Raw genomic sequence first — 72089 nt, 5'->3', positions numbered from 1 at the left:
ATAAAAAATACTAACCCAGTTCTTTAAAAATCTGAATTTAGATCACGGAAATGTCGTTTCATTGAAAGCAGGTGAAAACGTTAGCGGAGCAAAAAATCTTTTCTTTCATATGTATAATTTTGTTTTTCGCGGTTTCAAGTCGCTAGTTTTCGTGAAAATTCCGTGTTTTCGTTCCGCATGCACTGTTTAGTATTAATGTCATGTTTTTAATATGTCTTCTTGAAATATATTCGTTAATTTAAAACAGTTACATAAGGACACGTTTCAAGTGCCTTGCACTGTATGTATTGAAGACTGTTCAGGACTTTTTTTTTGCCTTTGGCTAAAAAAAATAAAATTCCTGGTCATGGAGTCGCTTACTATTTCATTTATTAAAGTTTATTTCTTTCAAAATTATTGGAAACAAAACTTTGATACATTTCAGACAGAAAAGACGAGATTTTTCTTATGACTCATGAGAAAATAGGGTAATTTTCATCATAATTCTTAATTGAGTCCAATGTAGTTCGAGCGCAATTTACGTGCTATAAACTACATAGTATCCAATATAGTTAAATATTTCCTAATGGAATAGAATAAACATAAATTTGGATTTGTATTTGAGAAGAAACATTTGGAAGTGTATGTGAGAGACTGGTCTCTGTAACAGGAGACCTGAGTGCCAGATAGCCAGCCACACCACCACCGGACCGGAACACGTACAATCAGGTCATAGTCAGAAGATACAATAGAAGAAAATAAGTGCTAAAAGAAAACATTGCAAACGGAGTGGTAAAAATAAATTTGGTGTGTGTTTGTGTGTGTGTGAGTGTGTGGAAGTGTGTGGATTGTAGACTTAGGGCCTTTTTCACAATGTATGGCTAAAGTACCAAATAGCTATGCAACACATACATTATTCGAAAGATAAAAGTTCCAATTAAGATATTTCGAGTTTCATGACGAATAGCGTTATCTGACAGTCGTGAAACGCAAAAATACTGTTTATCCTACCAATAAATTATAAATAGTTTATTTGGAACTTATCCGGACAATGTGAAACAGACTCTTAACCTCAATAAGTTTCTGTAAGCCCAGCTGCAAGTCTGATTACTTCCATGTCAAAACATACAGCAGGGCATACTATCCACCACCATTCCTTATGGGGGTACAGGATTTAGATATTATACATAAGTTGACCCAATATTTTTATAATTTTTCATCATCACCATTTGAAGAATATTTAACTTGTACTTTTATTGACGAAAAAGCAATGTTCAAGTGCCATTTAAAACTGGAACTAATAATGCTGTGTTGAAGTCATTGAACGATCCAATAGCTCTCAGTTTGAAGAGTTTAAATATACTACATTTTCACTCTTTTTACGTATTATCTTTAAAAAAGTAGTAATTTTCACGGTTAGATAACTCTCTATCTATTTTGATTTAAGGTATTATTGGTAAATACTTGAAAGTATTAAAAACAGCAAAAAAAATTTATTCTTAGTTATCAGTTTAAATATAAAAAGTATTTACTTACTACACATTAGCATACATTTTAAAGCTAAGCTAAAGTGTATGATTCAACGAAACATTTAGTAGGTGGAGCAATAACTCTGTAGTTTTTAAGTGCGTGAATGGTTAGTGATTCTTGCGTAATAATTAATAAATATGTGACAATTGAACAAGAAAGGACTTTGACCTACATGACCCGTGCTGCATGAAATATAAAAAGAGATCGATTTCTCAGCGCTGAAGTTGTGGACATGCAGTTTCACAATATGCATCTTTTCATTCGGAAAACGAGCCTACGCGGCGGTAATTGGAGTCAATTAATAAAGCTACCGCAGCTCATGTACACACATTTTGGTATTAGATGCGTTTATGGCCTTATAATTCGAATCCGATTTATTATTCGCATTTCGAATTCTAAATTATCGTCGTATTGTATCTACATAGCGGTACTGCTTTTCCCCATTCAAAATGGCGAATATTATAAAAAGCATAACTGCCATAGAATGTTTACCTTGATACAATACTAGCTGACCCGGCAAACGTTGTTTTGCCATGTTTTGTGCCAAAAAATTAAAGTTTATAATTTACAAAAAAAACATAAGGGATGATTGTAGAGGGGTGAAAATTTAGGGTTGCATGTATTTTTGTATGGTGTATCGTAAAAAAATAAAAACGATTATTTTGTCTAAAAAATAAATAAAAAAATTTAGGGGTTACCCCTTAACATTTAGGGGAATGAAAAATAGATGTTGTTCGATTCTCAGACCTACCCAATACGCACACAAAATTTCATGAGAATCGGTCGAGCCGTTTCGGAGGAGTTCGGTTACTAACACCGTGACACAATAATTTTATATATAAGAAATTGAAGAGGTTTGCTTCATATATTCAATTTGCGACGTTCGCTTATAATGTCACAATTGCTGATTTTTTTAATCACCTTACAGATATATCAGAGTACCTACTGGCGACTGAGTAATTAATGTATGCAGGTTCAAAGAGCTTTTGTTGAATCATTTTAATGACAATATTTCAGCTGGCGGTCATTAGAGACCGTTGTTTACTCCAATTTGTACCTAACTTTATATTAATTCAGTGGAGGAGAATATTAATTATTTCTGGTTGCCCGGTGAGTTAGGGTTGTCGATTTTCGAATTATTTAGTACGTATGGTAATTATTGGGTTGTGGTATTTGATGGATTAATTAATCATGCTTATGTTTTATTCAAGAAGACAGGTAAGACACCTGGGGCTTTGAATATGCCATTAAGTGTATATGACTATATATAAAAAAACAGCATCACTAAAAACTTTTCTTGCATAGTGTAGAGAAACTTGAATAATGTTTGTTTGTTGAAAGATATGTAGACTATGCGATGTGATCCAAAAAAAAAATTCATTATTGCATTTGAAATATATGTAGAAATTATTCTTTCTTGTGTTTACATTAATTATTTAAGTAAAATTTAACGAAAAATTAAAGAAGAACAAATAGACAAATATATCTTTAACTTGCCTATCTCCCTTATTTTCCGAACTCTACCCTTTATCTTCTCCATTATAGTATTACAAGCATTTCCATTGAAGTTTAAATTGCACTGTTTTTACATGTTGATAAATAATTAATGACAGGTGATAGAATTGAATAATCTTAGGTGGGCAAACAGTTGTTACGATATTAAATCTAAAGTTTTGTATGTATATATTTTTGATTGCCGAGACTTCGTGAAATACGCTTTATAGGCGACGCTTCCCCCCCCCCCGCGTTCAAACCCCCGACCTATAGAATTGTCTGTCTTTCTTTCTCATACATGTGTGCGTGATAGTGGCAAAAGGAAACCTTAGACACAAAGTCGACGGCGTGTGTCAAGTACAGAAGGCTGATCACCTACTTGCCTATTACAAAGAAAATAATCAATATACATACAGTAATTTATTTATTAACACTTCGTTGCAGAAACATAATACAATTGAGATATTTAATTGAAAAGGGGGCAACTGGCGGCCATGTCGCTTTCAAACGATCTCTTCTAGGCAAACAAAAATGAAATAAAAATCTGGAAACAATTTCTTACGTTATTAACATAACTCAGTCTTTCATTTTGATTAAAAATTAAAGGGAATTTTTTTTTTAATTTTGGCATCCCTACGCTTCATTCAGTTGGCTAATTACAATGCAAATGTTGTTTGGCACATGCTGCGCTGACGAAAGATCGCTGTCAACATAAACACAAAATTTTTAATTATATTCATGAGTATTTGGGCCTTCATTTGCGAAATTAAAATACCCTTTGATAGTAAAATATTTTGCAAAATGTCCAATGGTATTGAATAGTGCGAATTGTTAATTATTGTAATTATCTGAATATATGCGTTGTAATACTTTTTATTTAGATAATAATGCGAGGTGAAATGAATCTCTTGATACAAATGACTTCTATTTTAGTGCCTCTCCATTATTACATATATATTATATATTGTATAGATGTTATATATCTATCTATCGATATTGGAGGTAGACTGTCAGTCTCGTCAACCATGTCTAGTCCTGTGCCAGATGCAGAAACTCCACAGTTGTAATACCCGTCCTCTCCCAAACACTGCGAAACTATGGGTCCTTCCTTCTACCGACACGTAGTTAATTCTGAATTTCACTTTTACTTTTTGCCCACCACCACTATGTAAAACCAGCTATTCAATGAAGTATACCCTTATAGGGTCCTTCTGCAACGCACTTGCAAGCCTTCAATGTGAGTCTACATTTGCGGACGTATCGCTAACATAAGATAGCCCTCGGCCTGACTGCCACAGATGTTACAAAAAAAAAATACTTCGCTTGAACCAGTTAATTAGCTAAAACATATCAGTTAAAGTTAAACTAACCTAATTAGCATAATTAATATCGCAATATAATGTGTGTTAATTCTGTAATCTGGTTATAGTAATAAGCCACACGTACGTGTAATAATTTATTTGTTGCTAATAACAGAAAAACAAAATTAAATTACAGTGCTAGTAGAGATTGCCTGGCTGACTGAGAACCGATGTTTAAAATCTCTTCTTCTTAGCAAACTTCCTCACTGAAGGTTCTGCTTGTCTTAAAAAACACTAAGAGATACCTCCACAGCACTCTATCAACCGCTTGTCTCAAAGTATTAGCAGACCAACGGGTAGGCGAGAGAACTCTTCTCCTACCATCACTCTTCCCCAACTCGTCGAGACTTTGTGGTTCTCTCTCTGGTTTGTAAGTAATGGTCGACTATCTTGTGGTAGTTTTTAGTTGGTTGAGAAAGGACTTATTGATTCTTTTTGCAATCCATGGCGTTCCAACACCACACCACATGTATAACATATAGAAACATAACAAATCAATCTCCTAAATGTTCTAAGTTCATCGAAAATGTTACAAAACCTCTGTTCGTTAAATGTAGACAAATGTAAACTTTAGCAATAATTCGCTTGAGTGCGCAATTAAACTTAAACACTGCCTTAATTAAGTACTTAAATAATTTGAATATTAACGGCTCCCTAAAGTACAGAAATGGGCAATTACTAATTTCTATTGCTACGCAAATTTGAAATACAGCTCGTGAATTTTTAGATGAAAAGGTTTCTCCATATTACAAAGTATTTGTAGAGTGAATTGCAGTTAATTGCCCAGTTCCATTTTCAAATATGAATCCCAGATTATTAGTCTGTACGAATATCTGTGGCCGCCATGTTGTCGCTGTTTTAAAAAGAGTTATAACACACAATCCTTTTATAATATACTAGTGGCCCGCCCCAGCTTCGCACGGGTGCAATGCTGATGAAAAGCAGGTTTTTATTATGTATTGTTATTTCCGTCGCTGGAAAGCTCCGATAATATACGCATTCGATCGCTGCTAAATAAGCTGTAATGGGCTGTATAGATCTATAATTAAATGAACAATGTATTCAAGGTATTTAATTGGTTAAGGATTAATGCTGTATTGGTTAAAATCGCTTCGACAATAAGCCATTATTTGTCGTAAAAAGTAAATGACAAAAAAAAAGTTATTGTGGGTTATCCATAAGAGATAAACATATACCATCACGGACTTTTCTGTAGACCTTTTCAATGTGTACAATACTTAGTACATTATTTTGATAAAACTCGTAGGGTTCAGCCTGCGTTTGCAATGTAAGCGGAAAAAATGTAATTATTTACGACATCACGTTAGAAACCTCAAAAATAACAGTACTTTTCCAAGACTTAATGGATGTTATTATACATATAAACCTTCCTCTTGAATTACTCTATCTATTAAAAACCGCATCAAAATCCGTTGCGTAGTTTCAAAGATTTAAGCATACAAAGGGACATAGGGACAGAGAAAGCGATTTTATTTTATATTATGTAGTGATATTTGGAATAGCGTAATTAAACGCTAAACATTCACACTTCTAATTATACGAGTTTAGGAGAAACAACATATAAAAAGGGGGTTTATAAAATAAAACAATAGACGAAAATATGGCGAGTTATGTTCGATTATGGTTGGTCAAATGAAATGACAACGTTTCCTGTCGCATGACTGTTATTAGACCGGAAACGCTATTGACCAATAACAAACAAACGGGTCGTGTCGTCTTTTGTTTAACATTCTAACTCGGTAACTAGCATTTGTTTTTCCTGTGCCCACCTAAATTCATAAACGGGTAATGAAATTATTAGAACACTATTAGACATAGATTATTAAATATGTCCTAGTCTATGGGCAATAAAGCAGGGGTCAGTAGACAATTTATGAGGGTGCCCAATGTTTGTTCAGGTCAAGTTATTGGGTAAGTTTGAGCATGTGCACGTAATTACCCTTGTTTTGGGAGAATTTATAGCTTAGATTTCGTCGTGATAATTCCGATTCCGATAAAAAATACAATAAAAATTTTCATTGTGTTCGTAGCTTTGAATACATTGATTGTTCATGATTGCCTTTTGTCTTTAATTACGCCTTGACGTGTCAATTATTCTTCTTTAATAATAAAAAAATCCGTTGTCGATAAAGTCGGTTTACTGACGATAATTGAACGTGACGTCATAAGAAAATACTGATAGAATGGTTGCATTTTACAATAGAACATTTTAATTTTATTTGTTTGATAGATATTTTGTATGGATATAGAGAAGGGGGTAAATGGAAATCACAATTGAATTGATCAAGTTACATTTATTTCTTCGCATAAATACGCATGCACTTTAAGCTTTAAACGGAACGCACTAGAGGCAACGACGCGCAGCGAGGTAACGCCGCGCCGCGAGGTAACGTCGCGCCGCGAGGACCCGCTGCATGAGTCATGTTTTTTTGTGCGTGCAGCCGGCAGCGCGATATCTATTGAGACAGTGAAAAAGTCAAGTTTGATTTTAAACAAGTTCTAAAGAATTGTGCTAGCTCTAACGAAATGTGTGTTATATCACCTCGAAAAAAATTAACGAAGACAAATTTTATTACCATAATATAAAATATAAAAAAAACAGGTTACTTAAGTTATTAGGCATCCGGCGGTGTTATCGCTAAAAAGCGATTTCTTCCAGGCAACCCTTATATGGAATAATTAAAAACTAAACACCTACAGAGGGTAAAATACAAGGAGTACATAATTAATTAACAAAAATAAACTCAATATTACATGTAAATATAAATTAAATTAAATAAAAAAATATCTAAAGAAAAGAAATTTGAATGATTTGATTCGATTATAAATAAAAATCTATTGAAAGTTTCTGAACAGTCATTACGTACGTAAGTATACGAGAATGTCACACTTTTTCTACATTTAGCTTTGATATTATCTATATAATATGAAAGCTTTTACGATAAGAAATCGTAAAAGTGGCTAGGCATGTGAAATATCCCATTATTCCTAACCACGCGAGGGAATGTGCTTTTTTCAATAAAAGCCTTCGTTTTTGTAAGCGTTTTTCTCGTAATTTGTTTTGGGTTCACGCCTGTTAATTCTGAAAGCTTGGGGAATTTAAAAAATTGCTACCGGTTTTGCTGAAGAAATTTTTATTGCTCTGTCGTTAACGAGTGATTATGTATATTATACGTGTAGATTTGTATGTATAAAATAGATGTAAAACTCACTTTATTTGTAGTGATTCAAGAAATTATGAAGTGGAGGTTTTACGAAATGATTATTTTAAAAAGAAATACTTATTTTTATATCCGAGTAGAAATTTTCGTCCTGTCTTGCAAAATTGGCCGGGGTTGGATTCGTCCCACGTACCCTAAGGTTGAGACCCACACCAGACTTTCTGCTTGTCATAGACTAGGCTAGATAGAGGCTAGTAAGAGGTGAGATATACCCTCTAAAATAATCGCGAGAAGTTACAGGACGCTCTCGTATTCTACTGGGGTATCAACGGCGTAACTCTTACAATTGAAACCTCCGGTACAGAATCCACTTCACACAGGAGCTGGGCATATCTTCTCCAATTTACTCTGGGCCTTCTAACAAAATAAGAGAGAACGCCCCTCTTACGTTTTGATGTCTCTTTTCTTAGCATTACTTGCTCATAGAATGATAAAACGAAGTTTGGAATACAGTGGGCATTCCAAACTTCGTCACTGCCGAATATTTTTTGGATAGTAAGGAATATAATGTGATGATATTATATTGTTTTTAAAATGATAATTTCTTTTTCAATAACTGAACTATCTAGCACTATAATACTTTTCAGTTCAACCAGGCGTTCCTAAGATAAACGTTTAATCAAAAAATCTCTTTGCTCTTTGTCTAACCTAACCTAACCTTTAGTGGCGAAAAGTGAGATATATAAAGTCCCTGGACACGATGGCAGGGCAGTAGAGAAAAAATTAAAAAAAAAAAAAACAAAAGCATTTAGTGGCGCTGTGTTGAAAGTATGACAGTTCTCCTACCATTTACCATTTTAAATACCTCTAATTAACGAATTTCGTCAACGCAAAACCTTTGTATTAAGTTTCCACGAATGTATGACTCTTAATCTCATTATGTGTGATTCATATCGCGGTTTTGACGCTTGTTTTCGGAATGTTGATTTGCTGTAAAGATGTTCCTCTGTCTTTATGATTTATAGACATGATATTTACTAAACTACTGCTACTTAAATAGCATATAATAATAATAATTTATTTATTGCAAGAATATGGTACAAAATGTTGATGGTACAATCGTAAATCGTTCTCATATTCTGCCACACACAATAGCGCGCAAATTTATCTTAATTTAAATTTCATAGTGAATAAAATCATAATTAGTCAAAGTCAATTCTTATATTATCTGTATCGTACATTTTTTACAAAAGGAATACACTAAATCGCTTTTTAAAGACTAGTCGGATGATCTTTTAATTCTTTTGGTAATTTATTGTATACTTTAAGTGCCATACAAAAGGTGTTTTTCCGAAACAGTTCTAGATTGATTATTGGAACAGGCAATACATATATCTCGCCAAGACTTTACATTTCTGCTCAAACAGACTTTTTTAATATTTGGCACAGTATTCTACAATATTATTCGAGTTACTGAGATATGAAAATGGCAATTCTTTTAATGTAATTTTTATTATTGCTGAACGAAACGAAACTGAAAAAAATTGTATACAGAATTTTGAAGGCACTCCCAATATCATTATATTATTTAAGAAAATTCTCATACGTCGTATTATTTTTTATTTATTGCATAATTTGGAACGATATAAATTAAATTACTTTATTGATATCGCAGACATAGAAACAAATACACTTTTCACATCTATTGATAAAAATAAAAATTATTTCTGTTTAAATCAAGCTTCAAGAAGTTAATGCTTAATCTTGTTTGATATTAACTTAACATTGCCTTAAGGTTTTTGCGAAAAAGGAACATGTTTCCGTCAGTATCTGACATAAGAAACATCAAAGTGATTATGGAAAGGATTATGCTTCACAAATAAATTAACAAGAAAGGCTCGTTAAATCTTTGGTTTGAATTGATAAATAATGAACTAAAATCAAGTTTTGACACAATGTTCCATTAGGATTTTTTTTATTTAATGTAATACGAGTTTTATATTATTATCTCATATTATAATATTTTTACATAATATAATAAAAGCATTATGTTTAAGTTCGTCTTTACCTATTATCGTTAGTATCTTTTCTTATCTGGATTCCTTTAGAAGTATCTACTCATCTGCTGCCTAGAGCTACTGCCAGTCTTCTAGCTCAAAAATATCGTGACGTTTTATTCGTCTCATATTCAAATATAATTTATTCGTATAGGTAAAATAATGTACACTTATGAACTTTACATTTACTGCCAGTTCTCAAATCAAGGGCGTAGCATCGAAGAGATTAAGTACAAAACATACTGGACTATGGTCAGTTGGCGAGCCGGTTCCATGTACCATGGTACCGTTGCAATTGCTCTTAGATTCGTGTGCGCTCTAGTATATTTATTTACGTATCACTAACCTAAAACTAATCACACTCACTATAACTTTTTATTCAATAATTCAATTCAAGTATAAAACAATAATCCAAATCAAGTACAAAACAATAATCCAAATCAAGTACAAAACAGTAATCCAAATCAAGTATAAAACAATAATCCAAATGAAGTATAAAACAGTAATCCAAATAAAGCATATATTTATGCTAGAGGCTTGCTATCAAGCCTTGATTTACCAGCTCCGTAGTAAAAAAATTTTTTTTTAAACTAAAGTAAATGAATCCCTTTTTAAATACCTATTGTTTAGACTATGCCTGACATTATTATTAGTCTTTCCAAGGAGAATGTACCGCATAATCACTATTCATTGAACACCAGTCGACGTTAGAAATCTCATTAGTTAGGTTAAGATTGAAAGCTTTCTTGATAAATATTAATTACAAGATTTTTAATACCATAAGCTAAAATGTAGTTCATACTTTACCGCACACATTAAAAGAGATTTAAATTTCTCTAAGTGAAAACTCATGTATGTTTTACCGCATGCACCAAATTAAGACGCAGTTTCCTTATTCACGGGTCCGTATCGAATTTTAAAGTTCGTCGAGAACTTGCACGAGTAAGTTTATATTGGAAATGAGAATTCTACTTTCGGTAATCTATATGGTTACGAGCTTGGGGATTGGATAAAAACGCCGTAGATATCACAAGGGTTTATTTTTAATAATAGTTAAGTTTTTGTGTTATTAAGTGGGTTTTTATGTTTCATGTGTGTATGTGTGTGTACTAAAAACGAATGGTAGGTGCGGGGGCTATTAGGTAAACAAAACTTAATTTCATATTAAACGAAATTCTAAATTCATTCAGATATGTGTTGACACTTATTTAAATTTCAAAACGTTTGACACACATATACTGATTGAATTGATAACTCTAAAATTGCTTCGTGATAGGCCCTAAGCGTTTCTAGATAGTAATAATTCGCATGCGTGCACTAGCGGTTGTGGGAACACGAAATATCACTTAAGCTTTCCGACGATCTATTGGTTTTCCTTGGTTTGTGGTTGGAAAAGGAATATCTTGATTTACATACATAGATAATATTGTACAGAAAATATTTTCCTATTGAGTGAAGAAAACGATTCTGTTCTTAATAATTACAAAGCAGTCTTGTTGAAAGTAGATTGTAATCCATAATTGAGTCTGTAAGTGTTATTGGACACATAACTTACATACACATAAACTACATAAGACTAAAATCACTACTTAGTCTTAAATTGGGCTAGATTCCATGGTATGGAGCTTAGAGATAATTTTTATAACATCTTTAAGAAAACACTAAAGTCCATATGAAAATGTTTCACTGTCAATCTTAAAATTAAGTTTATTTTGAAAATTTATTTTAAAACTGCATTTTTTTTTTCAGATTCATATGTATAACATGAGTGTATACTTTAACATACATCATCACAACTTAATATTTATTTTGAAAATATGATACATTTATTAGTAATAATAACAATCAAATCTACAGTATTAAGAATAAAAACATGGTATTAATTAAAAAATTCATAAATAGAAAATTTAAAGAAATTTTAAAAGTTTGGTCCCTATGGCACTGTACCTTTAACAAAATATATTTTTTTTTTAATAATTAAGAAAACGCTCGTAAGAGTTTTTAAAACACAACTTTTCTTCCTCAGCATCGCCTTAAGCATTTCATGCACGACACAATTCCGAGTGGTTTGTGAATAATTTCTCTTAGCAGTTAAGCTTAACTTTTATGACGCATTCTTTTATTACTGAACGTCAAAGACATGGCCATAAATATCCTTAACAATATACTCGATTATTATTGGTTATTTATACCAACACACGTTTTATACGTAATATATGAATAATATACGAAAATGACCATTTTGCGTGTTTTCTGTATGGTTCGACATATCGCAGACTATCGAATCGAAGTAATTCAGAGAACTTTAAGAAAATGGGTAAGCTCCCTGTTGTTAAAAAAACTATATCAAGTCAATAGTGGGTTGGTTGGTACTCCGTAATTGTAAATAAAATTTGTAATTCAAGAAATATTGTCGAACTACCTTTTCATCCGGGACTCACATATCTGTATGTTACATGACCATTTGGAAATCTAATAATTTCAGTCCCCGTTCGAGTGTCTGTTAAATAAAACACTGGTTGTAATAGGAAACTCGTCTTTATTTTGTAATAATTTCGATGTATTTTTTTATATGTGTGCATACGGGCAGTGTTTTGGATTCTCCCATTGTCTGAAGGCGAATGCGTTGTTGGCCTTTTAAGAATGTATACGGTTTTTCCTTGAAGGAACCAAATTCGAATTAGTAGCACTTCATTGGGCAGCTTGTTTCACATAGGTGTTTCGCGGTAATAATTGCCTAAAAAGACTAAGTTGTGGAACGATAGACGCCGAGGCGATGGGTGGTATTGTATTGTACTTTGACGGGCGATGATGAAATTCAGCTTATAAATCTGAATCACTCCTCTGAACACTCTCCATAATAAAACTTATAACTTACAGGGGACTAGTGTAGGTACTTCCTTTTAGCCATTAAATGTATGTGCCTGAATCTGCTTGCCAAAGTTTTACATAGTTACGTGCCAATACCAGTTTTTAAAGATTTATGATTGGTGTTTCCATAAATTTCATTATTTATTCATTCGGAAAAAGCAGCTGTCATACATACGAAGTTTCACAAAGCAATAATTAATGATAATAAAAGTTTATAGCTTATTTTAAAATGTCAGAATATATTTTGTAGATAGATATATGTCGGAGCAATGGCGTTGTAACCAGTTGGTAATTTAATAACATCAAAGTAAATCAGTTTAATACCAATAAGTAGTGTATTTGATTTGTCAATGTTGCTAAATAAATTAATTTACTCAATGGCCGATAAAAATAATGACTCCATTATTATTAAAAGTAGTTTATAATATCTGTAAACCTTTCAAATTGCTTCGACATTATTAATAATGACTGAAGTTAATATTACTACAGACTATCAAATAGTTAATTTGTAAAGCAAAGTAATTATCAACAATTAGTATTTGTTTAATCTGTCTGTCAATTTATTTAATAACATTAGTGTATAATTCAACAAAGTCAAATGTCAATTCAAAATTTGACAGTTCGTTTGACAGATCTACCGAAATTTAGTAATTTGATTTGAATCTGTTGATAATTAATTCCTAAGCGTTGCCTTAAGCTTACAGCTATATGTATGGGATCATAATTTCTCGATATTTTATAATATCTATATATTAGGATGTCGATATAGTGGATAGAGGACAAATGACTGATTTTTATTGTTTTTGTCGTTTATATATTTTATGAGTATTGTAATTACTTAAAGATATGTGTAACCAAAATTGGATATGAGGAGGAAATGAATACTTATACCCATGATGAGATTTGAATTACATTTTAGGGTGAAGAAAAAGCTTATCATAAGTAAATCTTCACTTACTGGAGTATACCTAATTTATGCTCATCATACGTATATTTTTCCACAAGTGCGCGTTTTCAAGGCAGTTCTTGCCGCGCACTACCACTTTGTTCGACAATTCGACGTAGGGTCCATCAAGAAAAGATCGTACAATTTCTTAAAAGGCCGGCAACGCACTCGCGAGCCTTCTATCGATAATGTCCATTGGCGGCGGTATCACTTAACATCAGGTGAGCCTCCTGCCCGTTTGCCCCCTGTTCTAGAAAAAAAAAATATATCGACTTTTACTTACCGAGAAATTTATGGACGCACATTTACATAATTTACCTAACGCTTGGATGTCTAAACAGATGATATTAAAACATTGTCCAATTCCAACAATATACAAATCAAAATAATAACTTTATTTAATGCCTAATGAGCGGGTTTCACACCGTAAAGTCTGTTATAAATCAAATTTAGCGCACTGCATTCTTGTTATCGAAGACCAATAGCGCAATTTCAAAACGTTCTATAAAACTTAACACCTGATAAATGTACTAGCGCAGCTTGCAATGTTATTTTGAAATGATTTCTAGAAACAGTTTTCTGAACGATTTAATATTACGTTGTGTTGGCGTCACGTGGTTTAATTTTTTTACATTTCAGAGTAAGGACATTGGTGTAAATAAATAAAAAAAGGAAATTGTTAAATGTGCTTGTTAAAAGCAGTGTTGGTGAGTGAGGTCTCACTACCCCTCTGAATATCAGAGGAATTTTAAACTTTTAGGGATTTTTACAGGGGTTTTCAGGACTTACCCTAGTCCTGAAAACTACCCTTTGGATGAAGAAATATTCAAGACTGAAATTTGTGAGTAGTTATTAGTGTAAATAAATAATCAGCGCGTTTTTGCGGTTTTAGTATAAACAAATTCCTCGTAGATTAAATAAAAAATAAACCCTTGAAAAAATCTAAGGCGTTTTCCACGCGATGCCCGTATTATAATATATTCCAGGAACATCTGGATGGCTTGAAGTGTTGCAGTTTTATTTTTCTTCATCTCGCGGCCATACGATATATTTTTATATTATTAACTCCAAGTATTAAAATCTTATACATATGTTACATATCCATATTTCCATCTCTTTGCCCCGCATGCTTTATATAGGTACCCTTTTGACGCAACAAATTAATAAAAGGAGAGGGACAGGAACACCACCTTTTGATTGAATACCTAGCATCGAACCGGTCAAACTTCTAATAATATTACAAAAAATTCCGTTAAAAAGCTGCTCTTTTCATTTTTTTAATGACATTAAAGCTGTGTAGTAAACAAAGCAAAGTGCTCGTGTTATGAACTCGATTGCGCAATAAATTTGTATGAAGTACAACTTCAATAACGAAATTCGCATAAATCTATTGTTCATCTAACAATATAGTCTGTTGTGGAACTAAATTGTTGCCTACACAAGAGAAGAGTTACCGACACTTGTATGATAGGCAGATATTTGAATTCAAAGCCAATTCGATTTTGCTCAAACTAAGATTCCCATTTCGGCTATAGGTGACCTTTAGAGTGGCGGAGAGTTTATTGCCAGTTTTCTTCCATTCTACGCCCTTGATTTGAGAATATTTTGGATTACCCTTATCAAAATTATTAAAATAAAATTATGTATTTCGAACAATGTCAATGTAAATATATAAATATTTTAAAACTTGATTTCTCTAAAGTTCATTAGAAAACAGTAAACATAATGTTCAATTGTACTGAAAATACTTTTTTCGTAATTCTTAAGACATGTTTAACTAGTCTTAAATGTATCCTCACTGGTATATACACTTTATACACATTCACGAGCCTAATAACGCTTAATACAGAAAACTAAAATTGTTTGCAGTGTTAATGTAAATGAGAAAGCATAACGCCCTTTCCCCTAATCATTACGTCCATAAACAATGTCTGTTATCTTAGTTGCTTGTTTACGTAAGAAATCAAAATTTAAGTAAAATACAGTCATTTCCAAAATTATAATGCCCCACCCTATGAAACATACATAATTTAAAGTTTAACTTATATTTAATGATAGGTTTTAGGAAGTAATTTAATTTTCACATATACCTTAAATCGCCCCCCCACTGGGCGTGGGGACTACGGTAACTAGGTACTGGTAAACGCAGGTTATCATGTATTTGAACAACAGCCTGAGCTAGAAAAGGTTGGAAAATTGGTTTCGAATGCACCCGTCTCCACGTCAGCAGACATAATTATTATGTCTTCGTGGGCAGGAAAATATTACTCTATCGTATTAACGCTTGTTGACATCTGATTTATGATACGAGCTGAATTATATTTACGCTGCATTAAAATGAATGATTCATGTTTGCCTGTCTGGCGCATGGAATTGCTTCTGTCGCCCCTTGAGATGAAAAAAATATTTATAAGTCGCACCATCTCCACTTCATCATATAAAGTCAGTTTTTATTTCTTTAAAATTAGTAACTAATCAACATCATTTTTTTACAAATATACCCAGTTTTGTTCACATTTTATTGGACATTAGCAATGATACAGCTAACACGGTTTTCCCAAGGAGCGACAACAAATCAACTTGGCACCTGATTTGGTGATTATGGCAGTCGGTGAGGTGCAACTGTTTTGTATTTTAAAATACAAAAATAAAACTTATAATGTAAATCATTCTCGCCTCATACACATAAGATTTATATATAAAACAGCTTTTTATTTGCTGTATATATAAATAACCTAACACCGAGTGCAGCGCCATTTACCGGACTAAATTTGAAACCATCCAGGGCGCTATCCAAACGCATACAAAAAATGCATTCGGTCAAGCCGTTTCAGAGTAGCCCGTGAATAAATAAATCAGATTTGAATATTGCTCTGTTTAATTATTTTCTTTCTATTTAAAGGATATCGATGCCAATATTGCATATTAGCGTAAAAGTACAAGGAAAATGTAATTAAGAAATAATTACTTACAAACAAATTTATGACCATTGTAAATTCATTCAAAACTCACACACATTACTTCGGAACGATTATAGGAATACCTACCTACGACCGGGATGTATGTATTATATATATTGTATCGCAAAGTTCACTGGTGTTCAAATCAACATTTAGATTAAATTGCGACTGTTGATGTGTGATACGTTTGATGTTGATACTAGATTTTGATAGAAGTGTCTCATTTATTTGATCTTTATGCTGAAGTCTTTCGTCTCGTTCTGTCATACGGTATATCTATATTAATATGTAATTGTAACGACGCAATTTGCCGGATCTTTTTTAATGTTGAGCCGACTTGATGGCTCCAGATATGGCGCCAAAAACCTTTTCGGTATTCAGGAACAGTTTCAGGAAATTTTCCTTCACAGAAACATAATAATGGGACTACAGGGAATACTCGTGATTAAATTCTAAGAAACTTTCCTATCAGAAAATTGATTTTATTGTATCACAAACTGAAATCCAGTTATTATTAGTTTTAGTTACTATTATTATAGTTCAAAACTTTCGAGACAGATTAAAATAGCAGGAGTCACCCGGTGAATGTTATTTTGTCATAAATTAATACAGTATCTTAGGTTTTAAAAATTGAGGGTGAAAGAAGGGTCAAAAATAAGGGTTGTATGTATTTTAAAAATACCAAATAAAAACAACATATACACATAAAAATAATAGAATTACACTATGACACAATTCTGCGTTTATAAGCTATAATCAGCTTTTGTATGAAATTGTAGGCTTCTTTTTAAGATTAAGTCCTGACAGGGATGCTAAAAACTAGACTTCGAAAAGAATAGTAAAATATAAATAGATTTTTAGTTTAAAGCGACGACAGCATTTTCTACCAAAAATTGGAGCGTAAAATGAAATAATACGATTTAACTTATAACGACGACCTCTTTGCAGATTAGGACTGGCAAATCCACAACCCGTGGTGGATTTAGTGAAATTTTATGAGTTTCACACATTTTTATTGACTCATGGAAAGTCTTCGCTATGAAATATCTCTGATTTAATTTTAGTACGAACTGTTTTTTTTGTTGTTATAAACTTATTGAAGCAGCCAAATGTATTATTGTTGTAGTTGTTAGTTTGTCTGTTAAAGAAGGTTTATTTATATAGGAATATGAAAGAGGCTGTTTCAGCGCCGAGGAATCAGTCACCCACGTATTCCTGGAATGCGAGCCTGTGGCTAAACAACGTTCAGAAATCCTCAGAACAGTAAATTCGCTCAGTGAAGCCTGAGAAATAGCCAGAGTGATTCTTTGCTTCTGAAATGAGTAAGGCTGGCTTAGGTAGCCAGGACTATTTATCTATTCAAAGTTTTAGTGAGTCTAAAAAGAAAAAAAAATTAACTCCTTATATAATTTAAAACAACAATACATATAACTGTTGGTAAAAGAATTTATTTTACAACACAATTTAAAGAGAACCGCGCAGTAGATTACAGTGGAAATTAATATGATGTGTTTATTTTGTACACGAATATAATTCTAAAGCATTCTTCTCTCGGATCACGCTCTATTCAATTCATTTATAGTCCCTCATTTAGCTTATAATGATGGTAAAACCTTTGCGGCAAAACCACCTTTGAAAATTTAATTATAATCACGTAAATTATTAATATGTAGTTCAAATTCAAAATATTTTACATAATAGAACAAATATCGAACGATGAAATTATCACGCAGAAATCGCGTTAAATATGTATATCAAAATATGAAATCATTTTCCCGCAGTAAGTTGGGTTTTTTGCCTGTAGTTTGGTTTTCATATTTTGATAGAACTTTTAAGTAGATCAAAATGCCAATGCTAGAGGAAAAACCCTGAAATATTTATTAGATAATTATAAAAGAAAAAACTTTTAATTAAACTGTATTTTTTGGCACGTTACAAGAACATAAGTTTCATTAAGCTATGTGTTTGATTAATCATAGATGAAATTTCAGGTAATATTTAATGTACAAATTTAAGTTTTGATTAACCGTGTTTTTTATTTTATTCTATTTACACTGATACTCTTCCACACACTCACACACACTCTACCTACCATGATCACTATACATTTGCTTTTTTGAACTATTTACTTGTTGAATCGACTCACAGTGGAGGAGATATTATAAGATACCTCTAATAAAAAAAGAGCGCTTTTAAAAATAATAATATCTTAAAATCTTCACACCTTTAATGCTCACATAGAAACGTAAGCCCTTCAAACGATTAAAAATAAACTTTTGCAGCATTTTTCACGACACAAGTGTCCCGCGGTGTAAAGTAAACAGGCCGTTAAAATTATTTACGGTCGCAGATCATTCACTTTTATTTATGTTTGTATGCCTTTGCACGATTTAAATTCTGATTTTAAATAATATCAACATAACTGTCTATTCTTTAAATGAAACCTCTTTAGGCGCATAAGGGTATGTTTACGGATGAAACGTCACAAAGATGTGCAACGTTTTTCTCCAAGAAATGGGAGAGCGATTGAGATCAAACTCAAACTCAAAATATCTCTTTTTATATAGGTAAAAAAGTACAATGAACGTCAAAAAACAAATTAAAGCAATTGTAAAGTAACAACCAGTTTTCAAGTCAAGGGCGTAGCGCGGGCAAGAGGAATTGGCAAGAAACCTTCCGCCACTCTTTTTAATCACCAAGTTTTGAAACATACAAATTGTTTAAACTGGAGCAAATTTATCCCAAGGATTTGGCTAATTTAAGTATTTGTCAAATTTATAAAAATCTTTATTGATTAATATTATATATATAGAAATTACTTTTAACGAGGCTTTGAATTTATTTAGTGATAATTCTCTAATTTCGCTTAGGAGCTTGTTGTAAAAACGAATACAATTTCCATATAAGGAGTGGTTAATTTTCTGGATTTTAGTGGTCAAATCTAATGAACAAACGTTTAGTGTCTATTGTTATCAACAATATATTTATAGGATTTAACTGATTGTTGTAGTGTTTAACTCAATGTCCTTTAAACCTAGATAAGGCAGGGGGTCTCCATCGCGTTCGGTCTTCAGCTCTACTGCCTCGTATTTCAGCTGTTCCCAGCAAATCTTTCCGGCTCTCTTCTCCTCATCTGCGACTGTACGACGCCAGGTTTCCTGGCCACGCTTCCACTTTCCTTGCGGGTTGCATCAAGCGCCTGATTATATGATTGATTTTTTTTCGTAGTGTATGTCCTTACTATTTCCATTAGCTTAGCGTGATCTGCTGGATTATGAGTTTCTTGGTAGCGTACCGTCGCTCATTAGAGATCTTCTCTAATACCCAGAATACGGCAAAGAGAGTGATTGATGTAGACTTTTTGGTAAGCTGGCAGTGCTCATAGTAGTCATACCTCGGATCCCTGGTTGCTGCACATATTATGTCTTTGTTGTTACACTTGTGTAGGCGAAACTTCTCTGGCGTACTGAATCAGTCTTAATAGAGGTCTGACATGTGGATACGTGGGAATTACTTCTAAAATTATTATATTTTAAGTGAATGTAACAAGATTAGTTCCGTAAATGGGTTTTGGCAATGACTCTCGAAGGAATGGCCAAATTGTATGAATTTTGTTAAGACATTAGTCGGAGTTTTCATCCAATTATTACGCTTGGGTTGTCTCTTGAGACCATTGAATAGTTTTAAATACCTTTATATTTTAAATAGTATAAACTAATTTCATTATTTATCGAATTATTGTACGATGTAATTTGGTCCAGTATTTATGTATCACAAAAACTAAAGGTTGATTAAAATGATTTTGTACTTGATTTATTTATTTCCAACATACCAATATAAAGTATTTACATACACAAACATTTACTACATAGATATTGTTTTTTAAAAATAAATAAATAAAATTATAAAAAATTAAAAAAAAATTAGTCCTTGTTTTTGTTTTTATTTATAAAGGCTGGTTGGCAGTATACATTAATCGCTGGCAGCATTAAATCGCTGTATTGTGATTCATTGAGCGAGAAAATCAGCTATGAGGTCCCAGTTAAACGTACCAACTTAAATCTTTAATTAGCAATTACTTTTAAATTTAAAAAAAATAGTGGCGTTACAACTTTTTGAGTTCTGGATGTTGGATTTCTGTGTCTGTTTCATAAATTTTTAGTAATCCAATAGCCAAGTAGATCAGTCCTGTGCTTAGCATGCCTTCGACTTTTTGGGCCTAAGACAAGCCGGATGATGTTTCGCTTCATCGTTCGAACGAATTTTAATGTGCACAGACAAAAAATCCGTAGGTGCAAAACCTTCGAATTCAGGGTTAGGAGTCGCACACTGCTCAGTTTAGTAATTATATCTTTAAAATTATAGCATGAGTTACAAGCAATGGGTAATTTTTTTTATAGAACAGGGGGCAAACGGGCAGGAGGCTCACCTGATGTTAAGTGATACCGCCGCCCATGGACACTCTTAATGCCAGAGGGCTCGCGAGTGCGTTGTCGGCCTTTTAAGAATTGGTATATGAAACTCTTTGCTAAGTCTGATTTTATTTTTTATTAACTAAGATTTTAGCATAAACCATAGTAATATATAAATGTTATATTCTAGGCGTTAGTTTGTAATCGTATTTATCAACCGATTAACGCTAATAGAATTTGTACAAATTTAATTATTTCATATATTCTATATTTGCCCCAGTTTAACGTGACAATAGACAAGAACAGATTATGTGAAATAATCATGTTAATGTAAACAATTCCCAGAGATATAAAATATTCATACTAAATAAATATAGAGCATAAATGTTTGTCAGATGCCATAATGTTTAAATATGGGTAATTTTGTTGTCTATATAACAAATACAAAAATGTTTGTTTAGTAATGATAACATATCATTTTCATCATGCATTACTACTCGCTAAAGAAAAAAAAAAGAATAATACTTGATAACTTATACCAAAATTTAATTTAAAACAAAAATTGTTGTATTTATTCTAGTTTTATATTTATCAATTTTTTACTATAACTATGTATCTTAAAATATTGTTAAAAATGTATGTTTTAGAAAAGAATATAATTAAAATTTATAATTTAGTACAAAACATATGTGATTTAGTAAAAACAATAATTAAATTAAATTAGCAATAAAATTCTTGTTTATGTAGACATTATATAATTAGTTTGTAATTACAACTTCATAAAATGGTCTGGGACTAGTGCTGGGCAGGCAACTTCTAATTAATTTGTTATATTTGTTTGAAAATAAGTGTTATTTGATGATTTGCTTTTAAAGAGAGTCAGTTCTACTGTCTTTTGTTTACATTTTCTGTTTTTTCTTTTACGTGAGTATACATTAAAAGCGAATTGATAACAATATCGCGTATACTGACCACAATTCATATAAACCAAATCGAAATGTCAAGTTACGTTAATTTTGTGTATATCAAAAAGTCAAAATACGAATGTTTTGAAAAAATCTAACTGAAATATTTTTTAACTGCCGTTATACGTTCAAAAGTCAACAAAAGTCAAACAAACTGCCTTTTATAAAATAAAAAATACGATGTATTTTAAAAAGTACCTACCAATAAAATACTGGATTTAAATAACAGTTCATTTGTTTCAGGCTTATTCACAATAAAATGGCGGGAAATGTTAGCAATTAAGCACAGATGATAAATCGCTTTGTCACAGATAAAATACAATTGAAATAAATCGCTCGTAAAATGATATTAATTGACGTGGGTTCAGATTTAGAATAATATCTTAATGAGTTTAAATTATGATTTATTAACGTTACGTATATATATTAAAGTATATTTAACACACCCTGTATATATGTATATACATAATATGTATGGGGCAAAAAGATAATATAATTATTCAATTGTTATTTTTGGAAATGTATATTTATTATTTAACAATAAGAGATTGCTTTTTAGCGATAAGGCCGCACGATGACTTCATAATTATTTACGTTATCTGATTGTATATGAACCGAATAAGTTTTAATAAACTTACATTATAAATATGTTTTTGCTATATACGTAGATATGTTAAGAATAAACTTTCATTTTCTTTTAAATATACAATGGATTATTTGTGTTTTTGTACTGTTTACTGTATGTACTATTTAAAAGTTACTGGTATTTTGCTGATGTTGTTAACATGATAAATGCCTTCTCCATTGTCTACCAATTCACTGTTTTTAATTAGGTGCACCCACTATCTGCTAGCCAAGAGATCATCCGCTTACCAACGCCGTATTCACTTCCGTAACTGTGGTCCTTTCAAGCGAGTCGTTCGTAGGTTCCTTCGTTGGTCTGTCAGGACAGGTCAGTATAAGTGTCCATCTTTTCAATCCTGTGATGCAGCATCAGTCTGTCTTGTCTTATTCTGAACATTTTGGCTGTCTAAAGAAATATTGACTTTAAATACATCTGATAATGTATATGTTATTGTAATTAGTAATTTAAACAGCCAATTACATGAACTTGAATTAAAATAATATATCGTAAGCGATTCACACAAATAAATACCTTTTGTTAATGTCTTTTATGCGAGTATTGCGCAATTGGTGAAATAATTGTAATAATTAAATGCCATTTAATCCGATAAAGCTGCATATCAATTAAAATACTGGATCATGACTCTTTGTTGACAGTTTGGATAAGCAGATTAAGTGTACGAACAAAATAGAAATGTCCCCTTAACGATGTTTTAATTGTTTTTTATTTACATTGAGAAGGTATAGTCTTGGATCGAAGAAATAATTATTCAGATTCAAGAACAACGGATGTCAAGGTGATACTTGTGGAGTTTTAAACAATAAAGGCTGTAATTTTCTTTGTGAAGTATAATAAGTTTTCAGGTATATTTGCATCATCGGACGTTAAGGTAAAATACGAAACCACCGTATTACCTCGATGTCCGACGTTCCATAACTGACCGTTTTTCAGGCAGATAATTTTGTTCTTAAAGAAGTAGTTAAATGTGAATGATGCTCCTCGAAAGCTACATAAAAATCCTTATTTGTAATATATTTTATAATTTGTATTTTTACCTTATTTTAATTTATTATGATTAAGATTTTCTTTGAGTACCTTTGATAGTATACGGTATATTAAAATAAAAATAAAAAAGTTTTTTATTTCTTGGAAACAAAGTAAACTTTATACCATTGATTACATATATATGTTCTATAAAAAAAATAAAAAAAATATTCTATACGGGATAATCATGTATAATTATGAAACATTCTAGAAAAATAAGACGATAAAGAAAATAGGCAATAAAAATTAGGTCCCCATTGACGTATTTCCAATACATGTCAAAGTCTAACCGTTATTTAATACTAAGTAATTTATTTTCCGATCGTAGTGAAAAGAAAAATGCTTTCTTAAATTACCTCTTTGAGGTGTTTAAGGCGTTGTTAACCAAAATAATGTGATTTTTACTTCAATCAGCTCATATTTTCGGCAAACATCTCTCGTCGAAAAACGAGGTTTTAAGATCTTTTCAATTAAAGAGAAGAAACTGAAGAAGGAATAATAATAGTAAATTTTATTGGCTTATGGTGATTATCTTTGTGAGAGGCTGGTGCCTATAGAACTATAGTCCTCTTGTAACAGTTCGCCTGTGTACAGATAGAAAATTAACAAAGAGATGACTACATACTATGTCTAATCTAAAGTAATGTACAAATGTTATGAACAAAATAATACAAAAGAATGAGTTATAGTAGATGTGAATATCTGTTTCTATTGGTTTGTGAAATAATTAATTTAATATCAGATGGCGACGGAAGAAATTTTCTGTTGCATTGAAATCGAGATTTTCTAGAAACAGAATTGTATTTCTATATATAAAACAGAATATAGATAGTTTGTAAAATTCTTTTTCTTATGATTTTTTAAATTCTATTCTACCATACACGACAAATAAAGGACAGATTGGAAAGTAATTAAATTTAACGGTTGATAAAATGACCTTGAAAACGTAGTATAAATTTTTAAATCTTTAAAATAAATCTGAATTTAGGTTAATATAATGCAAATTCCACAAATCGCTAATTGCTACTATTTTAAACCAAATCCGAAGGTCGAGTGCTTTATTAATTCCGTGAATGCCATCCAAATTAAAATATATCTTTTCAGTTTTTAACAGTCAGTTTTCACACAAATAATTACGAACTTAATCATATAACTCTTTTAAATACCTTAAAAGACCTCTTTTCATATCTTAATATTGTTATCTGTGACACCATTGATTTTAAAAATAACATACATATAATAATATAAATACTTTTCGATTTGTCTATGTTAGATTATGTTTTATCCGTTGACATTTTTAAAATTAAGATTAATTGCGGTATTTTTTAAATGGGGTCTAAACATTTCTCAGCTTCGCTGTAATTAATGACTATTTCGCTCGATTTATCAAGTAAACAAGGATTTCTACTAATATGTAAAGACGCTGCAATTATCTGAAGTTTAGCTACCGCTAGTGCCAAATGCTTTGACTTAACCAATTATCCTAAGCTAAACATAATGATTGTGTATGGACCACAGTATCGTGGGTGCTTTATAACTGCAGTTTCGCTGAAGTTAAAGTGAAATGTCATTGATATGCAGAGGAGACAATATGACATCATAAGAGAATTTCAAAACGATGTACCGCGCCCGAGGGACAGATAAGGAATAATATATTTCGCGGGCTTTTCACAGTTGCCCACAAACGCAATGCGGCATTATGCAGAATGGAACGTCCCTGCTCTTCTATTTTTAAATTAAATACGTTCCTTTCCACTGAATGTATGCGGTTTTTTAGCCTATGTACGGTGGATACAAGGCTTTTTGTACTGTTTCATTTCAAGACATAGTCTTGTATGCTTTAATATCTGTGGTGATTTCAAACGCATTGCTATTGAGATTGCTTTTCCGTAATGAATCTGCCATTTGCATCGGGTTTCAGTATTTTAATTTAATGGGTTATGACAATAATGGAATCTATCATAATTAATAACTATTATATTAGGAGTACCACTGACTAACAATTAAGCTTCTCCCTACGGTTTCACTCACATTAATTTAATACAAGTATATTAAATATGTATACCTTAATAAGTCATAAGAAAAAGATTATTGTATCTGTGCGAGTATAATTTTAATATTGTATAACTTATTTAAATTAGTATCGATTATATTTACACAAATCAGTAAAGGATGCTTTTAAAAATTTCAAAATGAGTAGTATAACTATAATAAGGAGGATTTTTGTTTAACCTATTTAAAAAAACCTAGCCTTTAAATATATGGCAATCATATATGTAATTTTTATCAATCTTACCCTCAATCTATAATTAATTACAAAACGATATATATACTACATTATTTACGTAAACCAACTCTTTAAGATTTGTTTCACAGATTACAAAGAGAATGTGAAACTTTATTTTTAAAAAATAAATATATATAGTTAGTACGATTTTGTGTTCTCTGTACACACCGTCAAAAGTCAAGATGGCGCCTCGACTCAAGACATCATTTCTGTTTTGACGTAATATTCGTACTTTGTTCGTTATGTAATAATTTCAAACAATGAAAAATTTAATTTATAACAAAACAAATCGAATCAATATAAATTATTATTTTTGAAAGTAATTACAGAAGATTAACCAAAGCAACAATAGATATCCAATCAATCAAAATCAATCATAACATTTCCTGATAATTCTACATTAACATGTAGTTATTAGTGTCTGTGATTAACTCATTAACAGAAAACAGATAGTGAAAATTTAGTTCGTTAAAAAATTGAACAAATATTCTATCGACAATTTGGAAACTTTAAGATTTATTAGCAACGGGCGACATATTGTTTCAAAGGCGATAACGAAAACAAACGATTTGTATGGTTATAACTTATAAAGTAATAAATAACTTTATCTTGACAAGCTGTATGTGGTCTTGGGTGAAAGAAAATAATTTATCTTGTCTCAGATATATGGCGAGTAATTTTTAAATTTTAGTTCGATTTCGAAATTGACAGTGATTTTCTGGTAAACTACTTCAAGAAAAGAGCATACCAATTCTCAAAAGGCCGGCAACGCACTTGCGGCTCGCAATGCCTTTTTTATGCGATTGGAGGCGAATGGGCAGGAGGCTCATTCGATGTTCAGTGATCATGGTTCACACTCACAAAGAAAGAAGGCTCGCAAGTGCGAATTGGTTCGGAAATATTTCAGTGGGCAGCCTTTAAGCAATGTGAGTGTGTGAGTTGCAATCCGGTGAGAATCCTGCGCGTTTGCCATGTTTTTTAATTTTCTTTGCATTGAGAAAACTTTTTTTTAATTTTCTTTGCATTGAGAAATTGAACATTATGATCTAGCCAAATTTAAAAATAAATTTAAGTCTAACCTAATTTACTAAAAATATATCTAACATAATAAAGTATCAGTTAACCTTAATACGTTTTTATTAATTATTCACTCTTTTCTTGTGTACTAGTTGAAATAAATAAACAGATATTATTTTTGTTAATTTGCAAAAAAATATTTGTTGCTTTTGCATACATACATCTAAAATTCAGTTATAAACCTTTTTAGCCGTTAACATTCATTAAGCCGACGTATATTTTTAAAAAGATAATTAAAAATAGTGTAATATGCTTTAATAACTGGGCACTGTTATTGAAGCAGTCATGGATCGTCAGGTCATCGTAAGCTATCGAGTTTCTTAAGAAAAGTCTTATTCCAATCTCGCTGTTGGCTTGAAGGGCCTTGTCAGATTAGCTTAGGCTGTCTTGGCGAACTTGGCTGAAAGTGGGCTTTGCCGCGATTAGCCAAGGCGACTCCTGCAAGACTTGAATCTTGGCTGGGCCGATGTGGGATGGCCAAACGAAGGGCGGAAGCTCACTGGATTATCTGACTATGCTTTGACGCGACTATTTTTTTATACTGCCCGTTCCGAGGTTGCAAGATTAGCGCCGTTTATATGACGAGAACTACGTCTAGGTTGGTATGTCTGTTGTTATAATTACAAAGTGGTCTGAGAATCAAGAAACAGTTGGATTCCAGCTATTATACAATATCTTCATAAACATAAAAGCAGTAGCAATTTGGGCTTGACGCAACACGACGTGATCAGCCGACTGTGGCGCACCGATTGTCGGGTCTAAGATATGACAGTCTCTTCACAATGTTTTTTTCATACCCATATAGGTATAAATTTTACCTAATGTATTTTCATACGCGGCAGTTCAAAGTTCTTTATCACCAACAAGCGGAAAGTTCAATATGCAGTGAAGTGTATTGATTGGTAACTTGAAGATCAAACTTTACTAAGCCTTTGAACGTAATCCTTAGGTTTCAGTGTTCAAAGGAAATTCTATGAGACATAAAATTCACTATAATACAATAATTATGTTAGATACAAGTAGTTATTTATGTTCTTTTGTTTTCTACCAAGTATATTACACACAGCCATTCAACATAGTATTTTAAAATAATATCAAAATGAATGTTTCAATACTAATTTTCAGGCTGTTTAAAAAAATCATAATAAAAACTGTCTTCATGACAACTTGGTTGTGATAAAATTTATATATCTCTAGGAGTCTGTCGTAGATAACTAGATAACAATTATACCGTGGTACATAATTTGTAAAGGTTTAGTGTTACTACTTAAAAAACAGAAGTCTTATATGTTAGCAAGTATGTGTGAATGTGTGAGTGTGTTAATGGGTGGGAGTGCGCATGTATTTTTGGTGTGAATTGTGTTTCCTTTATATTTTTTTTGTAATACAAACAAGGCTTACTCCATCGGCATTCGAAACTAGGGAGGGTATAATTTCATAGCATTTATGGACTATAGCGGGTATAAGTTGCGTTAAAAATATTACAGTATATATTTGTAGATAGTTTTAGACCATAAATAAATATAGAAGTGGCACTACCACCTCTTTAGGTCTGGGAATCAGATTTTTGAATCGTTATCATGATTATTTTTCAATCTAAAGTCAAGTAGGCAACCTCCGGTACCTGACACACGCCGTCAACTTTTTGGGTCTAAGACATGTCGGCTTCCTCACTATGTTTTCCTTCACCGTTAGAACGAGTGTTAAATGTACACAAAGAAAGAAAGTCCGTTGGTGCACAGCCCAGGATCGAACCTACGACCTCATAGATGAGAGTCGCAGGCTGAAGCCACTAGACCAATACTGCTCTAGTTTTAGGCCATAATAATAATAAATAATTATCGTTATTTTTAGATACATATACTGGCATTACAACTTATTATTTTTTCTCTCAAATTATTAGCCGTGGTAAATAGGGATAAAGAAATATTAGCAGAAAATTTATGTTTTATAACAAAAGGAGGTATGTCGTGAATATATGTGTAATATATTAAATACAGTATATAGTCCCTATGTTTGAACAAGTAAATATTCCATCTAAAAAACTCGAAAAAGTCGTATGTTTAAAACAAGGTAAATGTGAATTGTTTAAATAAAATACGAAAATAACCGTCAAACACAGACGTACCTTGTTAAGATGCAATCTGTAATGTAATATAGCCTTCCTTGGATATCTTCCAAGACATTTTTTGCCGAAAAATATAATATTCGTACGAGCTCTGGGTTAACCATTAGGGTTGATAAAATATTCTTTTTATATTTTCCTTTTACAAGGAATTAATTTTAATGAATGTTGAGTTTTCCGGTTTTTTTTTCACACTGAAAATGTAGATTCAAAGTATATAATAACAATATTTAAACAGACTTTGTATATTTCTTTGATACGAAAAAAAAACATTTTAAATTTCACCGTATACTATTAATATTATAAATGCGAAAATTTTGTATTGTTGTTTATTGGTTACTTTCACGTAAAAAGATGCGAAGCTGTGAAGATACTGCGTCTCGGAATATTGTCAGGCGCACGATGCCCGCTCACCAGAGTTCTGGATACTCATAGATTTTATGGTGCTCTCGAGTACCCAGTATTTTTTTTGATAGGACATGAGGGAACAATTTTGATGTTCCTCAAACCCAGAAACAAAATAACCCATACCAAAGATAAAAGAGTCATACAAAGACACTAAACTGATATTGTTAGTTGTTTTCTACGCCACGCTAATATATCACAGCCTACCACGCTCCTAATCTAATTCTAATTAAGTATAGAACCAATTGCGCAAAAACATTGAGCGTTGGGAGTGTGCTGCGGTATAACAGACTTCCATAAAATATAGAAAGTGGAAATAGGCAGATATTTACATTAAGACTAAAACACCATCTCTTCAGTGAGCCAAGTGCAGTGCAGAGTGAGTGAGTGAGTGAGTGAGTGACTAGTGAGTGAGTGAGGGAGTGAGTTTATCTACGTAAATGAAAGTCCACCCAAGTTCTACTTTGTTAATTTATCCGTGAAGCCCTTCAATGACCCACGACGTGATAAATTGCGTGAAAAATCTTTAGTATATAATACAATGACCACTATTTTAGCTTTGACTTGTATAGGCTATCGCGGAATGTGGTTAAAAAGTATATTAAGAATATCTGCAATATAGCGCAAAATCACCTACATCATGAGCACACCCCACATACACACCATCACGTACATACACACACTTTTACACCATCACACAACACAACAAAATGAGGCTTTTTAATAAATTAGTTAAATAAATTGAATCACAATTAGTTAAATGTATTGAATACTTTTTGTTTGTTTGTTCCCCTTTGTAAATATTTTTGTAGTTAAATGTATCATGTATTCCATCTTTGGCTATATTTTCAGTGTTTTTGTTTGTAATTATATATAATTTATGTTACCTGTAGGATTACGAAGTAAATAAATAAGTTATCAGGTAAGTGACTATTAACCGTTATGAGAATAAAGGTCCTTAAACCTACTATACCCTACTCGAAATACTAATCGTGCGCAGACAAAGTCGCAGGCATCAGCTTGTACGAATACTATTAATGTTGGCTACCGTTAGTCCACAGGCTACAACTGGCTGAATGTGGTATTGGTTAAAGATATAATTGAATTTGTAGTGCGCTTTTGAATCAGTTGGATTCAATAGCCCAACTATTCATGGATTCTGATGAAGTTTTATTTAGATTTATTTGGTAGTACGTCCAAAAAGCTTTATTGCTATAGCTAACAATTATACATACACAATAAATGTGATGCTTTTGCAATTGATAAATAACTGTACGCTAATTAAATTTAAATATTTTATTTTATACATCGCAAAGACTCCTTTAAGACCTTGTTAGCTTTGAGGAAATTCCTGTTTCCTGAAGCACTGATATTAAAGCTACAAGTAATATGAAAGCATAGACATTCCATATTTATAAATACCAATGTTGTGGCTACAAATATAGGGCAGGTAGGCATTATTCACCTCTTATAATATAAATTATTCATGGGATAATTTAGCACACAATACTTCAGTTGTAAGTAAACACAATCATTGTTACGAATTGTTTCTTATTTAGCTATATCTTGATGTGATTTAAAGGAAAAATATAGGCTGGGATATTTATTTATTTATTTATTAAGACTTCGTTGTATTTCATAAAAGGAAAATATTAAACATATTTAATGAAATTGCTCTTCATTAAATTATGTTTTCCTGGCGGTCTTATCGCTTTAGAGCGAGTTCTTCCAGACAACCACTGTGAGTAAAGGAAAAAACCACTGTACTCTTGTAATTACAACAAAAAATTATTGTTTTTAAAACAAGACAGGTTTGTATAAATAAATATGTTTCATCCCTAGTGATATAAACAAATGTGTTGAGCGTTGTTTAGCAAATAGCTTTCCCGAGTTGGGTGCGGTTAGGGCAATATGTGGCCTTAGGGAAACTATCTACTGTAATAAACCGTATACTGGGTTATTCACCAGCGAAATCTCTTCAAAATGTTCCCCGCACGTAATACATCACTGTTACACTTTATTTGCGAAAAGCGAGTATGAACTCAACTTTGAATTTTGAATTTCGAATTTTATTTTGACAAGTATATCAGTTTTGCACACCACAGGCAAAATATATGGTTGTATAGTGCATACTTAAAAAGTTTATTAAAGATATTTCGATATTATTTAGTGTATAGTAACAAACTTTGAATTTTGAATTTCGAATTTTATTTTGACAAGTATATCAGTTTTGTGGTACATAGGTAAAATATATGGTTGTATAGTGTATACTTAAGTTTATGAATTATATTTAGATTTTATTTAGTGTATAGTAAATAAGGATGGTTGTATATGGCCGTTATACAAAGTAGTAGCCATAAATATTACAATCAAAGCAATATAATAACCAAAAATATATAAGATTTAATTGAATTTTGGGTTTATATACTATTAAATTAGAGTAATTATTCGGTTTCAAGATTTATTTAATTTGAGTTAAAAAAAAATATATCTGGAAAATATATCTTAAGTACTAGCGATTAGGCCGCTCTTTGCACCATAGTTTTTTTTAGTTTATTAAAAAAGTGTTAAAAAATATATCATTATATTTGAGCACATCATTACTATGGTTCGAATTAGTCTTCAACTAATTTGATGTGTGAGGTTCAACTGCAACCTCAAGACGCGAGCTTTCGCTCGTAAAGTTAGCTTTTTGTAAGATTAGGCGATAACTTATTTATTTATGAACAAATTTCTTATATATTCTATTTTATTCTGTAAACACGAAACTCGTCAAAAATTCTTGTTTAAATATAATTAATGTTATTTATTTACTTATAAGTAATCTAACAGCATAAACTTATACATATTATTAGACAAAACACTAAGACAATACAGAAAGCCAAAACAGATTAGATAAACAATATAAGTATGTAAAACAGAATACAAGCAAGTGCATTAATAGACAAAGATACATAAAAAACTAAAGTAACTGAAATTTAACATTTAAAAACAACAAATAATACTTAGAATTTAAAACTACTACTTGAACAAAATCAGAGTCTTCCCGCTTCTTCAAGTAGTTCTTGACATCTTTCTTTATGAGATGAAAAAGATCAATATCTTGATAATGGTTCGATAAAACCTGAAACATTGGCGAATTCTGCAGATTGAATTATGAATCAATCATTCATTTTTTGTTAAGAAATAATTTGCGGTAATTCTATGGTTTTTTGTTTAAATATTATTTATTAGTAATCGTAACAGTCAAATATACACTCAAAGGGCGATTGTTTTTTTTTAATAACACTACTTTAATGGGTACATTATTTATTAGTAAGCAAAAAGAATACTAAATTACTTTATAATAATAATAATACTAAAAGCCCTTTATTCGCTGACCATTTAGCTTAAATGCTATTCTTATCAAACAGTAATATTCTTAAATCTAATTATATAGCGAAAATAATAATTTATTCTCAACCGCTTTGGTCAGGTTGTCTGTCGACATAGACCTCCCCCAATTGTTTCCATGTCTCTCTATCCTTGGCCAAATAACTTTATAAATTCATATTTTGAACTAAAAATACGTTAAACTATCATTTATATCACAAAAATGCATTGAATAAAAAGTTTATTTAATAAATCCTCGTTATGCAATGGATTCTAGTAGACGGCTCTTATGAAATTTCATTCGTTGAATATATGAAATTGCCATTTTATGACAGTTCGTTGAACGTACAAATTTACCAAAATGATAATTTTTATGATTCTCGTATTTATAATACGAACATTCAGAACGCTTAATATTTATTTAAATAATCAAGTATTTAACTATTACCTTTAAATAAAAAATAAATCAGACGCGTTTCGATCTTTTTAGGGCCTTAGATTTCTCTACATGTTTCATGATCATTTATCAATCTAAGTTAAGTAGGTGAGTAGCAGATCAGCCTCCTGTCACATGCCGTCGCCTTTTTTGGGTCCAAGGTAAGGCAAAGCAAGCCAGTTTCCTCACGATGTTTTCCTTCGCTGTTTGAGCGAATTACCGTTACTAATACTAATAATCTTTAACTGCTGATAAACTCTGTTTGTCTACTGATCGAGTCCTGTAATTTAAAATATGAAGCAAAAATGCGCCGTTTCTTCTAAGAAAATGCAATTTTCATTCTATAACGTTCCGTATCTTCTGCATAATATTTAGTGCAACGTCTGGAGCATCCGAAGTATGAGATTTATAGAAAAGGGAGTGAAAACTTATCAAAACGACTATATAACTATTATATTAAGAGTTGAATTAAGTTTAGCTTTATCCACGGTTTTACACACATTAATTAAATATGAGATAGGCTTATTTAAATCAGTCACTAGAAAAAAAATCGTTTTGAAACTTACCATATTTACAAATAGCTTATATATTAAATTTAATTATTGTTTATGTTTAGTAGTCTATCTATAATAATATCTAATTTAATATAAAAATATGACGCATATATTAGGTACAAAAGGCTGTTCTACCTTCTCGCCAATTATAACATAAAATGTTTACCAATTCAGATATGAAATGGTGAAAGGTGAAAGGTGACGCGTAAGTTTTTATGGTATACAAAATGTATAATTTAAAGATGTCATTGGACAAGTTTAAATTTGTAGGATGTAATACTCTTGTAAAGTACGAGGAAAAGGTGACACATTCAGTTCAGTTGAAACTTTAGCCGTGAGCATTGAATTATTACGTATTAGATTCGAAGAAGTGAGTACGACATATTATTGAAGTTTTGCCCCTGCTCTACTTGTCGATATAGAAAGCTGGCGAACAGGCGGAAAATAATAAATGACAAAAATATCTTTAGTCTTTCCTCTAACTTTAATTTTGTTCACTTTGGAGTAGACTCCATGGCGACTCCAAAGGGAAGCGGGGTTCAAGTTCACAGGCGCTAATGTAAGTTGCTGTCTGGTAGGCAGTTCCGATGAGCCCAGAAAGCACCTGGTGCTTTTCTCGCTAAACGAATAGGCACCTTACTTAAAATGGAAAATTTTACAGTGCATGATTGTATATTGTCATTTCTGAACAAACAAAATATAATAATTTATAATTTAATTATACTCCGAATGTTCTAATTTAAATCGTTGTCATAATCAAATCGATCAGGAATATAGTGTGAATATGCCACGTCATATTAATATACTGTAATCAGTCCACACGTCATATTTTAGTTGGTTATGTTTTGTGACATTAGATATGCTTAAATTATAATTACATATATCGTTCTACCCCGTGATAAAGATTGGGTCAACTGTCTTGACTGTACACAAAAATATCCTTCTAACTCAGTCCTTAATAAAAAATAATTAATATAGTTTAAAGAGTTCCTGTTGTATCATAAAAAGGAATATAGCAACATACATTTCTTGTTAAATTCTATGAAAACCTAAATAAAAATTCTGATGCTCTTGACCTTAAAATTAAAAAAAAAACCTGTACAACGCTTGAAAACTTTTCCATTCCGATAAAGATCTAAAAGGTCTAGTTTTCATGTAAATTTAAAGTGCTCCACGTCCTGGGTCTTTCACTGAGATAAAAGTTTTTATTGAATTGAAAAACTTCCGGCCAAATTCCCGCCTATAAAATAAAAATGTCAGTTGCGTTGTTTTAAATGTCACGTGCGCGTAGCTGACAGCGAGAGGATTTTTCGTAAAAATCCAGATCTGCAATGCCCCAAGGACAATAAATAATTTATGTTACAATTCAGAATTTTTACTAAAATGAAATTCAAATCGTTTATTCATTTAACAATGTACAACTGAACGTGAATAAATATATATTAAATTCCATTAAAAGACATAACATGAGCTGAAAACATTTGAAAGTTTGGACCTTAATACATTTTATATATCATATACAAAATATGTGTTACGTATAGATTCAATTATTTATATGTATAATTTGTTCCAGGTTACCAAGAAGCTAGCCAGATGAAGTCTATGGCGCCTAAGTCTCGAGGTTAAGAAGATGACGCCAGCTGGTCTGCTGATATTCAGCTCATTGCTTACACGAACACTATGTGTCATAGCACCTCAAGTAACAGGTAAGTCGGTCCTTTGTATCCTATACAATCAGCAAAAAACCAATTAGATATTGATGATCATAGGAAAATTGTCCCAGTGCAATAAAAAGCAAAAGCGATCGCAACTATCGTGTAACCCTAAAACCTTTGAAGGGATTTTAGGGCACGGCCACACGATGCGGTACCGGTGCGGTGCGGCGCCGTGCCGCAATAATTTCTAGCTGTAGTGTGCCACACGGGCGTTGCGGACTCCTCCCCGCCTCGTCTCGCACAAGTCCGGCGCGCTTACGGTGCGAAACCGCACGGCCGCGCAACGCATTGTGTGACATGGTATAGCAATTTGTATGTAGGTTGATGTTGCGGCAACGGTAGGTTCATATCTTCATCATCTCATCTTAAGGAAATTTCGTCGAGCGTATCATCCTTCGCCTCTATTCGGTCAAAGTAAACCTGCCCATATTACGCGTGTAGTCAGCTTCTGCGTTTAGCATCTACAGATCGATTGTGTGTTGTATTGAATTTTAGTTGTAGCCCATCAAAATTATTGCTGTCGAAAAAGTAATCGTCATATTGGGTGCGTGTTTTTAAATACTAAAACAATATCAAGGAGACAATTTTGTTGTCTATATGCAACTAAGAGTATATCCTGATAAACTTATTCAATTTAACCCTGTGTCCATATAATATTTTGCTTACGTTTGTGACATGTTTTATAACTAAAAATGATACGAAATTTCGATGTGCCATTTTCGATGAAGTAAGACTGACTATTACAACGATGTAAGATATAGATATATAGAAGTTGTATAATAATTACCGCTTTTGTTCTTTCCATTAGTAGTTATGTTGCCGTGCTGCGAAACCGATATCACAATAATATTTCTTTATCTTATATCATCTCCCTCGTAAGAGATTCAGTTAACAAGAATTGTACTAAGCTAAAGTCGTAAACGAGTTGTAATAAACATATTTAATACTTACAGCCTCTGTCGTTTCATTAAAACTTATTACTAAATTTCTAACAATACAAAAGAAGCAATAACAGTTGAAAATTGCCATGCCTAATATAAACTGAAATCTTCAAAGTATTAACAAAACAGGGTAATTTAAACAATCATAAGGTGGATTATAAATCGACCGTTTTTACACGGTTTCTACAAGATCTATATGTATAACAATTTACTTAATGACGTGGAATAAGTGATACCTTGATGATCTTATGTTCCAAAATAAACGTATTTTTTTTATTTAACTTAAAAGTTTCGTGTGAACACGAAATCATAGAAATAATAATAAATGACGTAGACGAAGACTATAATTATACAATAACGAAAGAAATACTCAATTCCTCTAAAACAGCGTACCAAGTCAGTGTCCATGGGCGGTGGTATCACATAAAATCACGTGCGCCTCCTGCTCGTTTGCAAATAAAAAAACTAACTTGATTTGTATTTTGTATTGTGTGGAATAAATGTGGCTTCATTATTACTATTTTATAAAATTTATAGGACATCTACGAAAAATGTTGTGGAAGGGTTAATTTACTGGCTTAGACCTAAAAATTGACGCTGTGTGTGGGACACAGAAGAATCTCTTGCCTATTGAGAAAACAATCAATATATACAGAAATCTTAGGCCAAGGCGTTTCAACATCGCGATCATAGCCGCCCTAAGTGATGAAGAAATTCTAAAATGCTCTTTTCACTTCAATATCAGTTCATTGTCTTTCTCTCGATTTTCTTGAGAGTATCATTTGTTACAATTTCACTTTGAAACTCCGCAATTCGTATAAAGTTCTTATTGTATTCAGAAACCACTAGGGTCTGATATTGTTATTGTACTTAGGCCTCATTGTTTGGAATCACAGCTTTGGTGATCTTAAAGGAAGCTCAAGCCTTTGTGGAGTTTGATAGGTAGAAATAGTTATACGAATATAACAATTGAAATATTATTTGTGTCCATTTTCCTGTATTACATGATTCTCGGCGAAATAATTATTGTTCCTATAACCCATTGCGGGATACGAAACATCAAACAATGACTTTTTGAAAGTATCGTAAAATCAATGATTATACTTAGAGAACTTTTAATTCACCGATTACTGAATAAAAATAAAATTAGGCAACATTTTCATGGGGTTTGAGTATGTGCTATCTGCAAGAGTAGTGTTGGTCTAGTGGCTTCAGCGTGCGACTCTCATACCTGAGGTCGTAGGTTCGATCCCGGGCTGTGCACCAATGGACTTTCTTCCTATGTGCACATTTAACATTTGCTCGAACGGTGAAGGAAAACATCGTGAGGAAACCAACATGTCAGGCACTGGAGGCCGATCACCTACTTGTCTATTAGATTTAAAAATGATTATGAAACAGATTCAGAAATCTGAGGCCAGGACCTAAAGAGGGTAGCGCCACTGATTTATTTTTATTTGAATATATTGTTTGTGAAATATTTACTACATTTTTCTCTTTTCTACAACTTTATTAGTTTTCCAAACTCGACCGCTGCTTTAAAAATTCAAAACATTAATTAGTTTGCGTACATAATTCCGGCTTAGCTGTCCAAGTTTATAATTATGCGCCTAACTTTTCCTTAAAGAATTCATTACACTTCTCTTCAACTTTAGTTATTGGTAAATTTTGTTATTATGTTTTTCGCTGGCGATCAAATAAAGCCTTAGCCTCTGGAACTAGAGAACGCTATAATAGCCGATCCGCCATTTGGAGCTTCTTCATTATTGTGTAATAAAATTCGTCATGCATCACTTTTCGATATTAAATGTTTTCTATTTTATTCTATACTCATCGCTAAGTGGTTAAACACTAACAAGTTTTGTATTGAAATTAGACTAGCAACGAATATTCGGTTACTATTCGGTATTCGGCCTATTCGGCTGTTTTTATTATATTCGGCCGAATACCGAATACTTAAATAATATATTTTGTCATAGAGAAATAATTGGTAAAATGAAGAATTAAAATCGATTGATTATGTATATATTCATATTTTCATTACTGTTATAATTGTTTAAGTAGTCATTGGTACATAACACAGGTAAATAATCATCTTTTGAATTGGGAAAATGGAGGATTCTCATTAAATTATTGTGATAGTCAAAATTTAGAAGGGTAAGATTCTGATTTCTTGTACAATTATTTATTAAGTAGTTATGCAGAGCGTTACCAATATACAAAGGAGTGCGAAACAATCACGTCTATACAAGTTTAAGCGCTAAAATCCAGCCAAATACTTTTGCCTGATATTCGGCTATTCGGTCAGGGGCCTCGCCGAATATTCGGTATTCGGTATACTGCCGAATATACTATTCGTTGTAAGTCTAATAGAAATACATGATTAAGAAAATATCAAGTGCCGCGTCGTGATGATTTAGATCCAAATATGGGCGAGGTATCAGGCCGTTCAAAACAAAATTTACTTATTTATAAACACATATACACATATTTTTCATTTATATACACATTTACATATAAATTCAATTAACTTTTTTAAAATAAATGTCGTACTGAATAACTTTAAACTAAAACACATTTCGATGTTGTATTGTCTTTTATTAACATAACTTTTACACATTTAAAGAAAACACTTTTTTAACGGATAAATTTAAAATTATGTTTAAATAATTATAAATTTACAATAGTACATAACTTCAATCCGTTAAAAAAGTGTTTTGTTTAAACATTCCAATGTTTTTTCGCAGACTTCAAATCCGGTGACAATAAGATTATAACTGGTCCATTTTGGCACGAGGTCTTCACGGAATCATACGAGTATCCGGAGGAAGACATCTCCACGACCACAACAGAGCCTCTGCCCTTCTTCGAAGATGATGCTTCAACTAATAATGTAACTGCTCAGCTTGGTAGCCGCGTCCATTTGCACTGCAGAGTTCATGACCTTGGTGAAAAAACTGTAAGTATCAATTTAAGCTATATATTTTAACAATAACAATAAAGCCGCCTGATTTACATTGATCGAGAGCAAGTCCTTCAAGGCAAGAGTATACTATTTGTTAAAAGGGCGGCAACGTACTTGCGATCTTTAGGACAGTGCCCAAAAGAGGCGTAATCACTTAGCATCGTAAGCCGCTTGATCTGTATATAAAATGACATATTTTGTTTCGTTTATTTCTTTAAGATTTTAAAGTTTTTTTTGTGATTTCCTGACTTACTCTTTCCTTGTTAGACTCACAATCAAAACTTAAAAAAGTAATACAAATCAAACATAATGAATGACACATATCTCAGACATAATATAAATTACACAATCATTTATATAATTAGAGTCATTTAAATATCTTTCAACATCCTACAGTAATCCATATTCTATCTGGATTTTAGAAATGCTTAGATGTATTCTCTATGTCTTATTCTGGGTACTCAAAAAAATCAAAATCAAAATTCGTTCATTCAGTTTAGATGCGTCTTAGGGCATGCTTATGAATGTCAAAACCGTTTACAAAATTCGCGAAAGAGCAAAACTACGCCATACGTTCGCAAAAATACCAGGAGGCATTGTTCTGAGAAGAACGGGCAAAAAACTCAGCAAGTTTTACCCTCGCACTACATTACAATTATTCCAAGGTGTCATAAACCACAACGTTATTTAAGTAACATTTAAGTAAAAAATAACTGCTGTTAATCCCATTTGTGGATCGATAACATATGTACCTACACACGACCCAGCCAATGTAACATTCCACCTTGACACTGACAGGCTGGAACCTGTGATTGAGGGATTATAATTAGTAGTTACTACGGGTCCAAATTTGACAAACAAATTGGTACATTTGGAGTTGAAGTTCAAAGTTGTCTTATCGAAGATTAAGTCAATCAACAAGAGTTTATATGAGCGAATACGAATATAAGAATGATATAAATCCAAGTTAAATTATTTTTTACTTAAAGAAAACAATTTTTTAACTTTAAATTTTTCCGACGTTACGACGTTTGAAATTATGTTTAAATAATTATAAGTTTACAATAATACATAACTTCAATCTGTTAAAAATTTGTTTTCTTTAAATGCGTAAAGCTTATGTTAATAAAAGACAATACTAGATTTTTTATTGTGACAAAACTACTGTTTACATATACGTTGGATCCCTACCTTTACTAAATGGCTCGTGCATTCATAATTTAGAATAAATTATCACGGTTGAGTCATGTAAACATCATAGTAGAATAATTACGTACAATGTTGGAGTTCAGCCAAGTTTTGGACCATTGAACAGCACAGCTCTAAAGATATTTATTATGTTAAATATTTTGGTATGTGTAAAATGAACATTTAAGAAAAATAACTTTAAAATTTGTTATAGAATAAAAATTTTAACGGAAAACACACCTCGTGTGAGTCAAACGATTCAATCCTCTTAAAAACCTATTCTCAAAGGATAAAAAGAAGAAGAATTTTTCGTTTGCATTACATTATAAATAGAATAAATTGGTCTTATACTAACCTAATATTATATAAACATTCTCGTTAATTCGTTATACTCTATTATATATAAACGGCTCGACCGATGCTTATTAAGCTTTTTATGAATATTGAGTCTGAGAATCGGCTTTTAAAACCTCTAAGTAACCCCCTAAGGGGTGTCCAGCCCAAAGTTTAAGTTGTTTCTTAGAAATTTTATTGTGTTTTTATTTTTTCCACATTTTTGTTCACCAAACGCATATTAATATTATATAAGCAATAAATGGAGGGAAGAAAATAAAATACTGCAACTTCAAGAGTAAAGAACTTCAAGTTTTTTCAGATTTCCTGGGTCCGAAGAAAAGGCGAAGACTTACATCTCCTCTCCGTTGGAAGACACACATATTCAGCCGACTCTCGCTACTCCCTTGCCTTTGAACAACCGAATGACTGGCGCCTGCTCATTCAGTACGTGAGTGAAAGGGACGAAGGATACTATGAATGCCAGATTTCAACACATCCACCACTTGTTCGAAGAGTGCAGTTGAGCGTTGTTGGTAAGAGAAATATTTTATTCATGCCAGTATCATGTATAACAATAAATTCAATCGTATAACATTGTTGAAGGAATATGAGGCCGAATAGGGCCAACGGGCAGAAGGCTCAACTGATGTTATGTATTACCACCGCCCATGGACACTCACATTGCCAGAATATTCGTAAGTGAGTTGCCTAAATGGCCGGTACAATACATATTTTAGGGAGATCCTAAATCTAGTTGGTTTTGTAGACAGTTGTTTTCACATAGCAGTGTTGAGCGGCAAAATCTGCCGTTAGAAACGCTCAATCAACAGACGGTGAAAAGCATAGAAATATTCTCATAACCGATTAAAAAACTTCACGATTTAGAACACTACAGTAAGCAAAATGATAAAATGTGCGCACACAGTTCCAAAGAAACTGCTTAAGGTCAACGTCATAATCTTGCGTCAGTCATGATTTCATGGAAAAGGAGTGAAAATTTCAGTCAAAGTGTATCAAGATACAGTCTTGAATCATGTTGTGACACTTCTAAGCAATACACTTTTTCAAAAATACCGTGGACTCTACAGCATGATTCTGTACTTGGTCACAAGGCACGAACTCAAGTCGGGCTGTAAACCACCGTTCCGGACATTTTAAGCGCTGGCTAATTAAACGACACGGCGACATTCCTCCTGTACAAATCTTTGGATAGAGCAGTGGCAAAATTTTCCTTGGATTCTATGCGTAGGTAAATCCATAGATTCAAGGCCAAATATATTAAAGGCCTGTATAAAGGCCAAAGATGGCCATTTCAAATAGATCTATCAGCAGGTATCAATTTTAATAATATCACAATACTACACTTACGGCTTGACTATGTCTCCGATACTATCAACATAATTCGTAGTATGTTCGCAGAGTGAATTGAAAGTAGCGATATATATATATTTTTTATTGATAAAGTTTGCCAACGCTCGGCACACTGATACAGTGGTAAAAACAAACACAAAATACAATACAGTTAATTGTGTATATTATGTGTTTAACTTTTATGTACATTACTATATTTTGTTAAATGTTTCTCACATTGTCGTATTGGCATAGGCTGTAAAGATTGTGTGTATTTCTGAAATAAATAAATAAAAATAATAAATAAAATAATAAAAAGATTTAATATATAAAAGATAAGACAAATTTAATGTATTTCTGAAATAAATAAATAAAAATAATAAATAAAATAATAAAAAGATTTAATATATAAAAGATAAGACAAATTTAAACAGTACCACTGAGAGAAATAAGAGAATTACATCTGTAAAGTAAAATTAACTTACTTTAATACAAATGGGTACGGTCATTATGCCCGAGTATGCCTAATTAAAATAATAACCGTACTTAGCACGTCATATAATTTTATTAAATAAAGATGTCACTCGTTAAGAGTACTTACTCTGTGAAGGATCAGTTCATAATGTTGTCTTTTGGCAGAATTGAGTGTTCTTTAAGCTTGATTTTTTTATAGTAAAAAAGAAGAAGTTTAAATAATTAGTTTGTCACTTTTATAACCTTATATGTATAAAAAATGTTGTGTGGTTTAATGAAACCACGGTAAAGTGAAACATTTTTTTCACATTATAGACGTTTAACTAAAATTTTTTGGAATAATATTCTATTAAGGGTATAAAATCGCTTTATCAATCTTAATTTTATACTTGGAAAATTGGAATGGTAATGGGACTAATAAAAGTAGACTAAGTCTCCAACTAATATTTTTATTGATTTCTGTGTCTTAGAGAGAACGACATACATAATATTCGACAAATATTTAGCTTATTTACACATATTTAAATAGCGTGGAGCACTGGCACAAATGAATAATAGTCTATACACTACACGGTCAGCAGCTGCGAACTATGTGCGCCGCCATATTGGCCTTGGCTGCTATGACGAGCGCCTTTCACTTTATCCCTACTCCGCGGCCGACCGTCACGCCACATGCGCCACACAGACCTAAAAGTTTGAGACGAACTACTTAAAAAACAAAATAGTCATTTTGCCTTTGTGACGACACAAACAAGTAACTTTGTAAATGGATATAAATCCAAACTTACATTGTTTACGAGATATTTTAATGCTTTCAGGCAGACGTGGTGGCCGGGGGACTACAACAATGTATACGTTTCGTAAATTATATCGTAAATCGTTAATAGTTTGATATACTCGCCATTTAGGGGGGGGGGATTACAGGGGGGTCGATGGACTGCTTCGAGACAAGGATGGTACGGCCACGTTTCCCCCAAACAATATAAAGTTTAAGTTAACAAATACAATACTACCGAAACACTTTGTGATAAGAGAGATATCTTAACATAGATCAAACAGTCGTAAATGTAACCCCTAGATCGCACGTGAACGCTGCCTTATCCAGCATTATGAGAAGCAATTATATGCAGTATGGTATGTGAGGGTCGTAAATGCGTTCTAACGGCCCACACGAGCCTTTTACTGCCCAGACACCCTGTATAAGCCGTTAAGCCTCAGGAATGCCAAGTAGGGACGCAATAAACATTGATTTTCGTTTAGCAAAACCAAAATTGAAAATAAAGTTGTGTACAGGGGAATCCTTTTTATAGTTATCGTTTAATACTATTTAAGTATCTATAAGGTTTTAGGAGCATTCAAAAAACTCCCGGGTGTGTTTATCAGAATGTATAGAAAAGTTTATATGGACTGGACTTTCGCTTAAGCCAATTTGTTTATTTATGCAAAAATATTTAGATATATGACGAATGGCGCTGGGTTTCAAATGTATGTTTCTGTTCGCGATTATTAAATAGCAATCAACCTTCTGCGCCAAACACCGTCGACTTTTTGGTTTAAGACATGCCGGTTTCCTCACGATTTCCTTTACCGTAAGAAAGGAGTTAAAGGCCACGGAGACCAAACTATTTAAATTTATTTCTGGAAATAAAATTACTAACATACCTAGTTGTAATCGACAAGCTCTCCGCAGACCTTGAATTTATACATCTTACGATTACCAGGAATACAATGAATATTACAATTTGACTACTACTAAAATTTGTTTTATAGTAATGTATAAATAAAAGCGAATCCAGCTACTCCGTAAATATACGTAATGGCTATGAATAATTAACAGAAAATGAGGGTAGGAACAAAAATATTATCGTGGAAAACAATTTGATACTATCAACACCTGAGCAAATAACAATTTGGATAAAAACGGTCGTCAGACTTAACCGAGTTCGAACTGGCCCGGATTACCCGGGACCAGCCCACAGAATAAATTAGACGCAATATTTTTGGAGTAATTGACATTTAAAGAAAACATACATACTGTCTGAGACACATTCTTCATAATGTTGATCGATCAAAATGAAACGAAACATCGATCTTTTAATTTATATTCTTATATATTATTCGTTAAATGAGAATTTTTATAATGGAAATAAATATAAAAAGTAATGGAATAAAAATGCTCATAATATTTTCAGACGTTATACTTGTCAAAGTCAATTTATATTCGTGACAAATGGTTCTCATATTCATATTTGCTTATATAATTTTTTATTTCCGATAACACCTAAAATTTTCACGTGAAACTGAAATAAAATAATTTTTACAGTTGGTTGTATTATTGTTTTAATGTTACGAGTAGTGTTGGCCTTGAACGAGCGACTCTCCTGATCATAGGTTCAAATCCCGGTTATGCACTCATAAACTTTTGTTTATAATATGTTCTCACTTGAAAGGTGAAGGTTTATTTTACTAAGAATTGTAATATAACTGGCGTGCTTCAGATTCAGCAAATATACGGCCCGCTTCAGGCACAGAAGGCTGATCACCTATTTGCCTATTTATATAAAATTATCACGGCACAAATATCTGACGCTAAGATCTAGGCTAGGCATTAACAGACAACATGACTATTCACTATGCCTCAGCCCACTTGCAATAGAAATTATTGTTTCCAATTACGTTCAATCAAAAAAAAACAAAATCATATATATCGGATACCTACGTAATCCGAATTGCTAAGCAAAAATTACTAGTAAGATCTAAAACTGAAAGTGTTATATTTTTATTAAATTTAATTTTTGTAACATTACATTTACAATAATTGTCATGTATTTTATAATAGATAGCTTGTAACATAAACTGTTCTGTTTGGATCTGAAACGAGTTGGAACGATGAAAAAAATTTATGCAGAACATTAAACAGCGGAAAGTTGCGTACCTGGGCCACGTGTTGCGCCATGACCGCTACCACCTCCTTCAACTAATTATATTGTGTAAAATCAAGGGTAAACTGCGTGTTGGTCGAAGGAAGAAATCATGGCTTCGCAACGTTAGGGATTGGACGGGTATTGCAAATGCGGAAGAATTGCTACATCTGGCGCAGGACGAGACGCGCTTCAGGAAACTGACGGCCAACCTCCAGTAATGGAGAGGCACTTGAAGAAGAAGAACATGAAACACACAACTTGAATACGATTCGCTTAGTAACTAAGCATCTATTTCCGGGTAACCACAAGTTAAATTAAGAAACAGGATACAACTGTTTTATGTGCTCTGTGGCTGTCCTTAATCCGCCCTTATGTCGTCTTCAATTACACGTTTATGTCTCTCGGTTAAGCTCAGGATAAACTCACTTCTAGGTCTTGATTACACTGCAGTACACGTTATATTATGTTAAGTCAAGTGAGACCTGAGAATTTAGTTTCATAAATATAACTAATTTTAAATGATTCGGTCCAATGATATTTTATTTGTCAAACCATTACCTATATTCACTTAGTAAGAAAATTTAAATTTAAGTTACGTATGTTGTGTACGTCGTGTTATTAAATTATTAGAAAACTAGCTGCCCCCGCGAACTTCGTTTCACAAAGTAATTTTAATTTATAGTTTAGCCTCAATAACACGTAATCATGATATTGAATTGTAGCTAATATGACACGTTTGTCGGTTTACTATAGCAGTGCCCTCTATTGTTTACTTACACAATCCAGTCGAAAAGTATCGACATCTGTTACAATCTTTTGGAGTTAACAGATAATTGTGACTGTCAATTAATTATAGACAAATAATTTGCAATAAAATAAAATTGCGACTATAATTAAAGAGCTTGGGCCAGACTGCTCACGGTGTGCAAATTTAATTTAAAATCGATTAAGTAGTTTAGGAGTCCATCGCGGACAAACATCGTGACAAGAGATTAAAGTTCAACACCTTGTTTTTTTTATTTATTATTGCTTCCTATTTATAACATAAGAACTCAAAAAACCAAAAAATTGTTTTTTTGACCTAATCTATAATATTACATCCTCTAATCTTCGGAGCCATGTCATTTTCGGATGTAATTTTAAGATTTGAGGGTAAACAAAATTATAATTACTTTGGTCAAACGAAACGACTGTGTGAGAACGAAAAAGCCACTCATGTCCTCTAGTGTGTAGTTTGGACCTCATACTTATTAATTCATCAAAGACTAAATGAAACACACAAACTTACTTTGAACTGGTATCCAATTAATGATAAAACAGATACAGTTTCCTTATTTAATTATATATATGTTTTGTTATTTTTTTTAATTTTGATCATAGGACTTGTGTAGGATATAAATATTTTTAGTTTCCACGCCTGGTGGAATTATCAGTACAAAAATATTGTTTTGGATTGGAAAGTAGAAAAGATTTATTACAGAACAATGACACACAATATTGTGTCTGAATTCTGTTGGGAATCAATTTTAGTGGGGAATTTTCAATAAAAATTTAAACATGCTCCAAAAAATTTTTTGGACCCCTTTCTCTTAAATTAATGCATATAATAAATTTTGTATTTCATTTTATAATTTCAAACATAATATAAATCTATCTGTATATATATATAATATATCTGTTTTTTTGGCGAAAATGAGAAGATATTTTTCACTTACATTGTAAATTTCTTTTCAGTTCCGAAAGTGGAAATAATCGATGAACGCGGCCGACCGCTGCAAGACAAGTTTTACAAAGAAGGTTCAATAATAGAACTTAGGTGTATTGTTAGTGAGGTACCTCAGCCCGCTAAGCAAGTGAACTGGAAGCATGGGGGCCGCTTGCTCAACTACGACACAAAAAGAGGTGGTGTCAGGTATGTTTCTAGTTTTAAAAGTTTTGTAAAATATTTACAAAATTTCATTACAATTCCATTATTATTTTACCGACTACAATGACAATTATTTTATATATTTATATTATTTCTAACGCAAAAATATACAGTATTCCGAAAGATTTGTACTAAAACGAAAACTAAAAAAAAACAAAAATCATTAATTGGTGTATGTACACTTATGATCGACCTAAAAGAAATATAGGTATAGTGAATGCCTTAAATTATACATTTACAGCCAGTTTTCAACTCAAGAGCGTAGAATGAAAGAAAACACTCTTTTTCATCGCCAAGTTTTTTATTTTACACAATGTAAGAAACTGTAACCACTACACCATGTTCCACATGACATCTTAAGTAATTAACAGTTTATTTATCATAATAAAATAAATTAAAAACAAAGACTTGTACTCTCAGGATTATTATATATTTGTCCTATCAGCAGGATGTATGGTGAAATAGGAGCACATACTTTCATACATTCTCGTAGGAGCACACGCAAATAGTCGAAAAAACTAACATCACATACACGAATTCAAGTCCGACCAGTCACCACAAGTAGCGCCCATTCACGAGTATGACGCATGGCCAGCCATCCTCACCCTCGCCATATTTTAGGGAGAGACACCACTCGACGCATGGACGCTTTTATGAAGTCAATTAATACATATTATTACACTAATTTAACCAAACCTAACTCTGCAAATGTAAGTCACCGTGGAAGCTATTGCTAAGCACTGATAATCTAGCAATGAATATTAACGTTCCTATTAAACAATTCCATTAAAATTATAAAATATTAAAACAGACCTCTAAGCGTTAAGAACGTTTTCGTAAATTAACATTTGCAAATTATTTTCCTTCACCGTTTTCAGTCATTCATTATTCATACTTGTTCTTTGAATTTAACCTTCCCTAAATTAATAGCTTGTAGCATGTAGTTGTTTATTTTTAAACACTGAATATTTTTGCTTTGTATTTCTTAATCGACTCTGGAGAAGGAGGCTTAATTTGGAGTCTTGTCTGTTATCGTAAATTCGATTGGATTTGAACAATTATAGATACGTTCTTTGAAAGGGTTCCAATTTTCAGAAGTTGATTGCTACAAGAGATATTGCGGGATCTCATATTATTAAGACCTACAGAGTAGCATAATAATTATTTTTGAATAAAAACATTATGTTATTATGAAGTGGAAATACCTACCGATTAAAGTAAAGAGCTGATGAAACAGATACTGGAATGGTTTCATGTTGATGTTTCTATATTATTTTAGAACAATATACCTACAGTATTATAATCTATGTTGGCCCTTATCCTAGCAATCGTAATGATTGAATGACGATCCCCGACTGTGCACCAAACGTTCTTTCCAGGCATCTAACACTTGCTCAGCGAGACATATCATGTCATCACTTTTGACAGGGCTGGTCGCCTTCTTTGCAATTAATTATCATATAAATGGTTGCAATCGGAAGCCAACCCTATATGTTCTAGCGTTATTGGATTTTCATTATATTACAATACCTATTATATATACAAATATCTATAGCCTATAGTGGTTTATAGCTACAGAATCATATATTTTTAATTTTATCTATTTCTGTGGATATTATAATATATAATCGGTGCAATGCGACTCAATGCCTCCTTAGTCAACAGCTGATTCAAGGATGTATAGGATAGTGAAAGCCTCCAAATTCTTCTAAAGGTCTTCTAAATTGCTTAAATGGGTAGAAAATTAAGCCAAAAGTTTCCGCACTGATATCCCAGAGACCACAATCGACGAAATGAAAAGATATTTTATTAATTGACTACCAATGAAGAAGAGCAGTGCGTGATAGTACCCACTGGAAAAGTGGCAAGTCAAAATTTAAGAATGCATGTCACACAATGAACAGTTTCTAATTCAATATATTCTTTACGTGCTCCAACGATGTAAGTGAAACAAAAGAAATATTTCCAAGATGGCGACAAAATAGAATTGAAATTTCCAAAACAATAAAGACGTTCTAAGTAAACATCTGTGCACGGTTTATTCTGTTAAAATAAGCTTCTTGCAGACGTTTTAAACGTGGACTTTTAAAGCGATGACTTCGTAAAATTCTGTCTAGTCAAGCAATTTAGAAATTCCTTTAAAATTCACGCTTAGAAACAGCGAAACGTGAGAGATTGAAGAATTACGGTTTTAATTCCAGAGTGGAATTCTCTGTTCTATTATCTGCGTGCATTTTGGTTTTAGAGAGAAAAATCATTATTCGGCATACATGCATTTCATCAGTTTTTGCTCCCTTTTCTATCTATATTTCTATGATAATCGTACAGGATTGATGAAATCCTTTTCGTAGGCTTATAAGAAGAGACTAATAGGTCATTTTCATTAAAAAAATATTAACATTCCTTAAGCTAGTTTTAGCAAAAAGGAAACTGTGTGTGTGTTGTTATGTTAAAAAAACACAACAGCTTTAAATTAATTGATTTCAGATAGGTTTAATTTTTTTTGAAGTTATATTAAACTAACTATTAAAATCAAATAATACTAGACTGATATCCAAGATTATTTTACCTTCATCGTTCACTCTCTCTCTCTATTTTTAAATAATATTCCAGCCGTGCAAAACGGACGGTAATATTTGATTTATGATAAGGATATTTATGCAAACTTTCTACTGGTAATACTTTTGCTCAAGTCAAGTATGACTTATTTCAATGAAGCCCGTTAAAAAGGCACTTTTAAAATTTAAAAAAAAAAATATTACTCATCGTTGTCCGTTCCAAAGGAGAATCGGCATCGAAAATTAATAAAATAACTGCATTTTTATTTGTAACAGAACGTATTGATGGACTACGTACATTATATCTAAATCTTTCTCTCAAAGGTAAATACTCAAAACATTCCCAAACAATTTCAAGGTTAAATAAATAAAAGGTATAACTTTAATTAAAGCAAATATATTCAATGTTTATTAATCTAAAAGTTAATTAGAACTCACCTCCATTCATCTTTGCAAATTTCAAATAAGGGTTGTTAGCACGTCGTTAATTAAATCTGCATCATTTGCCGTAAAGGGTTTAATGTTTTTAGCGTATTGGACACACTGACGGGAAACTAATTAAAAACCAAACCGTATCGGTATATCGTAAAACGTGGGTTGCAATAGTTTGTTAGTATTGTTCCCAATTTTACGAACTTTGACCATGACGAAACGCGCTATATTTAATTTACGGTTTATAAGGCAGTGTTGGCTCGAGTATGCTACTCTCAGTAGGCCCAAAAATTGTATTTTTAAAAAAGAGCGTACCAATTCTTAAAAGGCCGGCAACGCACTCGCGAGCCCTCTAGCATTGAGAGTCTTAACATAAGGTTGCCCGTTTGCCCCCTGTTATATAAAAAAATCCTTTTAGTAAAAGCATGTATGCAATTATTTATTTAAACGTGTTTATTACACGCGGTGTCTATATGATAACGCAAGCTTTAAAGTTCCGAATAGAAATAACAACTTTTAGTTAATACACACATGCACTACGTAGCCGGTATTCAAATATGCAAGGAATTAAAATGGAAGGTTTTTAGTTGTATAGAGGGAATTTTTCCGTTGTTGGAATATGAAACGAATGTGGATGCGACAAATTTAATTTAGCTGAGTCTATGACATAATGTTTACAAAGAGAAATTTTTGTTTGACAAAATTGTCGGAAAATTGATGCATGTCTGGTTTCTAAAATTAGTTTTCCGAAAACTATTGTGTCTCATACAAATGGCGTTATGATATTTCGTTTATATTAGTTTTCTAGTTCTGAATACTTAGTACAAACAAAAGCCGGCATTTGAACCGTAATTTAGTTTTATGAACAAAATATCAGGTCAGCGCAATGATCACGTGGACTGGACTACTATAGTTTTTAAAAAATAAAAATAAAATACGTTTATTTTGGAACATAAGATCATCAAGGTATCACTTATTCCACGTCATTAAATTCGAGCCTGCTGGCATCCCTACTCATTTTCTATGTGTATCCGGTATTAAGATTGCTCACTCACTCTCTTCTTATCAAAAACGTTTCTTGGAAACGAGACACTATCACTGCTCCCTAAAAAGAATCAAATCAAAATTGATCTATGACAGTTCCTTTATTTTCCGACAGAATTGAGTTTATTACTAAATTATCTTTCTAGAAGAATGATACAATTCTTATTTAATTTTATCACTAAATTATTTATATATATTACTACGTTATCAATTTAATATTAATTATGTTTCACGCAAAGTAAAGTTTGCTGTAGCAAAACATTCATTGTAACAAAATTGTTTCGATACCGACCATTCTTTTTCAACATTCTTTTAAAAATAAGGTACAGTTTTTGTTTATTTACGCCCTTGTTACATATCCATTGCACATGGAGTGCAAGCCCCGAAAGGAAGTGAACAAGGAAGTTAAATCCTCAAATGAATAATCTTATATATAAAATTCTCCGTTGTTGTTGTTCCCAAACTCCTCCGAAACGGCTTGACCGATTCTCATGAATTTTTTTTATTCATATTCAGTAAGCCTTAGAATCGGCTACTATCTATTTTTCTAACCTCTAAGTATAATAAGGGGTGTTCTCCCCAAAAAAATGTTACCTCTACAGTTTTCGGCTATTATTAGTGTTTATGCTTCAAGCGAAGTAGTAAACATTTTTACTTTTAATATATTAAAACAATTAATGTTTGGTGTTTTGTTATTTTTAAACAACATTCCCTTGTCGTTCACAGCTCTCCAGGCCCTTTTCACTCATAACCTTATACACTTCCAATAACTTACTATTTATTTTTCTACACTAGAAATTCTCTAGAAATTATTCACATGGCAAAACAACGTTTGCCGGGCCAGCTAGTAAGTCTATAATATATTAATGCACCTCATATCGCGCCGATTCAAGTGTCATATTTAATTATGTCCAATTATTGTATTAGTTTAATAAAAATACATTAAATATATTTTGGTTTTTCAGGGATTCATCGCTGGCCCTCACTTAATTCACTGTTTTAAATTTAAAAACATTTCAGTGTAAAGACGGAGGCGACATCTAACGGCGCATTATCAAGACTTTATATAGCGAATGCGAATAGAAATGACTCTGGTAACTACACCTGCGCTCTAGCCGATGTCACCGCTTCTGCTGTAGCGGTTCATGTGCTGAGAGGTAAGAAAGTATTGGAGACCCAATATGTTAATGTAAGATTCAGCCCTATTTGCTTCAACAATAACACGGGGTCGCAAGGAATGCAGTTTTGTTGACGAACGAGACAAGAAATAGGAATGGATAATAAATAGAATTTAAATAGCGAATAAAATTCATACAGTTTTGAGTATATCAATCATGTAGAAAATATGATCTCTTGAAAATCAATTCTAGTTGGATTAATGATGCTGTGTGTGCAATCTTTATAATAGGTAATATTGATAGATTACGAAACTATGACAGTATTATTGCAGTTTTGAGTTAGTATTTATAAAGACCAGTAAATACATAATCAATGAATTAAAATATAGGTCGCTTAAATTCTAGTCAAAATCTGTTCTAAATTCTGTGCTAGATATCCAATGATCGACATCCATTGAGCAATGATCAAAGCATCGCTCTCGCTTTACCATTCTAAACCGATTTCCATATTCAAATGATTGCAGGCGAAAATCCTCTGGCGATGCAAAGAGGGAACTCCTCAGGAGTGCATCCATCGATGGTTCTCATCCTAGCATTAATCAGCTGACACATATGGAGCGCGTAATGAACGCGCAAACTTTATTGTAAATATTGTACCGTTGTGATATAAGTAATTGTAATGTTTGAATTGTATCTTATATAATAAGGAGATAGTTTAAAATCATATATATCACTACGAATGTATGATGTATCCATTTGTCATATTACGTAAATGAAATAATTTTTGTAAGTATTACGTGGAATTTGTATCAAGATTTATATATGAGTACAGTTTGATTACTATAATATATTAACACACAACGCAATTTCGGTGAAAGGCCTTGTACTCAGTTCATCTATTTTTAAATCTAGATTAATTAGACTTTATATCTAATTAATTTAACAGCACTTAAAATATAACTTTGTGTAGCGTATCTTTTAAGAGATAAACAACAAAGTCAAACTTTCTTTGTATACACACGCTGAGTGGATAAATTTCAAATTACCAACGCCGGCTGTAGTCTGTTTGCCGAACTGTTCATCGTCCAACATTTCAACTTTTAGTTTTGTGATTAACATTCACTTTGGTCTATGGAAACTAGAATATGTTTTTCTAGATTAACACAACAAGTATTCTGTGATTTACCATCATCCCCGGTGATAGGAATGATGAGGCAGCAGGAAAAGGCAATGTTTTGGCAAAGATAGACAACTAGAATTGATTAGAAGGCCTTTACCCAAGAGGGTTTCATGTCCACAGACGACATATATATCAATTGATATGTAAATTAAGTATATGGAAATAAAAAAGGCTTTATTAAATATTATGGTGAAGATAGGCTATATAATATTTCCAAAAAGTTTTTTTATAGAACAGGGGAAACGGGCCGGAGTTGTGATGATGTTACGTGACACCGCCGCCCGTGGACACTCAATGCTAGAGGGCTCGCGAGTGCGTTGTCGGCCTTTTAAGAATTGGTATGCTCTTTTATTGAAGTACCTTTAGTCGAATTGTTTACGAAAAATTTCAGTGGGCAACTGATTCCACGTAGCGGTGGTGCGCGGCAAAAATTAAAAAGGATTCATATGAAAGCTTCGTTAGGTTACACTAACAAGGTGTGAAAAAAATACCAATAAATTGCTTTATCGTGTACGCTGCCGAAACTACTAACGATCGAACAAAATGATGTACAGTTTTATAAATTTAATTTCTAAAAAGTCCGCGATACCATGTCTAACAAGGAAAAACTTTTGTTTAAAAGTAAATTTAAAACTTCATTCATTAATGTGTTTGGGACCGAAGCAGTCAGTATTAAATAAGGATAAACAATCGTGCTCTGAAAATTGGTACATGTAAAATGCATGAGATTCATCATTGGGATCTTATCAATCAGCATAGGGAGTATTGATAAATTAGAAATTATTAACATAGACGACAAAAAAATTATAACTTAAACTGAAAACTGGAACTGACCATCAGCTTTCCGTATAAAATGGGCATTTTAATACTTAAGACTTGTTAAGATAAAACATAGTCCAGTAGTAATATAAATATATAATTGGTGGTAATGGTAATGGAGTAATTGAATTGTAGACAATATTTTGAACAACTCAGGTCCAACGTATGCAATGAAATCTTGGTACAATATTTCATTTCACTTAAGCTTGTGTTACATATTATTATTATTAAATATTTTTTTATTTATAACTCAATTCTATTTTTTTTTATGAATTGTACTTCACACTAACCGGTGCATATATATAAAATTTCGGTGCAATATTATTTATAATTAAGTCATAATATTTTATATTGTTAATCATTTATAAAATGAATTTTAAGTATTGATCTTAAATACATCTCAATTGGTATAGGTTTATTTGCGATAGTAAATAAGAACTATGTAGAACAAATTCTTATATTTCATAGCATAATATTTTATTTATTCCAATATCTCACTGAAGTATATGCAGTTATACGATAAAGCGATCAATAATTATAATTGAGTTTAAAATAACCCCGATTTATTATAACAAAATGCTCTGAACCATTTTGTTATGATAAAAAATTATGATCATTGGTCGTTTATAAATATTAAAAAAAATTGTCATGAGTGCAAAATTCTTGTTGAAAACCTGTAAATATAGATTAAGGTATTGTGTATAATCCTAGACATGTATAAGTTTATTCCGGATTTCTCACTGTAATAATTACTAAAGCTGTGTTTTGATTCGCGTGGATTGAATACGTAAATACTTTATATTCGATGTCAGCCGACGTACTTCTGGCTGCGGCACTTACGTCGACATTCGGCGGCCTTTAAGAGAATAGTCATGACAGGAAGTTGCACTTGCGCATGATGCCTAAAGCTTTGGTCTGGTGATTCTGTCGCACAACGCTGCGGTATGCGCCGCAACGCAGCGTCACGCAGTATTTAGCGTCCCTGCGGAGAGGTGGTCAGTTGATTTGGCCGCACCTAGAAAAATTCCATATTGACTCAGTGACGCACACCCGTGACGCATACCACACACCACAGCGTTGAACCGAGAATGACCACGCGCTTGCCCCTCGCCGCTGACGCATACTGCGACGGAACGAGAGAACATTCTCGACGTTTTGCATATGATTGAGTGTTCGGCAACGCATACCGCATACCGCAGCGTTGTGCGTCATGATCACCAGACCAAAGCTTTAGGCATCATGCGCAAGCGCAACTTCCTGTCATGACTATTCTCTTAAAGGCCGCCGAATGTCGACGACAAAGCTTTAGGCAGACGTATTAGTACCCGACATCAAAAAGTTTCCAACGTAAGGCTGGTTGAGACGGTTTGCTTCGCGTTCTTTTGTTTTAGTAAAGCGTGTTGATATCTCAGCGAATGTTTTTGCGTTTTATACAGCCCTAAAAGCATACACATTTTTCAGGTAGTTGTCATTAAATGATGACAAGAATTCTTCTCACCGATATTTTATTAATTTCGTTCAATAAAACAAAAATGTCAATTGGAAGATGTTGACTTGAATACCCGAGAATTATAATAATTTGATAAGACAATTCTTTATTTACTTGGGTATTGGAAATGACAAATGTTGTATGACGCTTACGAATTTTGGAAACAATATCATCTCTACTTGTCAGATGTGTATGCAAAGATAGAATTCCCTTATCTTTAGTTGTGAAATTATGGATTGCAGTTTGAAAAGTTATTTCCGATCCTATGAAAAAAATTAAATGGAATAACATTAATTACTTTAGTCAATGAAATTTATTTGAAGTTATTTTTGACATAAAGCCGGCTTTGTTAAAATAATTTCCACGGAATCAATTTGTAAGCATTGTAACATACGAATGAAGTTTGTCTCTTTAATATATTTAATGATTGTAAATGAATATTGTTTCAATAAAAATAAACGTTTTCATTATGTTGTTTTATTCTTTACCTCATTTGAACTATATTTCTAGTTCGGGTACGGTGGGTGTTTGTTTAAAACCGCTAAGGTTAGGAACAACATAATAATCCAGTATATTTCACTGTGCTATATATAAGCCACTTAGCTCGTTACAAGGATGACAGATGGACCCTGAGGTCAGCGAAATGGTCAGGGCCAAGAGGCACCAGAACAAGAGGTCGACCAAAGGCCATATGGTCAGATGAATTAGGTGGTGGGCGGAAGTTGGATGGATATAGCTAAGGACAGAGAATCGTCGCATGCCTTGGGTGATGCTTTTACCTGAAAGGCATACATACAATGTAAATAAATAATATTTTAAATAAATACAATTAAATGCATGAACTCAATTAATCATTGTAGTTGTTATGGAATCAAATAAAGCTATTATTATTATTATATAAGCCTTTTTTTACGGATTGTATACCGTGTCTTTGATTATTTTTATTTCATAGACCTGTCTCAGATCAGCTTTTTGTCTGACACATGTGGGCAATTTTTAGATTTCAGACATCGGTTTCCGCAAGATGTTTTTTGCACCGTACGAGCGATCCAATTGAACTACAAGCTAGTTGATTGAACTACAACCTCAGGAATAGGAGACTGGCATGCTGAAACCTAGTTGCTTGCCAACATTACTTTTAAGCTTAGAATGTATTGATTTGGGTTAAAATCAATCAAAATAAAAATACGTTTATTCAGTTTAAATGCGTCATAAGCATTATGAATGTCAAGATAGTTTACAAAATTCGCGAAAAAGCAAGACTACGCCATCTGTTCGCAAAAATAACAGGAGGCTTTGTTCTGAGAAGAACGGGCAAGAATCTCAGCAAGTACCCTCCCTCTACAATTTTTCAAATGAAAATGTCATAAACCACACCGTCATTAAAGTTACATTAGTAAAAAAAAATAAAAATCTGTTCAGTGATTTACTACATTCATCATCACACACATTCACAACACTTCAAAGATAACAAAACAAATTATAACAATATAACTAGTACTATTGCCACGCGTTTTTTTTCTTCTATTTAGTCATTAACTGTGTAACCTTTACACATTAATGTTTTTTAATTTGTGTTTTGAATGTGTTTAAAGGCAGTTTTATTATTTCACTAGAAATGATGTTATAAGGTTATCTATATATAAATCTTAAAATGTTAAAGTTTGACGCGAAGCGTTTTATAAGTTTCAAGTGGAAACAGCATAACAAACGTTGCAATAAATGAAAAAAGTGTATTAGTGTGAGGGCACTAGCATTGCCGGTGTCGTACAACAGGAAGTATTTATTGTTTTGACTTTTTATTGCTACTTTGCTAGCTGATTTTCAGGGACATGAACTGGATTCAAAATAATACAACAGTTGTTTCATTGTATATTGTAAACAAAAGCGTACAATTTTTATAAGACCGGTAATGCACTCGCAAGCCCTCTGGCATGGATTGTGTCCATGGGCGACCGTTTCACTCAACATACGGTGAGCCAAATAGCCTGGTTGATCCCCGTTATAGAACAGTGATAAAAAAAACACGGGCATGTTTGTATATGAAATACATAAAAGGCAAGATTGTAAATATATCGAGATTGTATCAATACATAATTTTTAGATTAAAAATGAGTAAGTAGGAATTCAGAAGATTATTCGTTTAATTTACTGACCACCACACTTTATCCTATTTAAACCTTACTTTTACTTTCTAATTATACGAAAAAATATTATAGTTAACTAACCAGGGAGCAGAAATATACATATGAAAGGCTATAAAACTCCGATGTTGACAACCCTATTTCAAGGATTTTACACACAGTTTAATTTAACGCTCAATTTAATGACAAAATGCTTTACCTCTTCTGTGCTGTTTTCTTAACAATTCATTCTGTTAATTAACGTATTTGTTTTATAAAGGGTGTATTCAAATATTTTATTGACAAGTTTAGTAGTTTAGTTTATATAAAACAGGAAACATTAAAAGATGAAAAAGACAATACGTGAAATTAAAGAAACCACAACTTAGTACTCTAAAGAAAAAAAAAGAGTGAGTGTATACGCGTTAGAAGTTATACTTCTTTGGCGTTTGGAAAAAAAATAATTAAAACGTAGTAGTGATTAACGATAAATATTAAAATTAAACAAAAAGATTTTATTTAAATAAATAAATAATATGTTAATACTATCACAGTCGTAGTTGAAATTGATTTAAAAACACCGAAATAATATTTATTTATACACACTGTTTAATTGTACTGTGACAAAACACGTGTTCTTAAATATAAAAATACTAGAATATACAACTTGAACATCATTTTTCTCTTTCGCGCCAAAAGAAGTATAACTTCAAAAACTAAATTATTGCTACTGAATAAAGATAAAATCTGTACCCTTCTAAAAATATATCCAGTTTGGCAATGTAAGCTAAAACCCGAAATTTTGGCGCAGGTAATTCTTGTTCGTGCAGGGCGCATGGTTTTTAAATACTTTGTCGCATCATTTAGGGGTAAGAAAAATAATCAACAAGAAGTAGCAATTTTATTTTCCATAGTTACATCAGGCTAATGACGTCAGTGCTAATGACTTCTTACGTAAATTCGCTTGGGGCAGCCATTTTGAAATTATACTTTCCAACGTGAATTGGTGTCATTTCATTTAAGTAAAATTTTATACAGACTTATTTCTCCACATAAACAAGTAATACTAATGAATTTATTAACGCATTATTTGTGTAATATTACGTAATATTCCGACATTGAGCATTCCGCAACTGCTTAAAGGAATAAGAATTTAATCTTTCTGAGACTCGTGAACGTCGTCTAAAGTGCTTTGCAATCCAATCTGACCTCTGAGGTCGTGGGATTGATTCCCGTGCATACACATTCTGTCCATGTGCGCAAAAAACACTTATGTAGAAAAAGATCATAAAGATACCGTGCTTACACCGAAAAAGTGAATAAAAACTACTTTTCAGTTAGTTAAAACACACGAAACACATACTGAAATCGTAGATCGTAAGTAAAAAATTAAGGTATGTAGTATTTTACAGCTGTCTTTCTAAAAATGTACGCCTTAGAGCGTTTTCACATTACCCGATCCGATATCGGTGTCGGACGCCGATCCGATATCGGGGAAAGTAAAATGTATGAAATATGTACCTGTCTTTCATATTGTCCGGCCCGATATCGGATATCGGAGCCGACACCGATATGCTGGCGGCACTATCGGACACCTGTGAGCCGTCGGGCGATAATGTTTGTATGTGTGCTATACGTGTATCTAAATTGTCTCTGTGTGCGTAGACCCCGATGCGTGGCGGCCATTGTTTACAGTTTGGTAGTCATCATGGCGTCGTCTTCATTTAAATACGATATAATATAATAATATAAATACAATATAATTAGATGAATTAGCAAATAATTGAATGTGGATTCACTCATACGAAAGTAATTAAAAAACTTGCTAGGTGCTTTTTGTAGCTTGCTAAAAAGAGTATAAAAAGCTCCCTCTGAATATCTAGCTTCCACGATGGGATGTATCCAATACTGTCTGTGAACAGATCTTTTTTTGCGTCTCAAATATAATAGATACAGCAAATAAAGTTTTCTATTATAGTCTGCCATGATGACCTGCCCGCACTAAGCTTATAGAGCAAATGGCCGTATCGGAACGATTTTGTCGGAAATATGTGAAAATAGCATATGGTGTCGGCTAATCGGATATCGGTTATTGGGTCCTACACCGATATCGGATCGGATAATGTGAAAACGCTCTTACACTACGAGTATTATTTTGAATTTAGAACCCCGTTGTGAAAGGGAACTAGTATCTAAGCTGTGCGGACATAAAGCACTTAGAAGTTAAGTTGAATATAGTAAGCGTAGAACTTAAGCTGTGCTATAAAGCCAGGCTTAGTTTCAGTGTAACTTCATAATAGGAATATATAAATGCATTCTATTGTGTCTTTAAGCAGGCGTTAAGTCGAGTGTTATAAATGCATTGCACGATTAACTTATTGCTAACTATGCTTTATTTATTAATAATTTAATTAGTTGTGTCACAAGAGGTTGTATAATCAAAGTATATTAATTATTTCTTGACGGTCATAAGTGTACATTATGTTACCTAAATGAATAAATGATTTTTGTTTTGTATTGATTTGTTATAATATTTCTTAAATTAAGTGCTATATGCACATAGCCCTGTTCTTAAGTTCCATGTAAAAATAACCTGAAAAATGCTTTACTCAGTTAGGTACTTTGTGGCTATTAAGCAAATTAATCAAGTCTGATTCATTATTTACAAGATAATGAAATAAAGCATTAAGATCTTTTTGAATTATACACAGATATTTAAAAAAAATATGACAGTTAAATGACTTTGAAGTTTTGATATATCAAGGCTAAAGTGAAAATACATTTAATAAATTTGAGATAAAAATGGGCTGTGATCCACCATATGTTGTTCCAAAGTATGATAAATTTTGCAGTATAAAAGGCATAGCACAGTTAGAGGAGCTCGAAAAGGCATTAGCTAAGAAAGGCCTGAAGGATCCCTGGATAAGGTATGCTTCAAATCAATTCATTTATTCAAATTAGATCACTTAAAATGGCACTTTTGAACGTTAAATAAAATATAAACATGATTCTAATTGCTTCTTCCAAGGTAGTTTCGTGTGGAGCAGAATGGGCAAGAAACTACACACTTACTCTTTTAAAATAGAATAAAAATATTTGTTAAATAATTTTATGTACAATGTACTCCCAGAATAAAATTACTACACAGAAGAAACACTTCACACTTAGAAGTCCAAAAATAGTTTTGGGCGTTATGCTTACATGTCTCAAATGCTAACATTGAAACGGTTTTACACTTCTTCTCAATCCTTGTAACACAGAACTTCGAAGATAGTGTTTGCTTTGATATTAAATCAACGGAAGTGATTTTACAATCATTTGCAAAGCTTATACTAGCGTTAGCAAGCAAAAAGCATAAGCTAAGTTAAGCTTTTAAAGTTATAAGCTAAGCTAAGTTATATATAACATAAAAATATTAGTTGCTAACAATATTATAAAATGTTTTACAGATGTTCAGGTATGTATGTCGCATCGATTATACAACTTATATGATTAATCAATAGTAATAATTTCTCACATAAATAAATGCTAGAAGTGACTTTTTTTATGTTTTGTAAATACATATTTATTATTTTAATTTCTATTAGACTTTTATGATTTTTATAAATATACCTAGTCTTGCCATAAATACTGAAACAAAGAAAAATATTTTTTTTTCTGTTGCAAATAACATTTATTACTTTTACAGTGTGTTAGTTTAATACATAAATAACAACAATTTATAATATAAAAAGCTTATTCGAAGTGGTCTCCATTGGGTGCGATACAGTCCTTAAAACGTTGAGGCCAGTTATCGATAGAAGCACGCACTCTTTCCATGGGAAAAATCTTCACTGCCAATCGTACGGATTGTCTTAGGGCCTCCAAATTATTATGCCGTTTAGAGCAAGCCATAATCTCTAAAACTGACCATAAATCATAATCTAGCGGATTAAGATCGGGACTAGACGACGGCAAGTCTTCAGCGCTGATGAAGTCCGAAACGTTCATTTTCAACCAAGACTGCGTAGACCGAGCTTTATGACCCGTTGCCGAGTCTTGTTGGAAGGACCATTCTTTGTTATTGAAAATGGTGTTATTAAATGGCTTCACTACCTTCTCAAGGATGGTATCTTGATACACTTGTGTCGAAGTTTTGATACCTTTTTCACAAAAGTATGACTCAGTCACTCCTTCATAGCTAATACCCCACTAAACCATCACTGAAGTCGGATAGTTCCCACGTTGCACACTGGCGACTTATTGGGAAGCTTCCTTAGAGCTTTGAGCACAAATACAATCATTTTGTTTGTTAAAATGTTGCTCGATTGTAAAAAAATTCTCATCCGTAAACAAAATTTTTCTGTGACCACTCTTTGCGTACCGCTTCAGTAATTTTTTCGATTTATCACCCTATTCTTTTTTAAATTATCATTTAAGAAATGACCAGAACGTCTCTTATAGGCTACAAGTCCTAAGTCATCTTTTAAAAAACGCAACATGGTTCTAGGTGCTATCTTTGTCTCCCGAGATAAAATCTTTTGCTTTCGGACAGGATTTCTCCGAATTCTTTCCCTTACTGCTTTGACCACCTTTTTCTTAAGAAGACTACGTGGAAGGCCAGATATTTTTCTGTCACAAATAGAGGAGGTCTCATTGTACCTATTAATAGCCCAGTACTCAAATATTTTACAAATACCAAGCGTATGGAGAGTTTTAAAATGTGCATTTAGCTTTATACTTACTTTGGTAATGCAATCACAGCGATTCGGTTCTCTTCATCACCCCACTGCATTTTAATATAGCAAAATATTCTACAAAGTATTGGCGCCAAAATGAGAAAACTTAATGGACAATCATATAAAAATAACAGATTCCAAATTAAAATGTAATATTTTGTTTATTTTTAATTGTATCAGTATTTATGGCCAGACTAAGTATATGTGTGTGTATTTCTAACACATTTTATTATTTTTATTGTTAACAGGAATGAGATATGGAGATATCAACCTGGCTTCGGTACTAAAATGCAAAAGGTCTGGTATTTGTTTTTTCGAGGCCTTCCAGCAGGATTGGCACTGACTATCGCCACAGTGGCTCTTGAGAAGACACTCGGTGGTGGTGGACATGAAGAACACGAGGATCATAAAAAACATTAGTTATAATAAAATTTGTCCCTGATTTTAATAAATCTAGTTCTAGCTTAAATATATTTTTTTATGCTTGAGCAATGTTCTACAACTGTGGAATTGATTACAATGCAGCCATCCTCAATCTTTTTCTGAATATTTCACTTTCTGTACGATTTTTCTTCATACAAATAATAATGACGTTGAAGATCCAACGTTTAACTTCTAGGCTAAAGACAGATGTTTGAACGCAATTCAACCTTATATTGAGAAGCGGAATATTGTTAATATGCCTTTCCAAGAGGTCCTTACATTTATATTTACGTAGATAATAATAGATAAACATTGGGGTTTGCAGATTCACGACCTAAAACGTAACGCAAAAAGTATTATTTCTGATAATAGCCAGGGAAATTCGTAACCAGAAATATGTAATGAAACAAGCAAATTTTATTCAAATTGATACAATCGCGAAATTTCATCAATCACGAACAAAGCGATGTAGATCTGCCGTCTCAAACTCAATCGTATTCTTTGAAGCGTAGAATTGACAATTGAGTATTGACTTAATAAAGACTGACTCCATTCAAGCAGACCTCACAATCCAATGTAAGGTTCTCTTAAATCACAGCGTATTTAAGCGCTACTTCTGAACTGGCGCTAGTACTGGAATTGTAGTCGGTGTTAAATTGTGTAGGTATTTAGCGAACTACTAAGTGGAGTTTATAACTGGGCAATTAATAAGTTTTTAGTACACAAGATAAGATTCAACGAGTTATAGTAGTAGCACAAAGTAATAATTCCTAAAATCTATGACGTCATATTTAAAGCGCTTACCCATTCTATGTTTTTAATGTCAATAAAATAAACCAGTGACACTACAATATTTTTAGGTTTGGGCCTCAAATTTTTGTATCTGTTTCATGATCATTTGTTAATTTAATAGACAAAAATGTCCAGCCTGTTTCTAGACTTTTGGGTCCTTAGGCATGTCTTAGCAAGCCGGTTCCTCATTATGTTTTCCTTCAGCGTTCAGTATATGTTACATGCGCATTCAGCCAGAAAATCCGTTCGTGCACAGCTGGGAATCGAATCTACGACCACAAGGATGAGGGTTACGTTGAAATCTAGTTGCCAGCACTGCTCTTAAAAAAATGGGTTTATAGATATTATAGATGGTGAAGATTAAACTAAACTGAGTATTTAATTGCACTTGTACAACAACAGGGTTTTTGTAAAATATGTTTTCATATTCATTCGTTTGTTTAATAAATCAAAAATATATTTTACTATCGACTGCTGACATTCAAGTCGCTCATTGAATACAAAACGGCCATAAATCAAAATTTGTTGAAAATCATTTTATTTCAAAATTAGGGACTAAAGCTACAATATTTTACGTTTTGCTGAAGACACCCGTCATTTTCAATCATATTAATGCCAAACTGATCAACCGCCTTTTTTGTATTGGGTTGACTTACGCGCTAACTTCAGAACAAAACCGCCATTTTGTGAGTTGCGACCCAAAACTCGGAGCGAACGCATATCAGTTCAATACAAAACGGCCACAATTCGGAAAAACACCCAATATTTAATACAGTGTTCTGTGCAAAAGAGCCACTTTTTGAAATACGTCTGTATTGCATTCCAATTTCAAGTAAGTATATTCTGATTTTTTAGTGCAACATAGCCATATTTTGGAAAACGTACATTTTGCATTCTAAAATAAAATAAGGCGATGCCATATTTACAAATGTGTACTTTTTGTATTGAATTTTTACAGAGGTATTAATTATTTATGTACAGCTAAACTGCATGTTTTAAAAATTTGTCAATTTTAGAACAATGGCAATTGGTCATGCTCAAAATACGCACCATCTAGAACTGAACAGAATCAAACCTTGTTCCACGACAACACGCAGGAAACTGAAATAGCAGCACAGGATGGACAACAAAGAGAAATGGCAAATTTTAGTTTTGATACGGACTCCTACGCTGACAGCCAGCCTGATTACAATATATCGTGGTTAAGTGATGATTTAGGACAAGTTTAAGAACTTGGAAAAAATCTATTAAAATCGTTCCACCTAGTGACTCATCAGAGTCATCAGACAGCGACTCTGACGACAGTTACATGAACTGTTGTACGTTATCTAGTTTAACTGATTTTTCCTCGGACGATAGTGGAAAGGATCCTGATTTTCTACCTGAGAAACACATAGAAACAAAACGGACTAAGTAACAATTTTTCTTACCGCAACCGGGACCTTCTAGGGCAGATAATGAACCCATAGAGACTGAACAACCACAATCACCCAGTATTATCATCCATCCCCCTAGTATTGACAGCCAACCTCCTAGCATTGACACTCAGCCTCCTAGCATTTACTCGCAGCCTCCTAGCATTGTCACCCTGCCCTCTAGCATTGACATCCAGCCCCCTGGAATTGACACCCAATCCCCTAGCATTGACACCCAGCCCACTAGCATTGACACCCAGCCAACAGTGGTGATTGTCAACCACCCAGCGTGGAACCTCAGCTGCTATCACGAAAAAGAAAATGTAACCCAGCACATTGGAAGAGAAATAAATCCAAGGCTCTTAAAAACAGCGGAAAAGCATATGAAACCATGTCCAAATCAAACAAACAAATAGAAGCCAAGAAAATTGGACTTGAACCTTGTTCCGATAAATGTAAATTAAAATGTGCTAACCAATTTTCACAGGAAGAAAGGTTGGCTTTGTTGAGAACTATTGGAAGATGGGTGACTTGACAAATCAGAGGCATTTCATTAGCATGCATTGCATGACAAAAATTGAACCTAAGTATCGCTATGTCCGTGTTGGCAGCACTCGTCAGAACTTTAATCACGCATATTATTTCCCTAAAGACGATAAACGCATTCGAGTATGCAAAGTATATTTTATGAATACACTTGGTATTTCTGATAAAACGATAAGAACTGTGGTCAAGAAGAATTCTGGACGAGTTGGATTAATGCAAGAAAATCGAGGGAAACATGGGAACCAGTTAAAGTTAGAGACCGCTTTGAAAGATGGTGTCCAAGCACATATTAATTCAATCCCTAGAATTGAAAGCCATTATTGTCGTGCTTTGCATCGCCTGTACGTTATCAAGTGCAAAGAAGAAAATAAGCCACATGTTTTATATAAAATATATTGTAATATTTTCATGGAGGACTGTAACATCTCCTTTTGGCAATCTAAAAAGGACTAATTTTGTGATAATCATTTGAATAGTTTGTAGCTTTTTTAGATTTACAGCGAGAATTTATTTTTTATAGTTATTTCCTAGTAAATCATGAAATAAAGCATGTTTCATTTTAATATTTGTTTAATTTTATTGAGATAATAACCCTAACATTGGTTCAAATTTTGAATGCAAAAAGGGCTTTTGTTGTTTTTATCCGGTTGGAAGAGTGCTATCACAGAGGTAATTATTTTAAAAGATAGAGCAACAAATAAGGAAAACAATGATATATTAACATCTTAACAATTAAAAATAAAAACTTGTTTTTTTGCAAATAAACATTTTTGAAATTTTGTTTCGCCTCTCCTTTAAAAAATGAGGTTTCCGGTTTGTGACTGTTTTGCATTCAATGAGCGAAGTGTACTTGACCTAGACACTGGCGTATTGTAAAGAGCACTTTAAAGACAGCCATCACACAAAAACAATTGAACGCTTTGTTTCTCTCCGCTTTCTCAGTTAAACAGTAGCTTATTATAATTTCATTGGATATTTTGCTTCTGAAAGGTTAAAATCTGTATAATTCATATGTCAATTGTCATAACCTTTCAATAGAATAATAAAAACTTAATCCATATGAATGCGTTACGTTACGTATAGAGCAAAATCACCTACATCATGAGCACACCCCACTTACACACCATCACGTACATACCCACACTTTTACACTATCACACAACACAACCAAGTTAGGCTTAGTTAAATTTATCAATAAACTTAAATTGAATCACAATTAGTTAAGAGTATTAAATACTTTTTGTTTGTTTGTTCCCTTTTATAAATCTTTTTGTAGTAAAATGTATCATGTATTCCATTTTTGGCTATATTTTCAGTGTATTTGTTTGTAATTATATAATATATAATTTATGTTAGCTGTAGGATTAGGAAATAAATAATAAATAAATTAAAAAGGCAAAGTCCCCTAGCTGCAAATGCCTGTCTGCATAAACGCAGCGATATACTCAAAAACTACTGTACAAATTTCTTTACGGTTTTCCCAATAGATAGTGAGATTTCTATGTTGTGAAGGGAGCTTTATTTCGCGTGGCGCATGTGTAATTGCCATCAAGTCTGACAATTCAGTTGTTCAACCGTAATAAGTTGTGAGATCCAAGTAGGTTAATTTATTCAGTCCCTATTTATGGGACCTTCTGTCTTAAGTTATAACGTTATTAGCCAGCTAAACATATATATATACATCAAGGTGCCAACGGGCTCCTGCCTGTGTACCAGTGCCAGTACGGCGTAAGTGATACCACCGCCCATGGACACTCACTCACGCAAAAGTAGTACGTTCTTTTATTGAAGGAGTCTAAGTCGAATTGCTTCAGAAATATTTCATTGGGCAGCTGGTTCCACATAGTAGTGGTGCGCGGAAAATACTGCTTTAAAAAAAGCTCAGTTTTGGAAATTATACAGACCATATAAATATTACAAATCTTTTATTTTTTAAATAAATACATTGGCTTGACAATCGCACTAAACTACATAGTTAAAAAAACAGTGGCGCTACAACCTCATTAGGTCCTGGCCTCAGATTTCTGAATCTGTATTATGATCCTACTTACCTATTAAATTTAAAAATGTAGTAGATCAGTCTTCAGTGCCTGACACACGTCGTCGACTTTTTGGGTCTAAGACATGTCGGTTTCGTCACGATGTTTTCCTTCACCGTTCGAGAAAATGTTAAATGCGCACACAGAAATATAGTCGATTGGTGCACAGTTCAATCGAACCTACGATCTCAGGTATGAGAGTCGCACGCTGAAGCCACTAAGCCAACACTGCTCATAAACTACATAGTTACCTTTTATACACAGTAATTGTATTATAAATTTGAAGATATTTCTGCTTTAAGTGCCTTAAAGTTTTAATAATCGATCAGTTAGATCGCTCATTAGTCAGTGAGTGAGTGAAATTACAACAAATAACATTCAATTTGTTTAAAATTCAAAATTAATCGTTTTTACTTCCTATAGTAAAAGTAACATTCTGCATCAGAGAGTTGCGTTTAAAGTTATTTCGCGCGCCTCACATCATCTAAAAGAACGCTTACATCCGCGAGCTTATCCATGGTTGATTTTCACTTTACATTTGCCTTTTGGTACGATAAAAAACATCCTTAAATCTGATGAACAATGGAAAATATTCCATTCACATGTAGAGTGAGGCGCTATTGTGATATGTGGAATTAGCTACCAGGCTTTGTACGCCGTTTCAAGTTTACAGCTTTCAAAGACTCGCATTGTTATTAAATGAGCTGAAACTGGAGCAGTTGTTTCAGGAAAGTTGCATATTTTCTTGTAGCCTTGATAACAGTTCATGCAAGTTTCTCGCCGGTGTTACCTACTATGAACTGAATGTTCTTTTTTCAAATTTATTAAATGTATTATTCTCTTCCGTTCTACGCCCTTGATTTGAGAACTGGCCGTAAATGTAACATTAGAACCATTTAATGTATATTTCTTTTTTATTGACGTTCATAAGTGTACATTATGTTACCTATATGAATAAATGATTTTTGATTTGATTTATACCGTCGTTTCTTTTTAAATAATTTTCTAACATGGTACACACCTCTTACTAAACGTTTGGTAGTGTAGGCATCAAAGTAATAATTGGGCATTGTTGCAAACTCTAGGATTTATCTGAACTAAACTGAGCCATCTCTTACGTCTTACAAAACAAATCTACATCTAATCCTAAAGAAAGGAAAGGGTCCCGTTTTCAAAATTACTCACTTTTTCACGTTTTCACTTCTTCTTGCCCGCTCTACGCCCGTGACTTGTGAACTGGTAGTAAATGTAAATTTACAATTAATTTAAATTTTTTGACGTTCACAAGTGTACTTGTTTATCTAGATGAATAAAGATATTTGTTGTTATCAATATGCCTTCAAAGACGATTCCATATCAGTAACAGTACCAACAATAGAGTAAATTTGAGTACCATTATGTAAATTACACCTAAGCCAAGACCTAATCTTTTAAATATCACGCTCATTTTGTAACACGTGTATCAATTACGCGTAACTTAAATCAATTATGTCAAGATCATATTATCGATATTACTTAATTTATCATTTATTTATTGGTTCACGGTTAATTACGATGGCATGATAGAAAATGATTTCAATAGATATCGATTGGTTTGTATGCAATATTTATGAATATAATAGATGATCCGATGAACTTCATATTACCTACATATATATATATATATGTGTGTGTGTCAAAACTCAATGAAACATTTTTTAACATCGGACCTCATATTATAGTTATGCAACTTAAATTTCTGAAGGCATTACACTACCAAGAGAATTTTTGATTTCGAAAAAGAAAATATATCAAATATTTTTCAGCTAGGTATATTTTTATCGAAAAATATAATTGTCTTGTATTTTTCTCAGCTCATGTTTAAACACCCTTCAACCCTTCCCTAAACTTCCACAAACATTTCAAGATGATAATTAGCCAAATCTGTCCAGCCAATCTCGAGTTATAGTGAGATAAACAAACAGCAATTAATTTATATATGTAAGATACAATTTTGAATACTATAAATCATGTATTGAAGAAGGTCGTATTACTCCCGCGTTTTTTGAGTGTAGCCCTCAGAGGTCGGCCGAAATAGATAATAATAATAATTATTTATTTATTTTTCTCCCATATAACATTTACAACAATAAATAAGATTACAGTTGTGGCGGTATTGGTAGACTGACTGGTTTTCAAACTAGGTAACAACCGGTGATTTGGATAACCAGGCTTCCATTCCATAGCAAAGTCATATTGAGCAGTAACAAAAAGTACATACATAAAATGGGTAGGCAAACAAATTTAATGAGGAAAGATAAAAAAACCAGAGCAGTCAACTAGTTAGAAGTTAGTAGAAATAAAGTTGTATGCATGTTTGTAAGGATGTGTGTATGTAAGTGTGTGTGTGTGTGCATGTGTGTGTATGTGTGTGTGGATATGTGTCAGGCTATATCAATGGGGTGCGGTTGACTCATCTAATGTTAAGTTACACTACCGCCAATGGACACTCTCATTGCCAGAAGGTGCGTTGCCGGCGTTGTAAGAATTGGTGCGCGGCAAAGACTGCCGTAAGAAACGCTCAGTTGTGGAACGACGGACGTCGAGGTACAAGTGTATTCTGCCTTGACGTCCGGTTATGAAACAATGTTCTATCTTAAAATGCATTATGAAATTATGTGCATAACATATTACGCATGTGTTTGAACGAAAATTGAACTACGACGTCTCCTATGTCATTAAAATTATAATCTGACCGGCTATTTCATATCATGGACGAAAAAGCAGGCCAACATTGTTCACGCAAATTCATTATCTATACTAATATTATAGAGACAGTGTTAGCTAATGGCTTTAGCGTGTGACTCATCCTGGAGGTCGTAGGTTTGATCCTGGTATAAGCATCAATGGTATTTCTGCATATGTGCGCATTTGAACTATCACTCGTAAAGTTAAGTCAGAAGTGAAAACATTGTGACGAAACCAAAATATCGTCGGGTGTTTTTTAAAATATTATGTATAAGTGAAGTTTATAAGGTTTTGTAATATGTAATAGCAGTTCGGCTATGGAATTCACTTCCCGGCACTATTCGCTTAGCTCCTTCTCTATCTTCCTTTAAATTTCTGCTGTATAAACATTACCTGTCCACGTCATATCACTAACTACTAACTGACGTGAGACCGATCTTGAATTAGATTGTCATGATTCATGTGCACTGATTACTTTTTGTTTTGTTGTTTTGTTTTATGTAACTTGTATCAGTTTAGTTTATTTTTATTTCTTTTTGTTTCTGTTAAGTATGTTTTTTTTTTGTTTTCCCTTTTCTATTTTTGCACTTCTTGCCTACCTTATCTAATATACTCATAGTGGTTTTTTCCTTTACTCACAGTGGTTGTCTGGAAGAAATCGCTCTAAAGCGATTAGGCCGCCAGTTGCTTGTCATTAAATTATGTTTAATATTTTCCTTTTATGTAATGCAACGAAGTGTTAATAAATAAATAAATGTTAATAAATAATATCTGATACAAAAGCGATTTGATTTTTTTTTCCTTAAAGCCACGTTAGTGAGTGTCAGAGTTAAATTGATTTGAAAAATTAAAAGCCTTTTTGATGGTGGCACCTTTGCTAAGTCGGATAAAAAATAGTCCAACGAAAACGGTTTTAGTCTATATTATATTGATTTTAAAATTAAAAGACTTTATTGATGATAGTCACACAGATGGCAGACAATAAGTCGGCTACTACCATATACTCTCATCATATAGATAATAGTTATCTGGTTAAGTTCTAGACAAAAGACAAGACAAGACAAAAATAATTTATTCATATAGGTAACATAATGTACACTTATGAACGTCGAAAAAAAGAAAAGAAATATAAAATGATTCTAATTTTACATTTACTGCCAGTTC

The 72089-nt window shown here is 32.6% G+C and overlaps 2 protein-coding genes across 2 annotated transcripts; both read left to right on the top strand.

Moving 5' to 3' along the window:
* The first annotated feature begins 35261 nt into the window (after positions 1-35261).
* LOC111003291 (immunoglobulin superfamily member 10-like) lies at positions 35262-53311 on the top strand. Its single transcript, XM_022273720.2, has 6 exons — positions 35262-35388; positions 39086-39297; positions 41147-41360; positions 47310-47487; positions 52557-52693; positions 53179-53311. The coding sequence occupies exons 1-6, from the start codon at positions 35313-35315 to the stop codon at positions 53259-53261; spliced, it is 900 nt and encodes a 299-aa protein (XP_022129412.1). The 5' UTR covers positions 35262-35312; the 3' UTR covers positions 53262-53311.
* A 7712-nt stretch (positions 53312-61023) lies between these two features.
* LOC111003300 (NADH dehydrogenase [ubiquinone] 1 beta subcomplex subunit 3) lies at positions 61024-63440 on the top strand. Its single transcript, XM_022273730.2, has 2 exons — positions 61024-61192; positions 63232-63440. The coding sequence occupies exons 1-2, from the start codon at positions 61068-61070 to the stop codon at positions 63401-63403; spliced, it is 297 nt and encodes a 98-aa protein (XP_022129422.2). The 5' UTR covers positions 61024-61067; the 3' UTR covers positions 63404-63440.
* The last annotated feature ends 8649 nt before the right edge of the window (positions 63441-72089 follow it).

The sequence above is a fragment of the Pieris rapae genome, chromosome 18 (genome assembly GCF_905147795.1).
Source record: "Pieris rapae chromosome 18, ilPieRapa1.1, whole genome shotgun sequence".
In the NCBI taxonomy this organism is placed as follows: domain Eukaryota; kingdom Metazoa; phylum Arthropoda; class Insecta; order Lepidoptera; family Pieridae; genus Pieris; species Pieris rapae.
The sequence above is the reverse complement of the archived record's forward strand: the minus strand, read 5'-3'. Positions and strand labels throughout refer to the sequence as shown.

Bases quoted from the DNA above. Each gene is read 5' to 3' on its own strand.
- LOC111003291 (XM_022273720.2), top strand. From the start codon at position 35,313: ATGACGCCAGCTGGTCTGCTGATATTCAGCTCATTGCTTACACGAACA. The intron at 39,298-41,146 runs GTAAGTATCAAT...AAGTTTTTTCAG, and splicing joins ATGACCTTGGTGAAAAAACT to ATTTCCTGGGTCCGAAGAAA. The intron at 52,694-53,178 runs GTAAGAAAGTAT...AAATGATTGCAG, and splicing joins AGCGGTTCATGTGCTGAGAG to GCGAAAATCCTCTGGCGATG.
- LOC111003300 (XM_022273730.2), top strand. From the start codon at position 61,068: ATGGGCTGTGATCCACCATATGTTGTTCCAAAGTATGATAAATTTTGC. The intron at 61,193-63,231 runs GTATGCTTCAAA...TATTGTTAACAG, and splicing joins CTGAAGGATCCCTGGATAAG to GAATGAGATATGGAGATATC.